At 43.8% G+C, this 72,089-nt stretch overlaps 1 protein-coding gene across 1 annotated transcript; it reads left to right on the top strand.

The window, feature by feature from the left end:
* The first annotated feature begins 21,820 nt into the window (after window positions 1-21,820).
* Window positions 21,821-64,090, top strand: ASAH2 (N-acylsphingosine amidohydrolase 2). Its single transcript, XM_056850487.1, has 20 exons — window positions 21,821-21,941; window positions 23,931-23,992; window positions 25,865-26,017; window positions 27,443-27,619; window positions 29,087-29,214; window positions 33,712-33,789; window positions 35,859-35,979; window positions 40,183-40,308; window positions 42,643-42,729; window positions 45,493-45,597; window positions 45,691-45,772; window positions 49,752-49,867; window positions 51,291-51,385; window positions 52,499-52,538; window positions 53,119-53,214; window positions 57,411-57,506; window positions 59,568-59,714; window positions 60,708-60,767; window positions 61,621-61,709; window positions 63,898-64,090. Exons 1-20 carry the CDS (start codon window positions 21,821-21,823, stop codon window positions 64,088-64,090), a joined length of 2,172 nt encoding a protein of 723 aa, XP_056706465.1.
* Window positions 64,091-72,089: the final 7,999 nt, after the last annotated feature.

Raw genomic sequence — 72,089 nt, 5'->3', positions numbered from 1 at the left:
TAAGATCCAGAAACACAGAATTGCAATTGCATGGTAAGTCTCGAGGGGAAGAAACACCTTTGAACATGTGGGGTGTCCAGCCATAAAGAACTTATCAGTTTCGCTTAGGTTTCATTGTACTTCAGGTATGAGAGTGGTCATCCAGATGTTCCAGACTGGTTTTCTGGGTAGGATCTTGAATTAGGACAGAGTTAACTAGGAAACCCAAGGTACTTGTGGAATTCCCTGCTGTTGGAAGGCTTTAAGAGGGGAGTGGGCATGTTCATGGAGGATAATCCATGGCTATTAGTCAAAATGAATACTAGTCATGATGCATACCTATTCTCTCCAGTATCAGAGGAGCATGCCTATTATATGAGGTGCTGTGGAACACAGGTAGGATTCTGCTGGAGTCGTCTTGTTTGTGGGCTTCCTAGAGGCACCTGGTTGGCCGCTGTGTAAACTTGATGGGCCTTGGTCTGATCCAACATGGCTTTTCTTATGTTCTTACTTGAACCCGACTCTTGGTTCTGACACAAGTGTTATGTAACACACCGAGAAAGTCTAAAGTGTAACATGCAGTAAGGCATATCTGCTTTAAGGAAAGGTATTTAACTTGCAAATACCATCCCTTCTGTTTTCCATCCTTAAACCCATAGTTGCTAGCCCTGTCTTTCAGGCCAGCTGAATGTCAAAAGGCTCCATATTAACTTCGTGGAACTTCTTCCAGTCTACAATAAAGTACATGTTAGTGTGCCTGTATCCTGTTCATACACTGGAATCTTTAATACTGAAACAGAACACATTGAGGCTGGGGTTGCCAACCTGCAGGTGGGGCCTGGAGATCTCCCAGAATTACAACTGATCTCCAGATCAGTTTCCCCTGGAGAAAATGGCAGGTTTGGAGGGTGGACTCTCTGGCACGTACTGAATTGTTTTATAATTTTTTTAATATTTTTTTTGTTTTTATAATTTTAAATGTATTTTTAATTGTTCAGATGTTTTAGTGTTGTTGTTTTTACTGCCTTGGGGACCCTGATCAGGTGGAAAGGTGGCATAAAAATGTTTTAATAAATAATACCCCTCTGAGGTGCCTTCCCACCCCAAATCTTTCTAGAATCCGCACCCAAATCTCAAGGAATTTCCTAACCCAGAGTTGACAACCCTAATTGAGGCCTAGTCATGTATTTGAACTCTCTGTTTCCAGAAGTTGCTGATCCATAACAGCATCTGTTCTAGGGTTGCCAAACTCAAGGGGGGTATGGAGATCTCCTATAATTACAACTCATCTCCAGACTACAGAAATCAGTTCCCCTGGGGAAAATGGCAGCTTTGGAGGGTGGACTATGTGGCATTATGCCCCACTGAGGTCCCGCCCCAGGCTCTGCCCCCCAAATCTCCAAGAATTTTCCAACTCAGAGTTGACAACCCTAATTTTTGGAGATTAGTCACCAAATTTGCAGCGTGGCTACATGGGACTTGCCTTAGACGGTCACCAAAGTTTGGTGAAAGTTGGGACCGGGGGGTGTCCAATTTTATGGGCCAACAAAAGGGTCACCCCAATCCTCCAGGCATTTGTGAGCCGAGCTGCCCATTGGTTTTCAAGTTCAGCATTGCTTAGGACTGGCGGAAAGAGCCGATTAGCAGGCTGACGCTTCAAAGTCTGGGGGCTCCCTTTGTATCTAGGGCGCATAGCATGATGTCCAAACTGAGGAAAATGGCTTAAATGCAAGAAAAATAAGGCATGGAAAACATTTGTTTTGGTGGTAAATGACAGTCTGTGAACAGTCCTTTATTATAGTTATAAAAATCTGATTTCAAGAGTTGGTGATGTTGCGAGGAAACGAAGCCTCTACTCGGGGCAACCTTCAGTTTGAGAGCAGGTTTGGGGGGGGGGTGATATCGGAGCCAGCCGAAGTCATGACCAAGGCAGCTCTTGTGAAGGAGATTGCTCATCTGAGTGGGTGAGGGAGTCTTCTTCAGAAGTCTGATGAGCAGCTGTAGAAGCTGTCGTTTTTTAGTTGGAGGGTATATCCCTCTGGACCCTAACAAAGGCGAATAGCCGAACCCCAAAAAACCGAATATCTATTAAGCTTTTTTTTTTGTGAATCACCTATTTGGCTTCGGGCAGATTCCCAGGTTTTGGTATGTGGTCTACCCGAAACTCGAATATTGCCGAAACAGCTCATTTCAGGTGTATTTTCGGTTCAGGAATATCGATATGCACAACTCTATCTGGGACTACTCCTGTTTATCACTCCGAACAAAATGTTCAAATATTGTGTAAGTCAACTAGCTAAGCATTGTATATACAGCTTATTCTTATTGTACAATCAACAGCCCAGATTTTTGGCGCACTCATAAAACCTGTTTACCTCTGCCTATTTCAAATGTAACCTGCATTTTGTTTCTACTTAACGAAGGTCATGCGAATGTAATTCTGAAGGGTGTCTTCAACAAATTGCTATTATTGAAGCTGCATCATGTGAGAACGGGTTTTTTGCATTGCAACGATAGCTGGTGGCACATCTGTGAGGGAAGGGAAGGAGCTTCCTGAAAGGACAGTGCAGGTGAGCCCTCTGCCTTATTATCCCCCATCCATTGTTGTTAAGGTTGCCTGTTCAGACTCACCCATCAGAAACCACTGTGCTTCATTCCAGAAAGTCAAGAAAAGGTGGGGCTTTGATGCAGTGCCATACTTGTCCCTGTATGTGCGCCGAGCTCTGTGCCTCCAGATCCAGAGAATTATGCCCCTAGCCTTGCTAGGGTTGCCAACCTCCAGATACTATCTCGAGAGCTGCTATTATAACTCATCTCCAGCTGATAGAGCTCAGTTCACCTGGAGAAAATGGCTGCTTTGGCAATTGGACTCTATGGCATTGAAGTCCCTCCCTCCCCAAACCCTGCCCTCTGCATAAAAGTAAAGTAGTAAAGGTCCCCTGTGCAAGCACCGGGTCATTCCTGACCCATGGGGTGACGTCACATCCTGACGTTTCCAAGGCAAGATCAAGACATAGATTCTGGATATTATTTCATCCATTTGTGCAGCAAGCTTCATTTGTCAATATATATCCAATTTTCTTGTTATGACTCATTACACCTGCAGCGATACTGTAAAATTTTAATAACAAGGAAATTGGATATACATTGACTGATGAAGCTTGCTGCGCAAACGGATGAAATAATATCCAGAATCTCCGTCTTGATCTTGATTTGATCTTGATACTTACCGGGGGTCCTATATTGATTTTTGATTGAACTGGAACACTGACATGCAAAACAAATTGGGATCGTAAAAGAAGAGGAATTCAGATTGATACGTAAGACCTGAATTCCTGTTCTTGATTGTTGCTTTGGCTAATTGTATATGTGTTCGGCCTATTTTTGGAGCTAGTTCGGCTGTATTTTTCTTGGTATTAATTTGATGTTATTTAAAACATATGGGCCATTTATGCAGGGGTATTTAGTTTGCCAAACTACCTCTGTTAGTCTCTTGCCATGAAAACCCCAAAAGGGGTCACCGTAAGTCAGCTGCGACTTGAAGGCACTTTACGCACACATTTAGTTTGCAGTCCCTGCTGGACTGCTTCGAGGCTTCCTTTGCATTATTCATGATTTTACCAACCTTCAGATGTGACTTTGCTCCGGCCTCATTCTTCCCTCACAGTTCTAGGATGCTGTTTAAGAATGAATTTAAATACTGCTTCAAGGCAAGAGCAATGCAAACTCTCCCCATTTCCATGCAAATCTCTTAACTTAAGGTTTCTCTCCCCACTCCCATTTTGGCTTCTCCCTCCCACATGTTTCTCCCTCCCATCCAACCCCTTCCCTAAAAGCAAAGCACAAAAGAGGGAGTTAAACCTTCATGAAATGTGCAGGAAGACACTGAAGAAGGCTGCAAAGGTTGGAAGGCAGCCCCCGGAAGGGAGCTATTGAAGAAAGGTTGGGAAGAATACCCAGCAAAAGCACACGCAGTCCCTTTAAGAGCTGACCCGCCCCCTCCAAGTAAAGTGCTACAAGGCTGCATTTTCAGGGGGAGGGACTCAGAAGCTCCGTTCACTGGGGATGCCTAATTAATCACAAGGTACTCCTGGAATTTGGGGGGCCCCCTCATGCATATGATGTTTGGGAATTGGGAGCAGAAAACTTTGCAGCAAACCAAACCCAAATTTCCCCTGCATAAATGACCTTTGTGTAAACAAGACTATTATATAGCCATCGTGCTGTATTAATTCGTTTTGATGATCCCAGCAAATGCAGCAGGTCTACTTACTTAAAGGCAAATTGAATGCTGCCATTGGAGAGTGGTCACAGCAAATCCCACCGATGCTCCCGCTACACACCGTTATCAGTTTTATATCCCACTGCAGATGTATGAGAAACTCACCTGGAGCAACCCAAACATGATATGCACAGAATTCCAGAGCACAGGGACGTTCTTTCTTAAACTGCACCCCCACCCCAAAGTGTGGTATTCTTTGGGGCCAAAGTTTTTTTTACCTGTTCTCTGAGCTGGGGAGCAGGGAGCGCCACTTAGTACTTTGGATCTGGCATGGTGTTATACATACCATTGTTTTAAGGCACACATAGAATCATAGAGTTGGAAGGGGCCATACAGGCCATCTAGTCCAACCCCCTGCTCAGTGCAGGATCAGCCTAGAGCATCCCTGACAAGTGTTTGTCCAGCCTCTGCTTGATGACTGCCAGTGAGGGGGAGCTTACCACCTCCCTAGGTAGCTGATTCCACTGTTGAACAACTCTTACTGTAAAAACAAAAAACCCTAATACCTTCCCGCCTGTAATTCAAACCCATTATTGTGAGTCCTGTCCTCTGCTGCCAACAGGAACAGCTCCCTGCCCTCCTCTAAGTGACAGCCCTTCAAATCATTAAAGAGAGCAATCCTGTTGCCCCTCAACCTCCTCTTCTCCAGACTAAACATTCCCAAATCACTCAGCTTTCCTTATAGGGCTTGGTTTCCAGGCCCCTGATCATCCTCGTCGCTCTTCTCTGCACCCACTCCGTTCTGTCCACATCCTTTTTGAAGTGAGGCCTCCGGAACCGCACACAGTGCTCCAGGTGCAGCCTGACCAATGTACTGTACAGCGGGACTCTGACATCTTGCAGTTTGGATGTTATACCTCTGTTGATACACCCCAAGATCACATTAGCATTCTTTGTCACCGCATCACACTGGCTGCTCATATTTAATTTATGGTCCACCCAAACCCCAAGATCTTGTTCATGCACAGTGCTACCCAGAAGTGTGTTCCCCATCCAGTATGCATGTTCCTCATTTTTGTTACCCAGATGTAGAACTTTGCACTTGTCCTTGTTGAATTGCATCTTGTTCACATCTGCCCACTTTTACAGTGTGCTCAGATCTCATTGAATGCTCTGTCTTCTGGTGTGTTCGCTGCTCCTCCCAATTTGGTGTCATCTGCCAATTTAATGAGTAGTCCCTCCTCATCCAGACCATTTATAAAAAAATATTGAGAAGTACCGGGCCCAGAACCGAGCCCTGTATCACCCCACTGGACTCCTCTCTCCATTCAGATGAAATGCCATTGACAACTACTCTTTGAGTGCGGTTCTCCAACCAGTTCCCTATCCACCTAATTATCTTAGAGTCCAGTCCACAGTCCTCTCGTTTACATACAAAAGCAACGTATTTATTTATTTGTTTAGCCAATGACAAAGGGAGGAGTCTTTTTTTCCTTTTGGCACCTGCATCCACCCTAAACTCTGGACTAGCCTTTTGAGATGCCGTATCTCATTATTGCCTCATTCTCAAAAGTAGAATACCTACGCCTGGGCTGTTACTGCTTCAGACCGCAGATGGGAAGTCACATGAGTGACTTTTCCACCAGAGCAAAAAGATTAAATAAACAAATGTTAGTTCCTGAAAACCAGTTTTTTCCTTTGCTTTTGAGGCAATGAATCAACTTGTATGAGTGGTAGGAATTGTAGATAGAGAATCCAGGAGAAAACTGTAAAGGGAAAGGCCCAGAAAAAACCGCATGTTGGGCAGACAAACTGGGGAGGGAAAGACCTCTGGGGAGGGAATTATTCATACAAAAGAGCATTCCCTCACATGAGCCATGATCCGCGACCTGGTGGTATTGTCCAGGCACAGGACAATCACCTCAGTCTGGCCTTTGTCATTTGGAGAAATGCTGTGCTGGGAAGCACATGAGTCATTGAGAAGTCTACTCTACATAGTTTGAAGGGTGGGTCAGAGTCCATCTAATAGCTACTTATAGTAGCAAGCAACATGTTTATGATGAGAAGGTGAAAGGCAACTCACTGTAAACGCAGTCCTGAAGAGATAATCCTCTGTGTAAGTATTTTTAATCCAAATGTCTTAAAATTTAAATTAGTGTGTTGCTTAGGGATCTAAATTGTAATGTTCTACAGGAAAGTAAAATGGAGAAAGGGGACACCTAACAGTACTTCAGAACCTAAATTCTAAATTATTAAGATGAAATTACCTGTGCAGGAACTGTGACTGGGTTGCTGAAGGGGAGGAAATGTGGTGCATGATTTCCCTACAGGTCTTCAGAGGAACCATGGAGAGCTTCAGAAGAAGCAGAAGAGGTGGTTTTTATTCCCTGCTTTTCGCTACCTTTAAGGAGTAACAAAGCGGCTTACAATCGCCTTGCCTTCCTCTCCCCACAACTGACACTTTGTGAGGTAGGTGGGGCCGAGAGAGTTCGGAGAGAACTGTGACTAGTCCAAGGTCACCCAGCTGGCTTCAGGTGTAGGAGTGGGGAAACCAACCCGGTCTACCAGTTTAGAGTCTGCCTCTCATGTGGAGGAGTGGGGGAATCAAACCTGGTTCTCTGGATTAGAGGCCACCGCTCTTAACCACTGCACCACGCTGGCTTATGTTTTCATGAAAAATGAGTGCAGTGAAAAGATGGCTTCTACCTCTCTGCCATAGGAATGTCTTGGGTGTTTCCCCCCCTATAAGGCAATACTAGCCATGTTTATTTGATTTATTTTTTAAAAATGTATTTGATGAAAGAACACATTTGGGAAAGAACACTGGCTGGACATTAGCAGTGGATCATTGAACAGGGCTTCAAAAGGAAAGTGATTTTACAATCCCGGAAAGTAATATAAGTTTAAAGTGTGCATAAAAATTCTGAAAATTAAAGCAGTGCTAGTGGTTCCTTAGCCTATCTTCTTCCTGGGTTCCCCCCCCCCCCATCTTTGCATGCTGCTTAGCTAGCAAAGTCAGTTTTCCATCATTCAGCTAGTTTACAGTTCTGCATTTTTCCCAAAAGGCCCATGTAGCAAAAACCTTTAAAGATAATGAGCTTTTGCACTCTGGCCAATTGTAACCACAACTGACCAATCTCCTCTTGCCCCACAATCTCACCTCCTTCTTAGCATGTAGATCGATATGTGACATGGAGATTTTCTACTCCCAATCCACCACCACCCCTGACAAGGCCCTGGCATTTAACTTCTCGTCTGTGCCTGCCGATTTGAGGTGGGGGGAATCTGGTTCAGAAATGGGGTCCAGCCCTCTTTGATGGTTTTTCTTGATAAGAAAAAATGGAGTCACATCCCAATATGAACAGTGGGCTCAATATTAGCCCGGCGCTTTTGAAACATTTGTTTCCTAATTCAGTGGCTTCTAAAAATGTGAACAAAACGGGGAAATGACCCAACCTGACTCGGCATATGGTTTTAGATTATCAATCCTGCATTGTTACCATATGGGCTTGATTTTAATATATGCATTGGGCTTTGTAATAAATATTAATTTCTTGTTTAATTGCATTTTATTTCACCCAACCTTTTGGATTCTAAATGTGAAGTCAAGATGAAGAATTTAGATACCAGTTATTACTATCATAGCATGTCTTCTCTTACTTCAAAAAGCTACTGGCCTAGATTCTACACCAGTAGCCAGCGTGGTGTAGTGGTTAATTGTGGTGGACTCTAATCTGGAGAACCGGGATTGATTCCCCACTCCTACACATGAAGCCAGCTGGGTTGACCTTGGGCTAGTCACAGTTCTCTCTGAACTCTCTCAGCCTCACCTACTTCACAAGGTGCCTGTTGTGAAACATATATGTAAACACATAAGTAACATGATTTTTACAATGATGGCAATACCAGTTTCAAGGGGCCATTTGTGGATGCTAAAAAAGCATGGGAGAAGGCTAAGGCTTTTATGCTTGGCTGTTTCCCTTGTGAGTGCCCCTCTGACGACTTCAGGTCTTTGTTTTGCTTATGCATGCCATTTCCAACCATCAGAGGAAGCCTCAGTCTTCCCCTGCCTTTTCCCCGCATTTTCCAATTCGAGATAAAACAGGTCTCAGAAAACATGGGCAAAAGGGTGGGAATCACGGGGTGGGGGTGGGGGGAGCAAGGTGACCTCTGACAGTCAGAAACGGCATGCCTAATCCAAACAAAAACCCGAAGTCGTTGGAGGGGTGACCGCAAAGGCAACATTCAAGCATAAAAAGCCTGAAGCTGCTTCTCCATGCATGTTGTGGAAACAAAGAGAAAAGAGCCAATTGGAGGCACAAAACTCCCAACTGCATGCATGATACAAAGTCCTTGTGTTGTTCCTCAACAAACACAAGGACTTTGTAATGTGTAGATGGAGTAGGGTTGCCAGGTCCCTCTTCGCCAATGGCGGGAGGTTTTGGGGGTGGAGCCTGAGGAGGGTGGGGTTTTGGGAGGGGAGGGACTACAATGCCATGGAGTCCAATTGCCAAAGCGGCTATTTTCTCCGGGGAACTGATCTCTATCGGCTGGAGATCAGTTGTAATAGCAGGAGATCTCCAGCTACAACCTGGAGGTTGGCAACCCTAAGATGGAGCCTTAGGGACACAGCAAGGGTAGAGCATGAGAACTGTGAGTTAAGCATAATGTGGGAATTCTGCTTTCGTCTTAGAGTTTCGGGCTTGATTAAAAATAAAGGATTCCTTTTTTCCCAGGCTTGGAGAATGTGGAGGGGAACTAAGATGAACTAACAAATGTGCTTAGTGATTAACCAAAGGTGAGGGTGTTTCCAGATTTTGGGAACATTTCCAAAGGGAAGAAGGAAGAGGTCTCAGGGTAGGCAGGTGAAGGCAGTTTTAGTTATCCTTGTTGGTGGAATTGGGAACTGTTTACTCAACATTGCTAATGCAAATCTATAACTTTGTCAGCAGAAATGTTTATGTGCCACTATCTTTTGTGTATAATTGTAAATGACGGTCTGGTCCGGATTAATACTCTGGAACAAGATAAAGGGAGAAGAGTCTTTTTCAGCTGCCTTTGTTTCTAATGAGTGAATTATAATTATGTGGAATTACACCCAATGCCACCCTTTGCTACTGGCTCTGATGGAAACTAGACTGTCTACCAAGAGTTGGGTTGGGCTTCCCTGGTCTGACTTATAGACAGACGTTGTTCCCAAGCACTTCAGTGCCCGATTTGTCTCAGGAGTAGGATGCGGGGGCAGGATAGTCTTCAGTCTTCACCACTCTGCACCATTTTCCCGAGACAAAATGGCAATGGCGGGGAAGAGGTCCCCCTGCAGCCATTTCAGCTCAGGAAAGCCCTGCAAGGGAGGGAGGCTGAAGCTCCCAAGCTGACTTGCACCCCGGAGTGCTTGGTAGGGTTGCCAACCTCCAGGTAGTGAACGATATTACCGCACACTTGCTCAATGTTATCCTTATAAAAAAATATTTCCAACCATCATAATAATTTTTTATTAGGATAACATTGAGCAAGTGTGCTGTAATATCTTTCAATAATTATACCAGCACCAGAGGTGGATTTTTTTGATTACTAAACCTCCAGGTAGTAGCCGGAGTTCTCCTGCTATTACAACTGATCTTCAGCTTATAGAGATCAGTTAACCTGGAGAAAATGGCCACTTTGGCAATTGGACTCCATGGCATTGAAGTCCTTCCCCTCCCCAAATCCCGCCCCTCCTCAGGCTCCACCCCAAAAACCTCCCACCAGTGGTGAAGAGGGACCTGGCAACCCTAGTGCTTGGGAGCATTAATTCCTTGATATAGTGTCTGTCTAGGTCACTTTAGGGAATCCCAAATCTACAGGGCATCACATTGGTTGCCAACCTCCAGGTGGGGGCTGCAGAGCTTCCAGTATTACAACTCTTCTCCAGACCACAGCGAGCAGTTCCTCTGGAGAAAATGGCTGCTTTGTACAGTGAACTCTATAGCATTATACACCACTGACACCCCTCCCCCTCCAGCCCCACCCTCCTGAGGCTCCATCCCCAAATCTCCAGGAATTTCCAAACCTGGAGTTGGCAACTTTAGGTCATCACATCTAATTTGGTTCAGTGATGGCCTAAAACTCATTTTCTAGGCCTGAGGGAATAGAAGAGAAGAGCTGGTCTCAATTGCCAAGATGAAAAGGGAGAGAAAAGGCCAACAAAATTAACGGCAACATATTGTGTGTGTGTAAAGTGCAGTCAAATCGCAGTTGACTTATCGTGACCCCTTTTGGGGGTTTTCATGACAAGAGACTAACAGAGGTGGTTTGCCAGTGCCTTCCTCTGCACAGCAACCCTGGACTTCCTTGGTGGTCTCCCATCCAAATACTAACCAGGGCTGACCCTGCTTAGCTTCTGAGATCTGATGAGATCAGGCTAGCCTGGACCATCCAGGTCAGGGTGGCAACATATTACTCCATTATAAATTAGCCCAGATCATTCCAGTCATGTCCATATTGGTGTTATTTTCCATGCCCCAGTCCCCTGCTATTCCCCCCTTCCACGCTACAGAAGACCCCCCCACCCCCAGTCGGCAACTGAATATCATTATAGTGTTATAACATTATAGCAATCTGTGTACCAGGTCCTTTGCATTCCCAGCTTTCTGTTTTGTACCAGAAACGTTTTGCAATAGTTGAATCTGCGTGGTTTCAACAAACACTTATGACGATTTCTTGCCTCCAGTTTAAAGACGACTTCCTCTTTGGTGCGAACATTTAGAGATTGTCTCCCTCTCCTCCCACCATCCACTTTCGCTAGCCATTTCCACAAGCCATTTCCCAGTGAGACTTTTTTAAAAAAAAAATAAGCATCAGGACTAACAAAGCAATGTAGGAGTGTTGTGTTCAAAAACTTAAACAAGTGGGCAGGCGGTGGGGTAAATCTCCAGGCAATCTCCAGGGAAAGCATACTGCGGTGGGGGGGGGGGAATCACTGTGTGGGAGTGTGTTATCCATGTCAGAGAAGTTCAAACATCTATACTGCGGGTGCCAATGCGACCCTCCTGCTGCTTCGCTGCTGCGGCTCCTGGCTGTGACCGGCCCCCCAGCATTGGTGGCGGCTTCCTGCTGCCTCGCCACTGTGGCTCTTGCTCATATCAGGCCCCTCAGTGGTGGCTGCGGGAAAGGGGATGCCATTGCCATCTCCACCCACCATCTCTGCCTCAGCTGATCCTGCCGGGCTGCTTATGCCTCACCACTTCGGACACCCTCCATTTGCTAGGCAGCTCTTCAGACCCGCCCCTCCTGTCTTTTTTTGGAGGGGGGAAGTGTAGACAGACTGAAACATTTTCTTTCTTTTTTAACTTTTACTGTATTTTAAGGAATACAGAAGGGAAAAAGGGGAAGGGGGGAAGTTTTGCATCCGTTTGCAATAAGCAATATTATCTCGATCAATAACGTACACACGTAATACAAGATTATGCTTGCTACATTTGATTCAAAATATTGGTTTCTTTCCTATTTTTACTCGATAAAGAAGTAATCGTATATATTCTTAAACATAATAGACAGCCACTAACATGGGGGGGGGGGGGGAAGAGAGTAAAGAATAAAATAGCATTAAAGATAAACCATGGTCAATTTCTCTAAAGGTAGTCATTGTTAAGGTAAACCAAATATATTTATACATGAAAAGAACATCTAGTCACATAAAAAGGAGAAAAATTAAGCTAGATTTAAATATTTGAAGACCATTTATATACCATGATGTATACATATATACCATATATACCATACATATATACCATGGTGACTATTTCTCATTAAATTGCTCAACATTTTGCGAATCATCTAAATTCATCAAGTAAGTCATTTTAGCCATATTTGCATATTCCAACATCTTTTCTTTCCATTCGTCTACTTCTGGTAGACTAAAACATTTTCAAAAAGGAGATGTGTGGTCAGAAAATTAGCACGCCTTTTCAAGCCTCGGGGACTGACGACAAGAAAAATGTAATTCATGCGGGAATGGACAGTGTTTCATGGACCTTTTTGTACTTTCCGAAGTCCCTTCTGATCAAGTTAAGACATCTCCACAACCACGTCCTGAGCTGACCCGTTCTTCTTTGATGCAGCCCGAATACCAGTAATCCCACTGTTGGTTCGATAAGCACTCCCTGCACCCACCATGCCCTCCATGCACAGCTGGGGGCACCCTGTTCAGGGGCCGACTGCCTTGGACCCCTTGGGCTACCAAATCTGAGATGTGGCAGTTACTTGCAGGATAGGCAGCAGCAGCTCTACAAACCTGTACCTTCAAAAACAACCCCCCTGAGACACAACCCACACACAGACAGAGACAAAGTTGTGGTGACTAATGACACTTTATTAGACAGCTAATGAGGGAAGAGGCTGAGGGAACCAGAGACCACCTCCACGAAAACACAGGGATACCACCACCACATGGTTTACCCGCTTATACTTACTATCTGACAACTCCTCGTCTTTCTAGAGCCTTCTGTTTGGCTAGACTGAATGCTAACCCCTCTATGGTTATGCAGGGCAGGATTTTGAATATACCATACCCAGACAGGACCTGTCCTTGCTCTTCTGGCTGTATTGATTCATTAACTCATGTCATGTTGGAATGCCGCTTTTAAGAGGAAATTTGATCACATATCTCTCCCCTTTTAACATATAAATCTAATGCCTCTATCTCTGATATAATGCCTTTTTTATTAAGTGACAGGGATCCCAAGGCTACATTGTCAGTGGCAAGATTTATTTCAGTCCTTATATCCCTCAAGCATTAGATTTATGCTGCTCAAGATCAATGGATCAAGGAGCTTCTGAGGGATAAGGGAAAGGGAAACACAGGGGAAAATGTTCCTCTCTTGGGGCAGAGTGTGTGCGAGCCACACATGGAGCAGCTGGCTGAAAACAACTGCCTACTTCTAAAGGCAGCCTTGGTTTGCAGCCAGAACACACTGGGGCCGGGGAAAAGTGACCCTGCTGGATTTTCACCTGCAGAACAACCAAACAGACACATGCAGTGACAACCACAGGCCAAGAGTGCCTTGGTGGGTGCAGGCATGTCCATCAGGGATTGCCAGGAGCCCACTCTGTGGCCCATGGGACTGTGAGACGCATGCCCAGGAATATCCCGTCACACCCTAGCTCAAGCTGGATGTTTACAAGCTTCAGTGGCCTCTGAATGGGCAGGAGTAGCAAAAGCCACTCAGCTCCAACCCCCTGGCTGGCAGGTTCTCTGCACCATAGAACCTCCACAGCCCATCTCCTCCTTGCTGGTCCTCATTTAAAGGGAAGTTGATCCACCCCCTTTACCCTTTCACTAATGGGCCTACTCCTCCAATAATCCTCCTCTCCCCAGAGGAGGAATTTCCACCCACTTCGTCCAATCCCTTGCTATGTCCTACCTTGTTGTTTACCCTCACTCCCAGGATTCCTGGATTCCACCTTCTTCTGGGTCCTGTATTGGCATAACTGGCTCTTAAGCCATCTTAACTTGGAAATACGCCAGCGTGTCAGTCTACTCCCTGAGCCCCTCTGCCCACCCCCTTAGGATTGTGCTGCTAGTCACCAAAATTCATCGAATTTCAAGGGCGACTTTAGTGATTGCACACAACTCTTCATGCTGTAATCTGTTAATAAAGAGGTTGATAAGAAAGGAATCATAGTAGTTATCATCTAAGATAATCATGGTGGTTATGACAGAATGTAAGAACAAAGTCTATCCATATCAGTGTCAGTTATGTTGCTGAGCTAGGAGAAATCTTATCGGTACCCAACGGCCTTGCCGTTCTGTTATAACAGAGAAACCTGCTTGATAAAATGTTCAACATCTGTTTTCATCTGCGACTGTACAGCTTGGGAGGAAAATACCAGTCACATCGTGGCGTTTTCTATATTCTTCTTTTTTGCAAGTTTGTCGTCTTTGCTTTCTATTTTGCCTTCATTCCGGATGACACCACTGCCTTTCCTACATGCCTGGTCGGCTCACTGACCTCACTGCCTGCATTTCCTTTTTCATTCTTCACTTTCTACATTCTCATTCTACATCGCATTGCCTCCCTTTGCTACTCCCATTTCTTCTCTCCCCCCGTCCCCCGGTCATCCTTCCCTTTTTCACTCATTATAGACAATTCGGGCACAACTGGCTGGTAATAAGCGAAGGTATCATTAAAACCTATTCTCTGGGCAAATGCTCCAACTAAAGTTGCCAACCTCCAGGTGGTATACAATAGGTGCTGGTTAATGGACTTTTCTGTTAACATCGCTTTTTTGTGCATCACCTTATGCTCTTCGCGCTTTGTTCCGTTGTGTATTGTTTATCGTCTCCTTGGGTCTTTCATGTATGTCGTGCTTGAATAACTGTATTTAATTGTATAACCTTGATTGTTTTAGAGATTTCTCACAGTGGGTAGCCGTGTTAGTCTGTCTGCAGTAGTAGAAAATATTTTTGTTACTCTTTAAGGTGCTACTGGACTCTTGCTCTTTTCTACTGTTTTAGAGATTGTATTTTATTACTTTTGTATAAGTATTATTGCACCATGATTGTATTTCTACACTAAAGTTTTTGGCATCTAGTTGTGATTGTATAGTATGGTAATTTTGGCCGTAGTGCTATATTTTTTGATAAACCTCCAGGTAGTAGCTGGAGATCTCTTGCTATTACAACTGATCTCGGGGTGATAGAGGTCAGTTCCCCTGGAGAATATGGCTGCTTTGGTCATTGGACTCTATGGCATTGAAGTCCCTCCCCTCTCCAAGCCCCTTCCTCCTCAGGCTTCACCCCCAAAACCTCCAGGAAATTCCCAACCCAGAACTGGCAACCTATGGTTGCCAGGTCTCTCTTCACCACCTGCAGGAGGTTTTTGGGGCAGAGTCTGAGGAGGGCGTGGTTTGGGGAGGGGAGGGACTTCAGTGCCATAGAGTCCAACCGCCAGAGTGGCCATTTTCTCCAGGGGAACTGATCGGCTGGAGATGAGTTGTAATAGCAGGAAATCTCCAGCTAGGGCCTGGAGGTTGGCAACCCTATGGCAACCCCAGCTCCAAGTGGCGCCCAACATTTGCCTGAAGTGCTGCCAGAATAGACAAAACTGGCCCTGTCTGGGTCTTTTGTCATAAAGAGTCATGAACAACCAGTCTGGCCCATTACTGGGGCTGGAATGTCAGGTTCCCAAGTAGGTCATTTCCTGCTTAGGTGCAAGGGTGGGCAGGCAAAATAATCTGCTGGTCACAAAGCTGTACTACTCCTCTCGTTCGGATCTGTTTTTCACCACCAGGTTCCAGAAAAAGGGCCCCCGCAAGTAGCAGTCGGTCAACTCCTCCCACCCCATTCCTCAGGCTAGCTTTGTTCCTAATGAGCTTGAGTTTTGCTGTTTCGATTCAGTGCATGAAAACAGTAATTGTACTGCCACTGGGCGTCATTCCATGCATTCCAGAAGCAACAAGTGTCCCTGAATATGCCTAGGATGGAAGAAGCTGTAAGGAAGAGGCCTAAACAGGGCCTCTGCTAGGGTGGCTAGGTCCCTCTTCGCCACCGGCGTGAGGTTTTTGGTGTGAAGCCCGAGGAGGGTGGGTTTGGGGAGGGACTTCAATGCCATAGAGTCCAATAACCAAAGAGGCCATTTTCTCCAGGTGAACTGATCTCTGTCGGTTGGGGATCAGTTGTAATAGCAGGAGATCTCCAGCTGGTACCCGGAGGTGGGCAACCCTAGCCTCTGCAGTCATTGTCTTTGCCACTGGTTCTCTTCCATGGTTTGGAAAGGGCAAGAAGACTGGAGAGAGGAGAGTCTAATAATCCCCTGCATCAGGTTCTCCTTTTGCATTGCTGCCACACATTAAGTCAACATTTTAATCGCACTATCCACTACAACACAGACAACCAGTGTGGTAGGGTTGTCAACCTCCAGGTACTAGCTGCAGATCTCCTGCTATTACAACTCATCTCCAGCCAATAGAGATCAGTTCACCTGGAGAAAATGGATGCTTTGGCAATTGGACTCTATGACATTAAAGTCCCTCCCCTCCCCAAACCCCACCCTCAGGCTCCGCCCCAAAAATCTCCAGGTATTTACCAGTCTGGAGCTGGCAACCCTACACTGTGGCATAATGGTTAGTGTTCATACTGGGATCTGGGAGAATCAGGTTCGAATCCCCACTCTGCCATGGAAGCTTGCCAGATTACCTTGGGCCAGCGAGGATCGAACGCACGTTCAGCGAAACGCGTGCGTTCGATCCTGGCTGAATCCTGGCTGAAAGAGGGAATAAAGGAGGCAAAAGTGACCATGCGTTTTCGCCCTATTGTACATTTAAAGACAGGCTTTTCTGTCCAGGGCACATCATCTTGCCCTAAGCTACGTTGAACTTCGTTTGCCATGTTGAGATTCCCACTCGCCCAGTTTGGAGACAGCTTCTTGGAGCTCTTCACCAATCCACTTTGGTTTTCACCATCCTGAATTTTTTTATACATTATCTACACACGTGACTGCACTGCAATTCCTGATCTCAATCACACATTCAGCAGCACCAATCTCAGTACCAGTGTACCATTTGGGAGTAGATGCAAGCCTTCAGACCTCATGGTTATTCTGATATCTCATTCTCTGTTTTAGATTTCCCAGGCAGTGGGGATTAAACTTGGTGCTACAGACTCCTGTATCCAAATTTCCATTGTTTTGTTTTGTTTTTAATGCAAATGTTCAGCCCCAGGTGGTGATTTTGGACACTGGGAAAAGGTTGCTGGGGAAAAAGGTGTTTAACCTTTTCCTCCCATGTCTTTACCACTGTTTAAAAAAAACCCCTCGGACACAACAACTGGATTTTTCCGGGAACATACATGGATTTGGGTGCCAGGATCTATGCCTTTTTCCACAACAGCCAATTGCAGTATATCTTTCTTTCTTTCCCCCTGTTCTTAGACCAAGGTCTTGAACAATAAAACCATAAAACTTAAATAAGATCCCTCTCTAAAAACACCCCCCTTCATCTCTTCTCTGCAGCCTCCAAAAAACGAGCAACAAAATAAGTACGCTGAGGTTCAAAGTCCTCTAAGAGGAACTGAACCTTTTGCTCCAAAGTTGCTCGAAAAGATGTGGACCATTTGTTATGTTATATCATGGAAGAGATATGAGATGATACCTTCTCCAATGATCCTTTCCCTTTCCTTCAAAACTGCAGGATTTCCCCCATCAATTGTAGTCTGACCCCTTAGGGTTTGCCACCCTAACAGTAAAACACACACACCGCACAAGGGACGAGAGATCGGTGATGAAGAACATCAGATCATCTCTCAGTATGAGAACTGCTGATTCACGACCCAAGAGCTTTCAGAGTCTGTGGTTACATGCACATGTACACGTTACACGTGATGATACAAATCATACCCATTTCCACCCTCAGCTGCTAGGGAAAAGATGGGCAACTCTTTCCTTTTGTGTGTTAAAAAAAATAAGGGAGCAGAAGGGTAGGTGCCCATTTTTAAACAAAATTAGAATGCACAGCAGGTCAGGAGAACTAAACGCTCTTCGTACCCACTGGTAGTGTTCTTAGCTCTGCTGCTGTCCCTGAATGTCCAAGTGGCTGTGGAGGCTTCGATTGAGTTTTATCTGGTTTGATTGGTGTGTCAACTAGGCCCTTTCCTAAACAGAAAGGACCTAGCATGTGCTTTATTATGACTCATACAATAATTGCAGCCAGAGCCCCTCAAGGCAGTCAAGAAGACAACGCAATAAAAATACAGTATTTAAACATTCAACTACAAAACGTTAAAGAAGCCAAGTCATAATCCATTAAAATCCTGTTGTGGAGACATCCTCAGAGATCCCCCTCTGGGTGCCCCCTCAATCTGTCATGAGAACGAAGGTTTTTCCTTGCCAAGCTAAGGCCTTTTATGCTTGGCATAATCAACCCAAAGACATGGAGTAGTTGGAGGGGTGACGGTGAGTGAAACAGCCATGCATAAAAGACCTAAGGCCGTACTCTTTCAGGGACTTTTGATTTCTGGTTCTAAGGACTGTTTTCTAGCTAGAGCATATTTCTTTCACTGATGGACTATGGTTTTGTCTTCTTAATAGGTTTTATTCAATGTTTTAATTTTTGTAAAAAAAAAGGGGGGGAGCTAAGGCCCCATTTCTGAGGTGAGGATGAGATGTAAATGTTTTAACTAAATAAATGTTGCCTGCATAAAGGTGTGGCTCATGCGAACTGAACATTGAATATTCATTCTTATCATTTGTCACTTGACAGGTGCCATAATAACACAATTGCAGTGATCTCCCAGTGCTCCAACGATATATGAGGAATCTTGTGTTTCTTCCAGGTCTTGGGAAGTATATGGGTGTCCGTGAACAAAAAAAGAAGCAAAATACAACATCTGAACATTCACTAGTTCAGTTTTTGGAACTCTACATCTTTGAATTCAATCAACTATTTGTAAGGTAAGTTTCTCCCCCGCACCCTTCAGTTAGAGACCCTAGCTATTACTAAAGTGGTTCTTTCTTTAAAAAAATAATAAACTGTTTACTTGTGTCCCAAATAGTTTGCTACAAGGTTCCAAGAATGTCACACTGAATAGTCACCTTGATTTTTAAAGTCTTGGAATAAATCGCCTTATTTAAAAAGCATTATGTCTTCACTGAAACAAAAAATGTATCTAAAATGCATGTGCATATGCCAGTTGCATGGCTGGACAGCATTGGGGGCTCTATTTGAGCATCAGCTAGTCACGTAATGCCAGCAGTCACAAAGATAAAATCTGTGCTGGAGTAACCTGAATGTGGGTTACAATAAAAGGTAGAAGTTTAGAGGATTTTTTTACATCTCCAAATCTGAATACATTGGCTATGCTCTACTTCCCTTTGAAATGTCTTTGATAACAGATTAGAAGGGCGTTGTTGTTGTTGTTTTAAAAAAATCTGTTGATAACCTATGTAAACTTGGCTGTAATGTTTCAAAAAGTTGCAACAAATTATAATTTCATACTGGGCAAATTCTTGAAGTGTTGTGGAAATACTATAGAATGGAGTGGTTGCCATGCTAGGAGCACAGATACTTGCAAAAATTAACATTATCTTGTCAAGATTGCCCTTTGACATTATCTATCCCCCAATGAACTCAAAGGTATTTATCACGGTTCACGACCAGCAAATACAGTAAAAATACAAAAAATGGGAACAATTAAAAATAATCATGGTACACATAAACCACAAATACAAATAGACATAATATATTTAACATATTAACACTCCTTAATGAATACTAAATATAAAAACACCCCAAGGATTTAAAATCTGTACCACTCTTTAGATTAAGAACACTTCTTAGTTTTTTTGAGGTTATAGACCTGGGCACAAAACTTGTCGTTTGATGGTTTTTATCCGATAGGAGATATTCTATTTTGATTTTATTAGATCTCCCTGGGAATCTTTCCAACAATGGCCCAATAGTTTCACTGCTGATTTTATTATATAAAGCACACTCCAGCAATATGTGTTCAGTTGATTCAATTTCTCTTTGTGGGCAAGCACACAATCTCTGTTCATAGGATGTTTTCTTATATTTCGCCTGCAGTACAGCAGAGGGTAAGGCATGGCTTCTGGCTAGCGTAAATGCCCATCTGGCTTTGTTAGATTCCAGAAAATACAGGTACGCTGCTGGGGCTGCAGTATATTTAACATTTTCAGGTGAAATTAAACCAGGGGCAGCTGTGTTGTCCAATTGTCTTTCTGCATCAATCACCCTATGTTTGATTTCTGCTCTTGCACGCTCCGTTCCTAAATCCAGGAGGGTTTGAGGTGAAAAGCCCAGTTTTTGAATGGAACTTAAAACAGCCTTGTGCCAACTGGATTGAAAGTTGTCTTGTAAAATTAGAGGGAATAAACCTTGGGGGTTCAAAAAGCCCGATAATCACTTGCAGATCAATAGAATGCATAATTTAGCCTCCACTCTCATAATTCCTGTTTCTAATCTGATCCAGGCAATAGGTACACATTTGGGGATTTGTGAGAGCGACCTTAAAAACTTTGATTGGACTCTCTCTGGTGGTTTAGATGAGGAAGAAGGCGGTCCTAAGAATGACCCATAAACTAATTGGGATAATGTTTTAGATTTAAACAGCTTAAGGGCCACAGATATAAAAAAAGCCTCCTTTCGATCTGTAAAATTTTAGTATGCTGGTTACTGATCTTACCTTGGGTTGCCAACCACCAGGTAGTAGCTGGAGATGTCCTGCTATTACAACTGATCTCCAGCCGATGGTGATCAGTTCCCCTGGAGAAAATGGCCGCTTTGGCAATTGGACTCTATGGCATTGAAGTCCCTCCCCTCCCAAACCCCGCCCTCCTCAGGCTCCGCCCTAAAAATCTCCCACCAATAGCGAAGAGGGACCTGGCAACCCTAATCTTACCCCAGAGGCTGCCATCGTAGCATGATGGACTGTTTTTGCTCCTGAGGCCTGCAGCACCACACCTAGATATTTAAAGTTAGAGACTTGCTGTATTTTGGTAATTAATTGTAAGCTGTTTCATTTCACAGTTGAGAGCAAGTTTGTTTAAAGCTCTCCTTAAACCTACTAGGGTTCTACCGAGTCATCGGCATATAACAATACTGGTATGCACTGGCTTGCAATCTTCGGTGGATGAAAATCTGGGTTATTCAAAGAATCCACTAAGTTGTTGAGGTAGAATGTGAATAGTGTTGGGGCTAAGAGACATCTCTGTCTAACACCTTTGTATGTTTTAATGGGTTCCGTTAAATGCCCGTACCGGCTACACCTGACTCTAAGAGCAGTCTGCTCATGTATAACTTGAATGAGAAACAGCAATCTCTCATCAACCCAGGCAGCTCTTAGCTTTTCCCAGTCTTGCTCTGGGAAGCCCCACTGAAATCTGACTAATTCTCTCCCACTGCCTCCCCCAGGGTGGCTTCAGTTATTAGTTATTTCAACATGGGGGCAGACCCCCATCCCCCAAACAGCATTCAGGACCTAGGACAAAATTAAGCTCATTAATCTAAGTAGATGTGTCCATAATGGGAGCCAAATTGTTACCATAAACAGGTTTGGGTCCTGGGACTGTCAGGCCTAAGTATCAAAATTATCAAGAGGTGGGCTGTTACTGCACTAGGTATTCCTAGTGCTGTTACCACACTAGGTATTCCCAGCAATGTATCAAGAGTTTGGAAATGTTATAAAAAACATTGCTTTAAAAGGGTTTTTGGAAGACGTTGGTTGGAAGACGTCTTCACAGCTAAAGGGGCCAAACAAAGTGCGAACAGTATTTTTTATAACAGTTTCAAACTCTTAATACATCAGTGGGAATACATAGAAAGTGCGAATAGTATTTTTTATAACTCTTAATACATCGCTGGGAATACCTAGTGCGGTAACAGCCATGGTCTGCAGATAGCACCAGATGTGATTTGATGGCCAAAAAAAAGTAAATAAACAAAATAATGCATCTGATATAGCTGATGATCTAAAGATGTAATCAGTGAGACTTGCGTGTATAAAATGTATTTAGGAACAGAATGCCGCCAATTTTTCCAGAGGTTTGCGATAAGACGTCTGTGCAGGGACTCAACGTTTTATTTATTTCTCTTACTTCTCTTGTTATAGTTGTTGTGTCCAAAATGAGTCAACCAAGAAAATGGCCTGTCTCTCGCTTAGCGATCCTGCTCATTGTCATCCTGATATTGGGGATAGTAGCTTCAGTGATACTATTAATTTTTGCTTTTCTCCCTAGTGAAAATGGTAAGTTTTTAAATCTTTATACAGACATTTATATTTTAGTATCTATATGGTCATGTCTAAGAGATTCTGTGGCGATGGTAAACTGACTGACAATTATTTGCTGAGCAACACCAAGGGAGAGGGAAGATCGAGGAGTAATCCTCATTGGTGCAGCTGCTGTGCTTCTTGATTCTATCAAGGAAAAGAAGGATAGAAGAAGCAGGGCTTAGGGAATGAGGAGGCAGGGGCCTAGGGTTGCCAGTAGGCTTACCAGGTCCCTCCTGTCCTTTGGTGGGAGGTTTTTAGGGTGGAGCTGAGGTGGGATCGCGCGCGCGCACGGCCGCACCGACACGATTACATCACTTCCGGTTTACAACCAGAAGTGCTGCATCAAGAGGCCTTTCCCACTCTTGCAATGCAGCACTTCCGGTTGTAAAAGGCATCACAACAGCCCATTTACGGTAAACGGCCCTTTGTGATGCCTTTTACAACTGGAAGTGCTGCATCGTAAGAGGCCCTTTTCACTCAAATTCCCAGTTTACAACCGGAAGTGACGTACCGCTGTGGGCAGGAGCGTGGGCATGCATTCCCCGTCGCCCCTCAGCTGGTCGGCGGGCAGCCAGGTGGATTGGCGGGGGTTTGCCTGCCACCACCTGGCACTTGGCAACCCTAGTTGCCAGGTCCCTCTTCGCCACAGGCGGGAGGTTTTGGGGGCGGGGCCTGAGGTGGGCAGGGTTTGGGGAGGGGAGGGACTTCAATGCCATAGAGTCCAGTTGCCAAAGCGGCCATTTTCTCCAGGTGAACTGACCTCTATCAGCTGGAGATCAGTTGTAATAGCAGGAGATTTCCAGCTAGTACCTGGAGGCTGGCAACCCTACAGGAGCTATAAATTAAGGGTCATCAAGTCCTCCCTGGCCACTACTGGGGGATGGGGGGTAGGGTTGCCAGATCCAGGTTGGGAAACTCTTGGAGGTTTGGGGATAGAGCCTGGGGAGGGCAGGGGCCTCAGTGGGGTACAATGCCATAGAGCCCACCCTCCAAAGCAGCCATTTTCTCCACGGGAACTGATTTCTGAAGTCTGGAGATGAGCTGTACCCCCATCCCCTGCCAATAGGGTTGCCAACCTCCACGTGGTAGCTGGAGATCTCTTGCTATTGTAACTGATCTCCAGGCAAAAGAGATGGGTTCCCCTGGAGAAAATGGCCGCTTTGGCAATTGGACTCTGTGGCACTGAAGTCACTCCCCTCTCCAAACCCCACCTTCCTCAGGCTCCACCCCCCAAAATCTCCAGTTATTTCTCAACCCGGAGTTGGCAATCCTACCTGCTGGTGGCCAGAGGTGACCTTGCAACCCTACCGTCTCATGTCTCCTCTGATTCAACGGAGCTCTCTTTGCTATCTGAAAGGAAAGGGAAAGGCGAGGAGTAAGTCAGCACTTCTAAACCACTGCAGCTTTTTCTGTCAGAGGAATAGTTAGGGGAGAGAGACCTTCAGGATCTGGCTGCTTTGCATGAGAAACTGTAACACATAGCTTGGCTCTTACTAGCTCATATGACTAGGGTTGCCAACCTCCAGGTACTAGTTAGAGATCCCACTAAAGTGTACCCTGCCTGGTCCCTCCACGTTTGCACCCTGCACAAAGGGTTCAAATACCTGTGATTTTTCTTTAAGGGCATGCGGCAGTATTATTTAAAAAAAATGGAGGGGGCATCCAAAATATTATTCTGCATACCTATGGCAAAAGGTTCATTTGCACAGGGTTTGGAGGCTGTCTCCCTTACAGTGTTAGCAATTACAAAGGGAAAGCACTAAGTTACATCCACTGACTAGAAGTATCTAGGTTTTAACCAGACTGATGTTATTAAAAAGAAAATACTAGTTTCACGTTAAATATCTCACCTGGTTTGAAAGGTTGCAGATTCTATCCCATGCTCTCCTATGCTCCTGTATTGGAAAACTGTCTAATTCTTGCACGTATAGAATTTTAGTGTTAGTCTTGTCTTTGCTCTAGATCATTACTTAATTGGTGTTGGTCGAGCAGACTGCACTGGCCCTGTGGCTGAAGTACCACTTGTAAGTATAGAAGTGTGAAACATAATTTCATTGGAAACTGTGATTACAATCTTAATTTTGGAAGGAAATCCAGTAGATTTACTCAAGAACCAAGCAAGACAACTGTTTGATTTAACAGCTGAAAGGTTCTCATTAAAAATATGTGCATTTTTGAAATGAAATTATTCCCTGATCTCATTCAATCTCAGAGGCTAAGCAGGGTCATCCTGGTTAGAACTTGGATGGGAGACCACTAAGGAAGTCCACTATGCAGAGGCGGACAATGGCAAACCACCTCAAGATGTCTCTTGCCTTGAAAACCCTAATGGGTCACCAAAGGTTGGCTGGAACTGATGGCTGGAACTGATGACACTTTCCCCCCATCACTGAAGCTATCTGCCAGTCAAGGAACCTAAGTCAATCATTTGTGAGCTATTTAGAGCTTTTTTTCTTTTTCTTTATTTTGATCTCAGTGTGACATTGTTCAGGACCGAATTGGCCATATGAACAGTATCATTAAAGTAAAGTCAACCATTTCAATCAATCATCATTTATTGCGGTCAAAAGACCAGTTCAACACAGACTTTAAACCTCTACAACATTCAGTTTTCCCATCCCCAGATAAAATGTACAAATCCAGTAATATTTAAAATTCACGCACTGCATAACAACAGGCAGATATAAGTCCTAAACGAAAACTAACTAGTAATCTCATATGTCCCCGTCCTGCTCTGGGGTTACGAATATGGCTCAATTTGGCCTTCCTAGTGATACACACCAGTCTGCAAAACCTAGCCACCTGTTTTGTTATCTCTGGTGAAGCAGCACTGAGAAAAAATTTTCCTCTATCTACTTCATTAAAACCTGTGCTTTTCTCTAAAAGAGGGCTAGTCAATCATTTGTATGAGTTTACTTATTCAATTAAATAGATTTGCACATAAGTAAAAATTACTTTTTAGGTGTTGCATGTTATTGTTATTGTCATTTATTCCTCTGTAAGAGAGAAATAGCAACTTCTTGGACAGTATCTCGTTATTGTAAATACCTATACTAATGTTTTGTTTTTTGTTTTTTTAAAAAAACTTTGTTAATTAATCAATGCCACCTTTTTTAAATGAATAAAAAACTGTAATTGATTAACCACTAAACTGGTTACAGTAGAGTCCTAAACTGATTTCCACCCTATTGACCTCAATGGATTTAGAAAAGAGGAATTCTGCTCTGGAACACACTCCCTCCACCAGAGGGGGGAAAAAGTTCCTGCTTGGACCCCAAATTGGTGACCAACTTCCTCCCATTGTGAAATAAACGGAGGGCAGATGGTGCCTCCCTCACCAATGGTGAAAAGTAGGGTTGTGAAGCATGGCGTGGCAGTCCGCGGGAGACTTAGGGTGGGATGCAGATATGGGGGGCAGCCAGTGATGATGGCATGATGACACTTTGAGAAAAGCCAGAAGTGATGTATCACCTCTGTAGGAATCACTGGACCATAAAACCATAGAGTTTCTGTTGATTCCTAGATGAGAGTGGTATAACTTCTGGGTTTCTCCCATAAGCGATGTCACGCCATCAGCCCAATAACCATTAAAAAAAAAAAAGAATTATGCTGCTACCACTCCAAATGGTGGCTGAAAATGAGCACTGGTAGCAGGAAAAAACCCCCCACGCCGGGGGGCCAGCAGTGGGGTGGGTTGAGGTGGATGCCAGCCTGTGTGTGGCCTCGCTTCCCACACACTCCGATGGCATACATCTCCTTTGAACCAAAGGAGAAAGCGGGATATAAATATTTAAATAATAAATACACAAGCGTTGCCCAGTAGAGTGGTAGGATGGAGGTAGGATCCACCCCTATGGAATTGTGTGTGGTTAATTAAATGGTGTGTTCTGTTGTAGATGGGCTATGGCAGTCTAGAGCAAAGTGGTGCTGGTATGGTCACCCGACAGCATTGTAGGACATTCATCGTAGCAGAGCTTCAGAATCACACCAAAAGAGTGGTGTTTATTACTGCTGAGATAGGGATGATATCTCAAAGGCTTAGGCTAGAGGTAAGTGCAATGGTGGCTTTATAAAGATGTTATGCCTTCCCCCCCCCCCCACATTATTATTGAATCCAAGAGCTGCCACTCTCTGCTTATGGGGAGTGCTGATATATAAAAAACATCCGAGAAGTGATGCTGGCTAAAAACCTGTGTAAGATCTGAATATTTCGTTTCAGTCCATGAAAGTGAGTGAGAGAAAAATCATTAATCATAATATACAGTGATCTTCTATTTACTATAAAATGTACAGAATTTGGACAGGTGTACTAAGAGGTTGCCCTGATCTGGATGGCCCAGGCTAGGCTGATCTCATCAGCTCTCAAAAGCTAAGCAAGGTCAGCCCTGGTTAGTAGCTGAATGGGAGACCACCAAGGAAGTCTAGGATTGCTACACTTAGGCAGGCAACAGCAAATCCCCTCTGTTTGCCTCTTGCTTTGAAAACCCTATGGGGTCACCACTTTACTATGAAGTATGAGGGACAGTGGAAAGAAAAGACGGTTCAAAATTATGAACTTGAGGCTTAACTAGGTGAGATAAGAGATCCGTAAATGGTTTTCTTACAAGCTTCTCAAGAATAAAAGCCAGTCTGAAATTAGGGCCATGGAAAATGGGAGAAGTGGGGGGAATCATTCTTCCCCCCCCCCACCACCATTTTCCCAACCTCATTCAGCTTTCTGGTGTAACTATTTGACCCTCAGGGAAAACATACTGGCATGAAATAACGGTCCTGTGTCAACTGTAATAATAATGTATGGGAAAGGGCCACTGTCACCCCAGTCCAAATGCAAGCACTTCAGGAGAACCTTTCACAGATTTTCCATTGTCTTGTGTAGCTTCACTCTCATAGAATAAAAATACACAGCATTAGCATTAGCATCTTTTATATACTTATAGGGCGAAAAAGCATGGTCGCTTTAGCCTCCTTTATTCCCTGTTTCAGCTACGATTCAGCCAGGATCGAACGCATGCGTTTCGGCGAACATGTGTTCGATCCTGGCTGAATCCTGGCTGAAACAGGGAATAAAGGAGGCTAAAGCGACCATGCGTTTTCGCCCGTAGATTATCGATTGTTTCTGTAGCTCAGAATTGTAAATTTAGGGATAATCCCAGCTCCTGCTTTCTTTGCATAAGACATGTTTTCCATCTCAACCAAGAGCTACATTTTATTCAACCAGAAGGAGGGTCCCAATTTCTAGCTGTGTTGTTTTGTGGACTGTTTAATATCTTTAGCACAACTTTTCAAATCATCGTGCAGGGTAAATCCTGCTCTCATAAATCCTGCTCTCATAAAATCCTGCTCTCTGATATAGTAGAGTCTTCTCTATCAAAACATATTCCACAATATATTTCTTAATCACTAAGGTGTCACAGGGATTTTGATTTGTTTTCTGTTACTCTAGTTCTGCTTACTGAATATGTTCTTTTTCTTAGGTAATGAAACAATTGAAGCAAAAATATGGAGATTTGTATAGACACGACAATGTTATATTGAGTGGAACTCATACTCATTCAGGACCTGGAGGATATTTCCAATACACGCTTTTTATGATCGCTGGTAGGGGATTTATTAGGCCATCTCTTAATGCCATTGTCAAAGGGGTAATAGAGGTAAGAACCAGCCCAGCCTATTACTGTTAACGACCTTACTTAAATTTCCTGCAGCACGCAAATGGTGGAAAATCTGTTGGTGATATCCTGGAAATATACTGATATGCTCTGGTACTGTTGTTAAGCACTTCTGTAGGTAGGGGCTGTGGTAGAGCATCTGCTTGGCATGCAGAAGGTCCCAGGTTCAATCCCTGGCATCTCCAGTTAGAGGGGCTAGGCAAGTAGGTGATGTGAAAGACCTCTACCTGAGACCCTGGAGAGCCACTGTTGGTCTGAGTAGACAATACTGACTTTGATGGACCATGGGTCTGATTCAGTATAAGGCAGCTTCATGTGTTCATGCTTCAATAGTTTCAAACCCCATGGAACTCAATGGATCACACTTCAAGCAAACATGCATAGGATTGACCCAGATTCAAACAAAGGAAGAGTTTACATTTTATCCAGTTTTATTATGTGTGCGTTGCTGACTGACAATTAGATATGCATTCAGATTTGCACCTGAGATAAGATGAAAATTGAGCATTGTATTGCTTTAAATAGGAGGTGTATTCTAATATGCAGTCAAATTAGTGATGCTTTCAAAATCTTCCTCTTTGAATTCTCACCCCAGATTTTGAACTTCCAAATTACATGATGTTGTTTTCAAACCAATGCATTACAAATTCTCAATTGTTCTACATTTTATTTCCAAATTTCATATCGAATGCTGTGCAAACTTTAGTTGCTTCCATTTGAATCTCCTCCCGCCCCCGGAGTACTAGGGCACCTGAGAATAACACACTACAAAAAAAGCAATCTTACCTTAGCTTACTTTAGCTTAGCTTTATCAAGCTTCTTTTCCCCTCAGCGTACAAGATTGGATGTATGTAATTTTTTATATATATAGTCAGAAGTATGATCACATCAAATGTTTTCTGCAGTGTTTATTTTTTCAGTGTGTCTGTGTGCACTTTAGTGACAAGGGGGGGAGAGAGATGCAAAGGAACTTGAAAGAGATGGAAATTTTAGCAAACACTCTAAATCCAGAATGAAATGTAGAAATTTTCCTACTGCAACGTGAAGCACCAACAGAAAAGCAAACCCACAAAACACTAAAGTAGGGGTGTCGAACTCATTTGTTATGAAAGCCAGATATGACATAAATGTCACTTGGTGGGGGCCAAGCCATGCCTTGCCAGCCCAGATGGAGAGTGGAGCGGGTGGCTGCCTCGGCTGGCTTGCGGGCCGGATAAGGGCTCCCAAGGGGCCAGATGTGGCCCGTGGGCCTTATGTTTGACACCCCTGAATGAAAAATCCAAAAAAGAGGGAATGCACTCATCTGTAATTCAAATGTACCTGCCTATCCATTTTCTCATGTTCTCATGTAACTGGTCCCACATTTACCCTTTCTTATTTGTTCCTGAAGCTCAGTCTGGGTCGTAATCTCTCTTTTTCACTTATCGTATTTGTATTTCTGATTTTCAGAGTATTGACATAGCTCATCAAAACATGAAGGAAGGACACATTTTCATCAATAAAGGTGTGCTACAGAATAGCCAAATCAACAGAAGCCCCTATTCTTATCTTCAAAATCCAAAATCCGAAAGAGACAGGTAAAGATGGGGAAGAAGGGGAAAGTTACAATTCAACTAAAACAGTGGGTTGAGATAAGCGCCAGTAAAAAGTGTGAAGAACAGGTGAGCCAAAAAAAAACAGAGTGGGGTTGTATGTCATTTTAAAAACTTGAGTCAAAGTCTTTACTATCAAATTACGCCCCAAAATTATGCTCCAAGTATTTCTCAACCCAGAGCTGGCAACCCTACAAGCAGTCCTTGATACCAGAACAGCTGGGCACCCAGAACCCATGACTAAACACTAAACAGATCTTGGCCTCTTGGATAGAAGACCTGCTGTGAATCCTTTGTAAGCCTCTTTGGATTTCTTGAAGGAAGAAAAGGGAGATATATACACATGATCAACAAGTAGAATCAAGAAAGTTCTCTCCAGTGTGGTGTAGTGGTTAAGAGCAATGGTTTGGAGAGGAGGAGTCTGATCTGGAGAACCAGGTTTGATTCCCCACTCCTCCACATGAGCGGCAGAAGCTAATCTGGTGAACTGGATTTGTTTCCCAGCTCCTAAACATGAAGCCAGCCGGGTGACCTTGGGCAAGTCACATTCTCTCAGCCCCACCTACATCACAGGATGTCTGTTGTGGGCAGGAGAAGGGAAGGTGATTGTAAGCCCGTTTGATTCCTCCTTAAATGGTAGAGAAAGTCGGCATATAAAAACTCATCTTCTTCTTCTTGCAAGTCCATGAGACAATGGAATGATTACTGGGAATGACGAGCATAAAAACACCAAATATGGAACAATCCCAATTGGTGGGAACCCATCCAGTTGAATGGGGTAGTTGTCATATCTTAGCTGATGTTAAATCATTCTCTTCTATAAGAGCCTCCACTCTTCTCCTTCCTGAGTAATCGAAAGAAGGAGCTAGAAAACCTATCAGGTCGGATGACTTCCACCCACACTCAAATGTAAAAAAAAAAAAAAAGATGTTCAGATTAGGAATCTTTCTGATATTTCTAAATAGGATGTTGTTTAGTTTGGGTCTTTGTGAGTCAAATTGCAGCTGCACATTATGTTAATTCATTCAGGGCAATTAAGCAATTTGTCTTGTATGAGGAATGTTAATTGAATTTTCACATGAAGGACACTGAGCTCTTCCCAGCCAGTCACCACGGACAGAACTTTCACCTCATCTCACCTTGCCTTTAATACATTGCATGAGTTTGGAACACACACACTGAACTGGTCATCCTGTAAATGATACTTTGGGGAATCCTTATACTAGAAGTGGTCCTTGCCAACCTCATGGCTGCCATGGAAGCAGGGCCAATCTCAAAATGGCTGCCATAAGGTGGGACCAATCACAAAAATACTGGGAAAGTCAACACATGAACACATGAAACTGCCTTAAACTGAATTAGACCCTCGGTCCATCAAAGTCAGTATTGCCTACTCAGACCGGTAGCGGCTCTCCAGGGACTCAGGCAGAGGTCTTTCACATCACCTACTTGCCTAGTCCCTTTAACTGGAGATGCTGGGGATGCTGGGGATTGAACCTGGGACCTTCTGCACGCCAAACAGGTGTTCTACCACTGAGCCACAGCCACAGTCCATGTCAAACGTTGTCCTATGACAGCAGCAGGACCTTCTGAATGGGTGCTGCCTGCACTGTGCAGGGCAGTGAGCTTTGGGAATGAAAGCTGAGCTCCGCATTCACATTGCTCACACTATACAGCCTGGGGCAGTTTGCTGTTTGCTTTGTTGTTTAATTTTGTTCTCCTAGTCTGTTGCATTGTTTGTCGTATACCTTATACTGTATTTTCACAGTGTTGCTCCCATTGTTATTCAGTTTTGTACTCCTAGTCCTATTGCATTATTCATTTGATGTTCTGTACCATAAGCCGGATATGAATCTCTAATAGCTGATATATTCTTCAGGTTCTCCTGCCTTCAAAAGTTAGGTGGTTGTCTTCTAGAGTGACCTCGGGTGACAAAGACAAATGGGACCTAAAATATGACAAAGATGGTGTTGGAATAGATGGACTTTGCGGTGTCACTTAACATCAGATCCAGAAGGGGGTCTTACCAGAAAATTAGATGGGTAGAGAGGACAGGGGACTGAAGGGCCATCTGATGTCTATCTCTCCCTCTTCCTGTGCAGATCCAGAAGGGGGTCTTACCAGATAATTAGATGGGTAGAGAGGACAGGGGACTGAAGGGCCATCTGATGTCTATCTCTCCCTCTTCCTGTGCTTTGATGTTGTAGACTGATATTCTCAGACTGATGTTGTAGACTGATATGTGCTCACTTTCCTCTCTCTCTTCTTTGCCTTCTTCAAAGCTAGATGCTTGAAGCCGTGCGCTCCCACGCACTGGCCTTCCCCCTTCACCACCACCACCACCACAATGGGAGGGAAGGAAACTACCTTTTTATATCTAGAAACTTAGCGAGTTAGAATAGACTAGTGGACTTGTTTCTCCTTTCCTATCAGTGATGCATTTCACCAAATAAATGAGTTATTAGTTTGATTAGAACAAAAGCCTGAGTTTCTTTTGTTGCTGAGAGCACATACATGTGTGATCATTTTAAAGGGGGTATTCTGCTGCGCATAGTTGCCTTGAGCACTCTGCTCTGTATGTGTGTGTGTGTGTGTGTAAAGTGCCGTCGAGTCACAGCCAACTTATGGCGACCCCTTATGTTTTCATTGCAAGAGACTAACAGAGGTGGTTTGCCAGTGCCTTCCTCTGCACAGCAACCCTGGACTTCCTTGGTGGTCTCCCATCCAAATACTAACCAGGGCCGACCCTGCTTAGCTTCTGAGATCTGATGAGATCAGGCTAGCCTGGGCCATCCAGGTCAAAGCGAGCACTCTGCTACTTAATAGGAATATCAGGATCAAGATATTCCAACAGATGACACCCAGTGAGCATCTCTCAGGAGGGAGTTTCACAGATGGTTGTTCCACATGTGTGAAACTCCCTCCAGAGAGATGCTCACTGGGTGCCATGTTGGTCATATTTTAGGTCCTGTTTGTCTTTGTCACCCAATTTTTTTAAAAAGATATATTTTTTAATCTCCCTGCTGCTTGGAATTTTAGTCTGCACTGTGGTATTAGCTGCTTTTGCTTTGTGGCATAACCTCCTAGGATTTTTGTACTGCAATTTTTAATTCTTGCGATTATGTTTTTATTGTTTACCGTGAGGCATCTTCAATGGCACTTGGACAGAAATACAGCATGCATGTTTTAAAATTAAATGAATCTTCTTTTCCTTCCACAAAACTGTTTCCTATGAAAAGCAGAGGGAAAATGCCAAAGTTCTCTATGTAATTGCAGCTATGATCCTGCTCAAAATTACTCAGGTGAACATGCCACTAAATCATTTGGCATGATATAGTGAATGTTCTCCTGCCCATGCCCCATTCAAATAAATAGGAACCAAATAATGGCATAATAATGTTCTTGCAGATCTCCCATTCATTTCAAGAGGATGTGCTCACTGGATTGAGCTACTCTATGGTCATTTTTTCACGGAGGTTTGGCACGGTTTTGCCTTTGTTTTGGCCAGCTTCAAATTTTTGATTTTTCATGAATGCTTCAAGCTTTAGCAAACAACCGCGTCAACTCCATGTCTTCTCAAACCTGTGTTGGTCCATTCTTTGTGGTTGCTATGTGTTTTTTTCGCTCTATGAAAAACGTTCCTAGGTTCGGACCAATTGTCCCCTCCCATGTCGGCTAATTTCTCCTCCCCTGTGAACGGCGATTGGCTGGGAGAGTTTCAAGCCCAGGAAACAGCCTCCCTCCAAAGCAGGACGGATCACCCTCCTGCAAATCCAAGCCAAAACTCCCGTCACCCTTCTGAAGAGGGGCAGCCAGTCTGCTCTGGGTCTCCCTCCTGCCGGTACGATCCTGTGTGTGTGTGTTGGGGGGGGGGGGCATCCTGAGAGTGGCAAATCCAAGCCAAAACTCCTGTCAACCTTCTGAAGAGGGGCAGCCAGTCTGCTCTGGGTCTCCCTTCTCTATCTGGATGGAAGTTCCTGGCAATGGATGGCCGGAGCTCTACGACAGGGGGGGCACAATGATGACCGTCTGTCAAAGTCTGGAAAAGGGGGGGTGGCCAAGCACGGGGGGGAGCATGGTAAATAGAAAAGTTATATAAGGAAACCGGAAGGACTGGTGCTTTTTTTGGCTGGGGCTGGGTCCACAGAGGTGAAATGCACTGGGTAATCCGCTGGGCGGAGTTGGGGCGGAGTTGGGGATGGGCATAAACCATGAGCTTTTCAGAAGGGGACAGACCGAACCGTTGTAGAATACTGCTTGCTTTGTTCCCATGAAAAACCAAAACTACTTCTGGATTGACGGGGATATAAAAACATGAATTTAAATCGCACCCATGAAAAATAAATTTAAATCGCTTTTTTTTTTGCTCCGCGGCAAGAGAGCATCAAAATCTTCCATGAAAAGTGGGCCCATGTGTTTCCACGTTTGCAATTCACTACTCTAAATGTAGAGTATATATATATTTTTCTCTTTATCAACCAGATATTCATCAAACACAGACCAAGAAATGGTGGTACTGAAGATGACTGATGTTGAAGGCCAAGACATAGGGATGTTTAGGTGAGACCTTACAAAGTAACAACCTGGGCAAGATAAACACATACCAAAAAGTTAGCGAGGTTCAGAAAAATCGTTGGGTAGGAAAAAAAGTAGGGAACAACTGAGACGTGTAAGGATGGCGCGGTTAACAGAGCGAAGGGTTCCAAGAGATCTGTGGTAATACACAGAGACAAGAGAGAGCACATTTATTAAGTATATTGTATAACACTGAAATAATCATAAGAGGTATTAGATGTAAGAAGAAATCTATTCCCTGAAGGACTAGAATCTGTGTGACTGTAAATGTTTCTACGTTTTTTTTCCTTGTTTGTTTAAATATATATATATATATGGGGGGGAGAGAGAGAGAGCACAAGGAGTCCAAAGAGACAAAGGAGACGAGCAGAAAATGGATTAAAATGAACACATGGAATCTGAATGGTAGTGAAATGCTTTTCTACCATGAATGTAGCACTGTAAAAGTGAGTAGTCCTCCTAGTAGTTTTGAGCATCCCTGTACTAAAGTGATGCCTTTGGCCACGAAAACCCACGTCGTTGACATAACTGTAAACTGAGGCTAGCTGACTTATTTCCAAGTAGAGATATCACAGGCCTTTTATGCAGGGACATTTTCCCACAGTCACCCCCGCCAACTGCTTCGGGGCTTCCTTTTAGACTGTGCATGCCTTTTCCGCTCGTCAGAGGTTGCCTGCATTTTCCAGATTCTGGCTATAATAACATCTGGGAAATGTGGGCAAAACTCGCAGAGAGAATGAGGCGACCTCTAACGAGCTGGAAAGGCATGCATAATCAAAAGGAAACCCCAAAACAGTTGGCGGGGGTGACTGGAGGGAAACATCCCTGCATAAAAGGTCACCAAGGCGATAAATTGCTAAAAAAAAAAAAGGGGGGGGGAACAGTGTGAAAATCTACACCTTTCCATACATACTTTCCCCAAACCTTCTTTTGGGTATGACCTTTTAACAAAAAGCATACCAAAGAAGGTTTGGGAAACTGCAGAGTGGAGCGGCGGAAAATCTGGAAAGAGGACCATTATCTGTATGTTAGAAGGCATGGAGGTTGCAGATATATACATATATGGAGACATACACCCAATATGTAAAACAAACTTGGCAGTGTTGTGCAAAACCCCAATTTAAGACTGCTGCAGTTTGAAGGGAATGCAGACTGGACCAGACCAAGGCCCATCAAGTCCAGCAGTTTGTTCACATAATGGCTAACCAGGTGCCTCTAGGAAGCCCACAAACACGATGACTGCAGCAGCATTATCCTGCCTGTGTTCCACAGCACCTAATACAATAGGCATGCTCCTCTGACACTGAAGAGAATAGGTATGCATCATGACTAGTATTCATTATGACTAGTAGCCATGGATAGCCCTGTCCTCCATGAACATGCCCTCTCTTAAAGCCTTCCAAATTGACAGCCATCACCACATCCTGGGGCAGGGAGTTCGACAATTTAACTATGAGTTGTGTGAAGAAAGACTTCCTTTTGACTGTTTTGAATTTCTCACCCTTCAGCTTCAGCAGATGACGCCACATTCTAGCATTTTGAGAGAGGGAGAAAAGCTTCTCCCTGTCCACTCTCTCCATGCATAATTTTATAGACCTCTATCATGTCTTGCCTTACCTGCCTTTTTTATACGCTTAACAGCCCTAAGCGTTTTAACTGCTCCTCATAGGACAGTTCCTCTACCCCCTGATCATTTTGGTTGCTCTTTTTTGCACCTTCTCAAGCTCTGCAATATCCTTTTTTAGATGTGACCAGAACTATACACAGTATTCCAAGTATGGTCTCACCACAGATTTGTACAAGGGCAGTATGATAGCAGCAGTTTTATTCTCTATTTCTTGTCTAATTATGGCCAGCATGGAATTTGCCTTTTTCACAGCAGCCATACACTGGGTTGACATTTTCATCGAGCTATCCACTGGAGTGACATAGTTCAGATGATCACAATAACCATAATTGGTTTAATTAAACCAAGGTTTCACATTATGCCTGTACTAAATATCTATCTTGGTGAATGCTTTTCCAGTAATGTTTATCTTCTGATTATTTATTAGCTGGTTTGCAATTCACCCTGTCAGCATGAACAACTCCAACCATCTTATAAGCAGTGACAATGTGGGCTACGCAGCTTATCTCTTGGAACAGGAGAAGAATAAAGGACCCTTATCACAAAAGGTATAGACTACATAGGGTAATTCCAACATAAACTTAAAAATGACCCCAAAGTTATTTTATCTATTAACATATTTGAACATTTAAACCTGTGAGATCAGTGAGATCAGTGAGACAACATATACTCTTGTTGCCATATTCAGCATTAACAGTTTGGTAGTTTCTAAATTTAGTGAAGATAATTAATAGTAACCAATGTGTAGTAAATGCTGTGGAACCTGCCTTTTTCCCGTCTTGGAAAATTCTTTACATCTTCTCTGCTTTGATCTTTTATCATTCTGTCTCTGAAGCTGAGACAGAAATCTGGTCTAGAAATTATGCCCAAATGCCCATGAAATACTGGGCCTGATCAGGGCTCATGTCAGCATTAGGGTTGCCAGCTCTTGCTATTACAACTGGTCTCCAGCTGATAGAGATCAGTTCACCTGGAAAAAATGGCTGTTTGGCAATTGGAGTCTATGGCATTGAAGTCCCTCCCCTCCCCAAACCCCACCCTCCTCAGGCTTCACCCCAAAAATCTCCAGGTATTTCCCAACCCAAAGCTGGCAACCCCATCAACTGAAAACAATGAGATTTTTTTTATGCTGTCAAGTCTCAGCTGATGTATGGCGACCCCTGGTGGGGTTTTCAAGACAAGAGATGTTCAGAGATGGCTTGCCCGCCAGGGCTGACCCTGCTTATCTTCTGAGATCTGACGAGATCAGGCTAGCCAGGGGCTATCCAGGTCAGGGCCCCCCTAAGGGATACTCCCTGCCAAATTGCAGACAGAACGATAAAACAATCGTACCAAAATGATCCTTGTGGGCTTCCTAGAAGCAACTGGTTGGCCACTGTGTGAATAGACTGCTGGACTTGATGGGCCTTGGTCTGATCCAGCATGGCTTTTCTTATGTTGTTATGCTGGGCTGAAATCTCACTGCAGCCGTGAACTCACTACTTGGCTTTAGATAACCATCCACCTTTCATCGCCTATCTGTAATATGGGCACAGTAAAATGCTCTGTCTTATGGGGCTATTTGTAATGATTACTGTCTAACATGGGGATTATGTAGAAGATTATGCTGAAAATGGCACCTCCTCTCATTTCTTGTCTAATTACGGAAACGTGCGGGGAGAGCAAGGTGACCCCTGACAGTTGGAAAATGCATGCATAATCAAGGCAAAGCCCTGAAGAAGTCAGCGAGGTTACTGCAAGGAAACAACCATGCATAAATGGCCAGAAGCTAAGCATGGTCAGCCCTGGTAAGTATTTGGAAGTATTTCCAAGGAATATCAAGGTCGCTACACAAAGGCAGGCAATGGCAAACCACTTCTAAACATCTCTTGCCTTGAAAACCATACAGAGTTGCCATAAGTCAGCTGTGACTTGACCGTACACAAAAAATATCCCTTAGGGGAAGAGTACACCCCCTGAGAATTTCATCCCACGTAGAGGAGGGGTTTGATCAGGCAATGTACCTCCCTTTGATCCAATAGAAAAGGTTAATATGATGAGTTTTAACTCCTATATTTAATAACCCATCCCAAATTGTTAAAACAGCCCCCCTCCCCTCGCCCCCCAAAACCCCACATCAGAATCTGACTTCCTTTTGTGTGTGTGTTAAGTGCCGTCGAGTCGCTTCCGACTCATGGCGACCCTATGAATGAAAGTCCTCCAAAATGTCCTATCTCTGACAGCCTTGCTCAGATCTTGCAAATTGAAGGCTGTGGCTTCCTTTATTGAGTCAATCCATCTCCTGTTGGGTCTTCCTCTTTTCCTGCTGCCTTCAACTTTTCCTATCATGACGGTCTTTTCCAGCGACTCTTGTCGTCTCATGACGTGACCAAAATACGATAGCCTCAGTTTAGTCATTTTAGCTTCTAGGGTCAGTTCAGGCCTGATTTGATCTATAACCCACTGATTTATTTTTTTGGCAGTCCACGGAATCCGTTCTCTCCTCCAACACCACATTTCAAAGGAATCTATTTTCTTCCTACCAGCTTTCTTCACTGTCCAGCTTTCACACCCATACATAGTAATAGGGAATATGATGGCATGAATTAATCTAGTCTTGGTGGCCAGAGTCACATCCTTACACTTCAAAATCTTTTCTATCTCCTTCATGGCTGCCCTTCCCAGTCTCAATCTCCTTCTAATTTCTTGGCTGCAGTCTCCTTTTTGGTTGATGGTGGAGCCAAGGAATAGAAAGTCTTGAACAATTTCAATTTCCTCATTGTCAACCTTAAAGTTGTGTAATTCTCCTATAATCATTACTTTTGTTTTCTTGATGTTCAGTTGTAGTCCTGCTTTGGCACTTTCTCTTTTAACTTTCAGCAGTAGTTGTTTCAAATCTTCACTATTTTCTGCCAATAATGTAGTGTCATCAGCATATCTCAAATTATTAATGTTCCTTCCTCCAATTTTCACTCCACCTTCATCTAAATCTAATCCAGCTTTCCTAATTATATGTTCTGCATATAGATTGAAGAGATAGGGAGATAAAATACATCTTTGTCTGACACCTTTGCCAATTGGAAACCATTCCGTTTCTCCATATTCTGTTCTAACTGTGGCCTCTTGTCCAGAGTACAGGTTGCGCATCAAAACGATCAGATGTAGTGGCACACCCATTTCCTTTAAAACCAGCCATAGCTTTTCATGATCCACACAGTCAAAAGCTTTGCTGTAATCTATGAAACACAAGCTGATTTCCTTCTGAAATTCTCTCGTACGCTCCAGTAACCAGCGTATATTTGCAATATGATCTCTAGTGCCTCTTCCTTTACTGAAACCAGCTTGAACATCAGGCATTTCTCGTTCCATATATGGTAACAGCCTTTGCTGTAAGATTTTGAGCATCACTTTACTTGCATGAGAAATTAATGCAACGGTCCGATAATTGTTGCAATCTTTGATGTCTCCTTTCTTGGGAATTAGAATGTAAATGGATCGTTTCCAGTCTGTGGGCCATTGTTTTGTTTTCCATATCTGTTGGCATATTCTTGTCAAGATTTTGATGGACTCCGTTTCTGTGGCTTGGAATAGCTCTATTGATATCCCATCTGCTCCTGGTGATTTGTTTCTCCCGATTGCTCTCAATGCAGCTTTCACTTCACTTTCTAAAACTGTAGGTTCTTCTTCAAAAAAGATTCTTCTTGGAAAGAATCTTTTATCCTTTCATCTCTTCTGTATAGTTCTTCAGTGTATTGTTCCCACCTTTTCTTTATTTTGTCCTGTTCAGTTAATGTATTTCCATGCTGATCTTTCAGCATGCCTAACCATGCTTTAAATTTCTCTTTGATTTCTTGGATCTTGTGGAACAGATCTCTTGTTCTTCCTTTTTTGTTGTTCTCTTCTATTTCTTTACACTGGTTATTATAATAGGTCTCTTTGTCTCTACGTGCTAGTCGCTGGAACGTTGCACTTAGACTTTTGATTCTATTTCTGTCACCTTCTACTTTTGCTTCTCATCTGTCTCTGGCAATTTTAAGAGTTTCCTCAGACATCCATCGAGGTTTTTCTTTTCTTTTGGCTACAGGAATAGTATTTGCACATTCTTCCTTGATAATATCTCTAGTTTCCACCCATAGTTCTTCAGGTTTACATTCACTTGAACTTAGTAATGCAAATCTGTTCCTTACATGGTCTTTAAACTCTTCCAGAATATTGCTTAGATTGTATTTTGGTGCTATGAATGTTTTGGTGTTTTTCTTAACTTTATCTTGATTTTTGATATTACCAATTCATGATCTGTACCGCAGTCGGCTCCTGGTCTTGTTTTGGCCGAGAGAATAGAGCTTCTCCATCTTCTGCTTCCAATTATATAATCTATTTGATTTCTATACTGGCTGTCTGGTGATGTCCATGTATACAATCGTTTATTTGGTTGCCTGAAACATGTGTTTGCAATGAACAGATTGTTGTCTTCACAGAATTCTACGAGGCGTTCTCCTGCTTCATTCCGTGCTCCTAGCTCAAATCTGACTTCCTTGGCACCTGCCTAGTTCTTTGTATTTTGTTTCATTATTTTTTAAAATGCTGGTGCTTTTATGTAATCTGCTTGGTGCCTATTGGAAAAGCAAGCCTAACAATGTGTTCAGTAGGTAAATTTAATATTCCTATATGACAAGCATTTTCCGTGGTTCACAAGCATGGACACAAGATAGAAACAGTGGGAACAATTGCTTTGAAAGGGTAAGTGATGCACCTGTGTCTTTCTTTTTCAGGGATCATACGTAGCCGCTTTTGGGGCATCTAACCTGGGAGATGTATCTCCGAATATAAAGGGACCACATTGCATAAACACCGGGGAGTCCTGCGAAAACCTCAACAACTATTGCACAATTGGTGGGGTAGGTAATAAATGTAGATAAAGATTCCGTGCCTACAATCACAAGATTTGCATGTCCTCCCCCACAGTCAAGAAGAACAACACCAATAAGCAGGGAGAACAAAACGTCAGTTTCCTTAATAACATACCACCCTATCTGTTACTTATGTAATATGTTCTGTGCTTCCTGTTTCAGAGTAATCTGCCTAGAAGGTGAACAACTATGTGAGCAAGGTGTTTTAGATGTCTATGGATTAACCCTTTCCCACCCAGGCCGTGGAGAAACGTGTTCCCTCTGTAGTACAAGAGGGCTGGGGCAGAAGTGGATAGACTTTCTATTCCTTGGCTCCACCATCAACCAAAAGGGAGACTGCAGCCAAGAAATCAGAAGGAGACTGAGACTAGGAAGGGCAGCCATGAAGGAGCTAGAAAAGATTTTGAAGTGTAAGGATGTGTCACTGGCCACCAAGACTAGATTAATTCATGCCATCGTATTTCCTATTACTATGTATGGGTATGAAAGCTGGATAGTGAAGAAAGCTGATAGGAAAAAAATAGATTCCTTTGAAATGTGGTGTTGGAGGAGAGTGTTACGGATACTGTGGATGGCCAAAAAAACAAATCAGTGGGTTCTAGATCAAATCAAGCCTGAACTGACCCTAGAAGCTAAAATGACTAAACTGAGGCTATCGTATTTTGGTCACATCATGAGATGACAAGAGTCGCTGGAAAAGACCGTCATGCTAGGAAAAGTTGAGGGCAGCAGGAAAAGAGGAAGACCCAACAAGAGATGGACTGACTCAATAAAGGAAGCCACAGCCTTCAGTTTGCAAGATCTGAGCAAGGCTGTCAAAGATAGGACATTTTGGAAGACTTTCATTCATCAGGCCGCCATGAGTCGGAAGCAATTTGACGGCACTTAACACACACGTGTGTGTGTGTGGGGGGCTGTTCCAGTTTTGACCAATGAAACTGTGCAGGAGGTGCCACTTCTCCCCGCCCCCATGGATGCCATTTATCTTTTTTAAAAACTCTGGACAGATCCACAAATGAATCCCACAGCATCTTGACTATTTGACCCTAGGTTGGTTGCAAACATCCAAAGAAGAAGCTGTCACATTGACAAATTATTCATGATTAAGCCTGCATCTTGATTATCATGACCTGTGTTGGGGGGTTTTTTGCTTTATTTATATCCCACTTTTCTCCCCAATGGGGACTCAACATAGCTTACAACATTCTCCCATACTCTGTTTTATCCTCACAACAACCCTGTGAGGTAGGTTTTTGACTGGCTGCCAAGGCCACCCAGCAAGCTTCTGTGGCAAGGTGGAGATTTGAATCAGGGCCTCTCAGATCTTAGTCTGATACTCTAACCACCGTACCATGATTATGTCATGAAACTAGGACAGAAACTTCAGACTTACACTCCCTGCATGTCAGCCCCTGAACACAGGGTGGTAAACCACAATGAAGCACTTGGATTTCAGTAGCGAAAACTATTGTAGTTCAATTTAAATAGTCCATGTGGGTGCAGATCACTGTTTGTGTGGGTGTGAGTTCTGCCTTCCCGTTCCTATTCAGTACCACCCCTTTCATGTAATTATACTAAGACTGCCCTAAAAAAAAAAATCAGACTCTGCACACTGAAGAATGGCTAGTTGAGATGGGCACACTGTCGTTTTAAGGAATCCTCAGGTTCCCAGGAAGGCAACTGGAAAGCTGGAGATGGGTGAGCTTCCCCCAGCCTTCCTTGGATTTAAGTTCAAACAATGAAAGCTCTATTCTGATGCTGCGAAAAGACCATACATCAAGAGCCTGATTGTAAGGGCTCACCATACTATGATGCGCCTGGTTGTATCATCGGGAGTTAGGGTTGCCAACCTCCAGGTAATGAAAAATAAGTTTAGAACCTCCAGGTACTAGCTGGAGATCTCCTGCTATTTCAACTGATCTCCAGCCAATAGAGATCAGTTCACCTGGACAAAACTGCCACTTTGGCAATTGGCCTCTATGGCATTGAAGTCCCTCCCCTCCCCAAACCTCACCCTCCTCAGGCTCTGCCCCCAAAATCTCCAGATTTCCCAACCCGGAGCTGGCAACCCTAAAGGTATTGCATTTGGCTGTGCTTCCTGCAGCAGCCAATTTGGGTCTGGTTCCCCCTTTTGTAGCAGCCATCTTGGGGGCAGCACTTTCCACCCCCACCCCCCTCAAAATTCCAAAGGTGCCCACAGGCTCAAATAGTTTGGGGATCCCTAACCTAGTACGATCGTTGTTGCTTCTCTCTTCTACAATATAAAATCTTGTCCTGCTTGCTTGTGAGTTTCATCTTTTGATCTTCTGCTATCTGCATTAGGCCAAGATGTGCATAGCTTCAGGTCCTGGGAAGGATATGTTTGAGAGCACAAAAATAATTGGAAGAAACCTCTACCTGAAAGCAAAGGTAAGTGACATGATGCACAGCATAGGATTTACTCAGTAGTAAGTCTCCCTGTATACCGGGGGTGGGGAACATTTTTTCTGCCAAGGGCCATTTGGATATTTATAACATCATTTGCGGGCCATACAAAATTATCAACTTAAAAATTAGCCTGCTATATTTGGTCAAACATTTAGCCAAGAGGCATGACCAGAGACGGCTCCAAGTGTCTGCCACATAAAGCAATTCGCTTTTGAGCTCTGCTGTCCCCAGCAGGGCTCAAGAGATTCAGGCAGGGCAGCAAACACAAGACGGAATGAATGACAAGCCGCTCGGGGCTTGTAGGTGGAGGAGCCCAGTCCAGTAACGCCCCAGTCCGGCACTTTCCTGCCCTACGCGTCTTTTGCAGGACTTAGAGGGGAAAGAACCAGAAGGGAGAGGGGGTATGGACCAAGCCCCAAGCATGGGCAAGCAGGCAGGCATCCAACTGGTGTCAGACTCGACCAACTGGTGGCACAGGATGATCTGTTGTACCAGCCGGGCGTAGCCATCCAGCTGCATGCCGGAGTTGCTCCTGCTCCGCATGGTCAGGGCCGGATTCTACAGCTGGCTCCTGCTACCTCCACCTGCAGGGATGAAATGAGGACACACTGGCTAAGAACTTGCCCCCCCCCCCCGCATTCTGCCCCTGCCCCTTTAACCCCTCCATTGTTGCTACTTCCGCCCCAGCCCTCTTGTACTACAGAGGGAATACGTTTCTCCACGGCCTGGGTGGGAAAGGGTTAATACAGTGGTCCTAGCAGCTCCATAGCTAATGACTCTCCTGCAAGGGAAAGAAGGTTCCTTTTCTCAACAAAACAAACTCACATCCGCCTTGAATAGAAGCTATTCCTGTCTGCGGGAGGGGGCAGATCGCCAGTCTTAGATCCTTCTGAGCTAGAAATCTGCCAGGACCCATGAAGGGCCAGACCAAATGATTTCACGGGCCTTATATGGCCCCCAGGCCTGATGTTCCCCACCCCTGATGTATACGGTGTGTACACAGCAAGTTACGCCCAGGTAAGTGTGCCCAAAATGAATGGATTCCCATTCTAGGATGTACTTTCTTTTAAAATCTGAAATCTGGATTTCATCTAAAATTATCTTGCATGATTTTTCTAGTTAGAAATGAAAGTGTGCGTCTAAGCTTCTCCCCTAGTTCAAGGATTGAGCACAAGCTATATTAGATTCTTAGTTCATTTTGTCTTGAAGGAAAATTCAAGAAGATTCCGTAACTAGAAAGGTTGTGTTCATGCCCGTTCCATGAGGTAGAAACAACAGAACATATGCTGTTGAGAAGTCCTTACTATAAGGCGGCTAGACTAAAAATTATTAATCCGCTCTTAGTTAGGATTTCTGGTGAAACTGATTAAATTAAATTGGACTATTTGCTATCAGTTACGAACTCTCAGACATCGTGCCAAGTTGCCAGATTTTGTGTCTGGATAAGTAGGATCCGGAAAACTACATTGAGGCAGATTTTAAATGGGGCCAATGACCGTCATAAAGATGATTGGTTCTTAGTTTAATTTTTCTTATAGGGTCAGCTGAGGGTGCCCACTGAGCCCAGGGCCATGACACACCTAGTACAAGGAGTTTCACCACTTAGACTAGGGATGTTCCATGGTGTGCAAAAATAATAATAATTTGGTATTATTCAGTGTGGTGAGGTAAGAGGTCACAAGAAGTCCAGCCAGCAGCTAATGACCCCACACACACAGCCCAGGCAGAAGTAGGAATGGGCTGGGGTTGATCAGCTGCTACCGGTGGAAGGGCAAGAATTTTACAGGCTGGCCAGGTAGATGGCAGGGGTACAGGGTTGCCAACCTCCAGGTACTAGCTGGGGATCTCCTGCTATTACCACTGACCTCCAGCTGACAGAGATCAGTTCACCTGGAGAAAATGACCGCTTTGGCCATTGGACTCTATGGCCTTGAAGTCCCTCCCCTTCCTAAACCCTGCCCTCCTCAGGCTTCGCCCCAAAAACCTCCCACCTGTTGCGAAGAGAGATCTGGCAACCCTACACTTAATTGACAGTACACAATGTTTGGCCCAGATGGCTATATACAGTCACTATTCAATAGGGTTGCCAGCTCTGTGTTGGGAAATAACTGGAGATTTTGGGGGTGGAGCTGCTTTGGCAATTGGACTCTATGGCACTGAAGTCCCTCCCCTCCCCAAACCTTGCCCTCTCCAGGCTCCACCCAAAAAACTTCCCACCGTTGGCAAAGAGAGACCTGGTAATCCTACAGGGGTAGGAGGCGCCTGCAACAGGAAGAATGGGATCAGAGCCAGAGATAGCAGCTTTACTTACCTGTGAGGATCTGAGACAGTCAAGGGTGGAGTTCCCAGTTGACTCCAGAGTGCTCAGAAATGAACGAGAAGGCTGAGAGAGGCGAGCCCTGGATACTGCCTCTGCAAGAATCCTGCAGATGGCCCCTTGACATGGACTCCAAGGAAATGTCTGTCTGTCTCTCTCCCTCCCTCCTTTCCTTCACACCATTCAAATCAGGTCAGGGACCTATGCCTTTTTTATGGAACTTCGTACAGTGTCCTACACAACAAGGGTGCTGTATAAATAACAATAATCATGTGTTGTGTACTTCAACAACAAAAAGTCCCCTGAATATGTGAGCCCTCTCTGAGAGAAGCTGAATTGCCTTTCAGTCGCAGACCAATTCAGTTTCATTGTGTATTCTTTCACTTGGAGTCCTGCCCACTAACAAGTGACTACGATCTGTGTTGCAGGAGTTGTCAACTACAGCCTCTGAAGAGATAAATGGTCCCCTCAGTTCCGCTCACCAGTGGGTGGACATGTCAAACACTACTGTACAGCTCAATGCTACCCATTCGGTAAAGTACTGTTCATACCATCTTGTAGTCAGGAAGTAACAGCCTAGTGGGATATCATATTCATGGCCTAATTTCGTGTTATTTTTCCAAAAGGCTAAAACATGTAAACCAGCCTTGGGGTACAGCTTTGCTGCCGGTACTATGGATGGACCAGGAATGTTTAATTTCACACAAGGCAAGTGATCAGAAATATTTACAGGGTAAATTTGTTTTTGTTCTATTTGCAATTCTGTATACTAATAGCAAAGTTGGCCAAATCTGAGGATACTTAAATCCAGTGACTGGAGCTGTGGATGGGCAAGACAGATCTTTCCATAAATCTGAAAAGGACCCTAGATTTGCAGAAAAATGTGAAATCTAAAAAAAAAATACACTGAGGAGGTTAAAAAACCCAAAAATGATAAAAGGAGCACCTGTAGCTTTAAGGAATGGATTCCCTCAGTGGCTGCTGGTTGGTAACCATGGGAACTAGGGTTGACAACCTCCAAGTGGGGGCTGAAGATCACCTGGAATTACAACTGCTCTCCATATGACAGAGATCAGTTCCCCTGGAGAAAATGACTGCTTTGGAGGTTGAACTCTGTGGCATTATATCCTGCTGAGGTCACTTACCTCCCCAAACCTCACCCTCCCAAGGCTCCACCCCCAAATCGCCAGGAATTTCCCAACCTGGAGCTGGCAACCCTAGGAAACTGATCTGGGTAGTTGGGATGTATGTTGTGATTCCAGGAGCTCGCCAGGCCTCACCTGGAGGTTGGCAACCCTAGAAGGAGAGAAGTAAGCAGGAAGAACGGAGAGGCTATATTGGGCTTTCAGGAAATGGAAAGAGGAAATAGTGAGGGGGGGAATGAGATGCCTTTCAGGTTCCCATTTATTATTATTTAGCGTTCAAAACTGACCTTGATATCTGCTGATATTTATATATCAATATTTTGATATTTGAGGTCACATTTCTCTGTTTAATTTCATACAGCAAGAATATTCTAGAGCCCAAATCCCTGGTCTCTAATCATAGGCATCTTTCTTTTATCTGAGCCAAGATATATGCCAAGGACTTTAACTCCCTTGGCCTTAATAAGACTTCAGTTGGAGGATTCATCAATTAAACAATTTCAATTTGCGGACAGCTGTAAAGCTTTAATTCACTACCTCCTACCAAGTGAGCAGCAATAGAGGTTGTCAGAATTCTCCCTGTATGTATCTCATAACTAATGGGTGCTTGCTCCTGCCCATGACCCAAGGGAAAGGTTGCCAATCTCCTGGTGGGGCCTGGAGTTCTACTGGCATTACAAATGATATCCAGACTACAGAGATCAGCTCCCCTGGAGATTTGGAGAGTGGATTCTATGGTATCAACCCCCCCCCCCACTCTGCCCTCATCCCTCCACATACCCTGCCCTCCTCAGGCACTATAGTCAGGAATTCCCAAGTCTTCAGGAATTTCCCAAACTGGAGCTGGCAACTCTGCCCGAGAGACCCGCACATAGGAGTAGACAGCGAGCCATGTGTTTGGCATCTTTCCAGTGTTATCTCTATAGGCTGCCAACCTCCAGGTACTAGCTGGAGATCTCCTGCTATTACAGCTGATTTCCATCCAATAGAGATCAGTTCACCTGGAGAAAAATGGCCACTTTGGCCACTGGACTTTATGGCATTCAAGTCCCTCCCTGCCCCAAACCCCGCCCTCCTCAGGCTCCGCCCCAAAAATCTCCCACCGGAGGCAAAGAGGGACCTGGCAACCCTATATCTCTAGAACAGTGAGTTGCCTTTTGGGGGCAGTTCATTTCCCTAGCCCTATGACACTGCAGGATAATGTCTGATCTAGGACAAAGGGAATGATTGAGAGCGGGGGAAGAATCCTCAAAGGTGAGAAGTGTATTTAGAAGAACATTTGTAGTGAAAAATGAATACCGTTCAGCAGAGAATGGTGACTTAACAGTGCAGTCCTATGCACAGCTGCTCTGGTTGTCTCCAGTGGCCTTAGACTGGAGTAACTGCATAGGATTGCACTGGCAATATATTAACGCAAGGAAAGCAGCCATTAATAAAGAATATATAAAAGGTCCCGTGACAATGTGGGACGAGCCTTAAAGATAATTATTAGAAAAAGTTGAATAGATGGCCTGACGTGGAGGGACTCTATCAACTGATTTAGCTTGAAATTCAGAAAACCCAGGAACGCAATTAAGCCACTGACAAGACACAGCACATGGCGGATATTAGAAAAAAGAACATGCAGTACGTCAAAGATAACGAAGGCTTCTAGGACCTGTTGATATAAAACAAGGGTGATAAGATAAGGAGACCTCCGGCCCAGCCATGAAGTTACTGATAAACAACACTTTATTGCAGGGTCTTCCCGAAGGAGGGTAGAAGGTCACATTTTAGCGTCAGAGGTCTCATTACCATGTTAAGAAACACACACACCCCAAGATGATTTATTTATTTATTTCCCCTTACTGACTTATTATGGGATGGTGATAGGGTTGCCAGGTCCCTCTTCACCACCGGTGGGAGGTTTTTGGGGTGGAGCCTAGGCCCCTTAGCTCCACTGGCGGGAGCTTTGCGTACCCCGCGCAACGCGCCTACATCACTTCCGGGTTTACCCGGAAGCAACGTAGATGCTCTAGCGATCTCGGCCGAAACTCTATGGGCGGGCAGCCCAGATTGGCGGGATTTTACCTGCCACCCTAGTGGAGTCTGAGGAGGGCAGGGTTTGGGGAGGGACTTAAATGCCATAGAGTCTAATTGCCAAAGCGGCCATTTTCTCCAGGTGAAGTGATCTCTATCGGCTGGAGATCCTTGTAATAGCAGGAGATCTCCAGCTAGTACCTGGAGGTTGGCAACCCTAGATGGCGATAGGTTGTGCACATGTGTAAGTGTATATATTATGATGTCAACAAACTGTAACCAATGATCAGCTGTATACCTAATGCAACCCTTACATGGATGTATCTTGGCACATACCTCAAGTACATCAAGGGGAAACAAATGGAGCATTGTTGCTTCTGCCTTTCGCTGGTGCCGCAGTGGCCTATTTGTGATCAAAATAAACTTTTTCCCATTTCACGCTTGGTGTGGCTTATTGGGACTCAGTGGCACCAAGCCCTGAACCTGATACCGCAAAACACACAGTAACAATAGGAACAGGCTAGAGAGGGAATCCACTTACTAGACACCCTGAGGAAAGCCCTGAGGTATGGCTAGAAGCAAAAGGGCACACCAGCAGCTCTGAGAAGCCTACTCAGAATAGGCAAGATAAGCCCCAGGTGGAGCTGGTGAGAGCGAACAACCATGGAGATAGGTTTGCCAACCTCCAGGTACTAGCTGGAGATCTCCTGTTATTACAACTGATCTCCAGCCGATAGAGATCAGTTCACCTGGAGAAAACGGCCGCTTTGGCAATTGGATTCTGTGGCATTGAAGTCCCTCCCCTCTCCAAACCCTGCCCTCCTCAGGCTCTACCCCAAAAATCTCCAGGTATTTCCCAACCCGGAGCTGGCAACCCGAATGGCTTTCCCTTCCGCTTCCGCCTCTTCTACTGAGTGGACCCTCCTCAGTCCCCAAAAACCTCCCGCTGGTGATGAAGAGGGACCTGGCAACCCTACCTGGAGAGGGGCTTAGCCAGCAGCCGTTAGCAGCAGCTTGGAGTAGGTGGGGCAGCAGGTCAGTCAAGCCAATTTGCTTGCTAAGGCCAGGCTTCAAAGCAGCAGGCAGAGGCTAGCTGAGGATAGCAGAGGGAGAAGTGAGGGGAGCTTTGGAGCCATGAGGCAGGAAGAGCGCTGTCAACTACTTCCTTGCTCTGTATGCCTGAAGGACTGGATAAATGGCGGGCTGAACTGACTGGAGAGTCCTGCGTGTGCTTGAGGGAGTGGGACCTATGGGCTCCAGACCCTTATTGAGCTGGCTATGGGGTGCAGTACTAGAGATGCCCATTCCTGCCACAGTGACCTTTCCTTCTGGTAACAGGTTTTAATTCTCATTTATCTCACACCATTTATCTCACACTTGGCTGCCAGCAACTTCAAAAAGGCAACTGAAATGAAGTTTGGGAAATGTGGACATTTATCATCATTGCCTGGTTTAATAATTGACTGGTTAAAATTAACTTAGAAGTCTGTGTTAAAATTCTGCAAACACATTTCTGTTGACAGGGGCAATACACGGTGATTCGTTCTGGGACGCAGTCCGGGATGGATTGCTTACTAAACCATCCAGAGAAACAGAAGAATGTCAGAAACCTAAGCCTATCCTGATTCCTACAGGAGAGGTAAGAAACATTAGTGCACATTACCATGAGGAAATTGACTTCACCTATGACTCAAAGACCATAGTTATTAGGCAGGATCCAAATTTAGGTATTCTGCCTCCCTCTTCCTATTCCAGCCCTCTGGTCTCTGGGAAATGCTGCTCCTGGGAAACAGAGAAATTGGGAACCAGGGGAAATTGCCAATTTAGTTTGGTTCCAAAACCAAACCGTTATGGTCACCATGAAGGAGCATAAGGTTGCTTCTTTGAAAAGTAGCCCCTCCCTTCAGGCTGGTTTAGAATATCACCCTTTTCCAAAAATGACTTGTGCTGTGGGATTGGGGATATTACTTGAAAACCAGAAATTGTGGTCATGAGACTGAAAAATCATGATACCAGGTAATGGGTTGGGTCCAGAGTACCATAAGTGGATCAAGGCTTGTGGAATTAACCTTTATTCCCTGCCTTTCTCCCTCATGGGGACCCAAAGCAGCTTACATTGTTCTCCTGTCCTCCATTTTATCCTCACAAATAACCCTGTGAGATAAGTTAGGGTGAGGATGAGTGACTGGCCCAAGGTCACCCAGCAAGCTTCCATAGCAGAGTGGGGATTCGAATCCAGGTCTATCAGATCTTACTCTGACACTTTAACTGCTATACCACACCGGGGCTCCTAACTTGCTGTGTGTCTTCTTCCACTGCAGCCCACTGAATTCTCCCCCCTACAAAAAAAAAATTACCCCTGGGGATCGGGAATGCTCATAACAGTGTGGAAGTGATGTGTGGATTTACAGAAGGATGGGGGATCAGAGGGATTCATTGAAAATGAAAAGTGGTTATTAAAATCCCTCCTCTGAAAGGCGATTGGGTGCTGGAGCAGCACTCCCATAGGCTCAAGGAGGAAGTAGCTGAGTGGCTGTTTTTCCTTTCAGGGGCAGGGCAGCCTCCTGTCCATCACAGCCACACTTAAGCATTGAGAATAGCTTGTGGTTTGGAAGAGGGGCTGTGGTAGAGGGGCAGAGTTGGCAAAGATTTCCCCCACTCTTTCATGAACAAATACAATGAAGCAAGAGCTCATACCAGATGAGAGACGGAGGGAGGGGCTGTGGCTCAGTGGTAGAGCATCTGCTTGGCATGTAGAAGGTCCCAGGTTCAATCCCTGGCATCTCCAGTTAAAGGGAATAGGCAGGTAGGTGATGGGAAAGACCCCTGCCTGAGTCCCTGGAGAGCCGTTGCTGGTCTGAGTAGACAATACTGACTTTGATGGACCAAGGGTCTGATTCAGTAGAAGGCAGCTTCATGTGTTCATGTGTACCCCTCCAGCCACAGCCCTTGGTTCTACATCTTGTATGTTTGATGCAATGCCAAGCATTTAGTTATGTTTTTAGTGATGTCTTTTACAATAAAGGCTAATGAAAATTGCCTTTCTTCATAAATTTCTTAAGTTGACAAAGCCTTACCCATGGCATCCAGAAATTATTGATGTTCAAATTGTTACCATTGGATCGTTGGCGATAGTGGCTCTTCCAGGAGAGTTTACGTATGTATCTGCATTCTGTACTTACCATTAAGGAAATGCTTAATAATGTGCATATGCGAGATTCACAGTAAATTCATAACAGAATGAAGAGCATATATTTATTATGGAAAAGAGCTTGTTCTAGAAGATAGATCTGTAACAGTTGGTTTTGAAGGGAAAGGACAAAGAAACTCAAAATATAGAAAGAGTAAAAGTTAATGTGGGGTAAAAGTTAATAAGGTGCAAACTAGCTGTATCTTATCAGATATTGGCAGCTAAGCTGGGCTAGCCCTGGTTAATACTTGGACGAGAGACCACCAGGGAGGTTCAAGATTTCTACGCAGAGGCAGGCAATGGTACACCACCTCTATTCGTCTCTTGCCTTGAAAACCTTATGGGGTCGCTGTAAATTGGCACTTTCTACCAGCAAAAGATGATATGAGGAATATGTCAAGTGTCACCAAGCCTGAACTCTCCCTAGAATAACCAAACTCAGGCTATTGTACTTTGGTCACATTATAAGAAGATAAGATTCACTGGAAAAGACAATAATGCTAGGAAAAGCTGAAGTCAGCCCGAAAAGAGGAAGGCCCAATATGTGATGGATTGACTCAATCAAGGAAGCCAAAGCCCTCAGTTTGCAAGACCTCAGCAAGACTGTTAATGATAGGAGGTTTGTAGGTCATTTAACAGGTTCAACATAGATGTAGAACTCCCTGCGCCAGGATGTGGTGATGGTTGCTAACTTGGAAGGCTTTAAGAGGGAAGTAGACATGTTCATGGAGGAGAGGGCTATTCATGGCTACTAGTAAAAATGGATACTAGTCATGATGCATACCTATTCTCCCCAAGATCAGAGGAGCATGCCTATTATATTAGGTGCTTTGGAACATAGGCAGGAAAATGCTGCTGCAGTCATCTTGTTTGTGGTCTTCCTAGAGGCACCTGGTTGGCCACTGTGTGTACAGGCTGCTGGACTTGATGGACCTTGGTCTAATCCAGCATGGCCTTTCTTATGTTCTTATGTTAGTGACTTTGAAACCTTGACAACATTAGCTGAAGCCTGTCTCATAGTGCAACAGTACAGTCATGGAAGGGTATGGAAACTAATGGGACTATTTTCATGACTCTTAGGACAATGGCCGGACGGAGAACCCGTGAAGCTGTTAAAAGTGTAAGTTACCAGCATCAACATTAAGTGGGATTTCCTAAAACAATGGACAACCCAAACTTGCTGATGATCGTCTTGTCTCCTTCTAACGGTTGATCCTGAGTACTATATATTCTGAAACCATATGTACATTTTAAATAAATTGTGAAACTGTAGTGTATAATTAACCCTTCCAAGTAACCGAGAGGAGGAAAAATAGCCAAATATATGGGATTGCTTCCAGACTAACTTTTCTGCTCATGTAAGGAACTTTGGTCAGTGGAACAGAACATTTCTACCCTCCTTGATCCCACTGCAGCTTACTGATCTCCCCGAAATGCCACCTTTGGGGGACAGGGAACCCTCAGTAACAGTATGAGAGGCAAATCCAGGGTCTCCAAGCAGGTGAATATCACCTCTCCTTTTTCTTTAGCCCAAAATTTCATCTAGACCCAAACCACTCTCTCTTGCAATTGCAAAATGAGGGTTTTTACTTTCTTTGTGGTTTTCATGATAAACAGGTTCCAGTACATGTTCATATACTGAAGGGACAGTGTTTCCTCTACTGAGTGCTGACTGGACAATGTGTGTGCCTTTTTCTTAGGAATTCGAAGCTCAGGGGAAAGCAGGAATGCATATTTTACTGGCAGGCGTATGCAATGTTTATACCCATTATATAGCAACTTTTGAAGAATATCAGGTAAACAAATTAACAGCATGGCTGAGACTAAATGATGGTACGGGCTGTGAAGCAAAATTATCTTTTGTTTTTTCAAAAAAAAAGGGGGTTAGAATTAACTAATCTGAGGGATAATTGGGATAGACTTAGGGTTGCCAGGTCCCTCTTCATCACCAGCAAGAGGTTTTGGGGGGTGGAGCCTGAGGAGGGTGGGGTTTGGGGAGGGGAGGGACTTCAATGCCATACAGTCCAATTTCCAAAGCGGCCATTTTCTCTGTCGGCTAGAGATCAATTGTAATACCAGGAGATCTCCTGCTAGTATCTGGAGGTTTATATGAGAAGGCAGCACGTGGCACAAAATTAAAAAATTACAACATAAACTACCAATGGAGAATTGTAAGCATATATTATAAAGTCAAACACTAACAAAACAACAACAAAACCAAATGTTCTAGAGGCCTCGCAGGGCTTAAGGCTAATTAGCTTACAAATTCAACTCAAATATAGCCAGCCAGCTTAAAGGTAACATATAATCACAACTCAAAAGTAGCCAACCGGCTTGAAATGTTTCTGAGCCTCGCAGGGCTTAAGGCTGAGCTAATTAGCTTCTATTCAACTCAAATTATAGCCAACAGGCTTAATAATGATCACAAAGAGTAGTTAAATAGTAATAATAAGAGAGGTCCATAATAGGGTCTGTCGCAAAGATAGGGTCTGTTGCAAGGACGCGTTTCGACCAAAGGTCTTCTTCAGCTTAACCACCCTGTGGAATTTAAGAGGACTATGATAACAACTGTAATGTACATGCAGTTCAGCCCATGGCAAATAGTATTTGTTTTAACAATATAAGCAAGTAAACAGTCACCTGTCCACAGAAGGAGACGACTTACCAAATGAGTGTTAAAGAGATGAAAGGCTCCCACCGGGACTTAATGAGACACCACAGTCCTAGAGATATGCCAATACAAAATTCTAAGTAAAAGTAACACCAGCATTGTAATATTGTGCAGAGGAAAAGAATTAAAGAGTCTAATCTTACCCAAATTTTGGTTGATTCAGAGTAAGGTATTACCAAAACATGTCAAGTAGCTCATCTTTGGAGTAATGTCATATGGTACTCCAGTATTAAAATATCCACAGCTGTGAGGTGGGGTTGATATTACGAAGGGATATCATTTAAAGAGATATTTCTCACAAGAAGCAAGATAAGTCGAATTCTGTATTTAGACCACTAGGGGTCATGGTTTTGAATAAGTAGATGAAGCGTCTTTCTTGACAGTTTAAAATCTTTTTTATATCTTGATTATGGTAGGCACGTGATTGATATTGCCAAATGACAAAAAACTTAAGATCCTTATCTGTGTGGCCTGCATTTATGAAGTGACTGACGACCGGGGCGTCTAAAATTTTTGTTCTGATGCGCATTCTATGCTCACCTATGCGCACACGGATCTGGCGAAGTGTGCATCCAATGTACATTTTTGGTGTGGGGCAGGAACAAAGAAGCGCATACACGACACCGGCAGATGCGCAATTAGAAAACTGTTTGAGAGTATATACGAATTTGCCATCCATGGCAGTGACCTGTTTTACCGGTAAACTAAAAGCACAGACGGCACAGCCACCGCATCTATAATGTCCAAGCGTTGAGATTCTGGGTTTTTGTGGCAAGAGATCAGTCTTTACAAGTATATCTCTCAAGGAAGATGTTTTTCTTTAACCCAAGAGAGGTGGAATGTTGCAGCCAGGTATATGTTCAATCACGTGCCAATGACGTAACAGAATCTTTTTTATGTCATAGGACAGATGGCTGTAGCTAAAAGAGGCTGTCAGTCTTTGGGAATATGTTTTAGGTTTGGGGATGAGAAGATCTTTGTGGTTTTGAGATATAGCTCTAGAGTATGCTGAAGACAAAATAGATTCAGGGTAAGATCGTGCTCTAAGATTTTCTGTGAGAGTTTGGGCAGCAGACACAAAATCATTAGATAATGTGGAATTGCGCATGAGTCTCAAATATTGGCCATACGAAAGGTTCTTACGAAGGTGTAGTGGATGGTGAGAATGAAAATGTAAGCCACCACCCTTATCGGTGGGTTTACGAAATGGAGCAATAACAATAGTATTGTCTGGAGACCTTAAGGTAGTGATATCTAAGAAAGAAATTTTATTGACACGGAAGGTACCTGTAAATTTTAAATGAGGATTTAATGAATTCATCCATTCAGACAAAGCTATAAAGGATTCCTGAGATTTACAAATAAAATATAAATCATCGACAAACCTAAAGTAAACGTGCACAAACTCATGAAAAATTGAAGAGGCTGGAAATAGGTGCTCCTTTTCAAAGTTAGACATATACAGATTGGCAATGGATGGTGCGCAAGAGGCACCCATAGAGACACCTTTTACTTGTAGGTAAAATTGGCGTTCATAACGAAAAAAAATATGTTCAAAAATGATGTCTAATAATGATAACAAAAAATGTGTAGGAGGATCAGAAACGGAGCGAGTGGAAAGGCTGAGCTGAGCAATGGTCCGGGCTTCATCTAAAGGAATATTAGTATAAAGGGCAGTGACGTCTAGAGTAGCAAAAACTGAAGAGGGAGAAATCTCTAAGCCTTCAATCTTGTTAATAAAATCTCTGGTGTCGGCTACATATGAGGGGGTGTCAATAGAGAATGGGTGTAGAAAAGACTCCAAATATTTGGAAGCACTGACTATTGGTCTCCTGGGAGGAGCAGTAAGAGATTTGTGCACCTTAGGGAGTGTGTGAAAAATAGGAACTCGTTATTCAACCGGAATCAAAAAGTCTGCAGTTTTCTTGTTGATGTAATCCAAAGCCAAGGCATCTAGAACAGTAGAGCGCAGTAGTGAGTAAATGTGGGGACTGGGATCACTTTTGATCTTCCTGTAAAAAGATAAGTCAGAAAGTTGTCTAAGGTTTTCTTCATGGTATGCAATACGATCCAAAATCACCAGTCCCCCGCCCTTGTCAGCTGGTCTAAATACCAAAGTGTCATCATTTGTAAGGGCAGCAAGGGTTTGTTGGTGCGTTTTTGAGAAATTGGAAGAATATGGACAGTTGGCTTTCCTACGTTCTAGATGGTCAATATCTGTAAGAACCAAGGATTGGTTTAGACCCCTAGTGGTCTAAATACAGAATTCGACTTATCTTGCTTCTTGTGAGAAATATCTCTTTAAATGATATCCCTTCGTAATATCAACCCCACCTCACAGCTGTGGATATTTTAATACTGGAGTACCATATGACATTACTCCAAAGATGAGCTACTTGACATGTTTTGGTAATACCTTACTCTGAATCAACCAAAATTTGGGTAAGATTAGACTCTTTAATTCTTTTCCTCTGCACAATATTACAATGCTGGTGTTACTTTTACTTAGAATTTTGTATTGGCATATCTCTAGGACTGTGGTGTCTCATTAAGTCCCGGTGGGAGCCTTTCATCTCTTTAACACTCATTTGGTAAGTCGTCTCCTTCTGTGGACAGGTGACTGTTTACTTGCTTATATTGTTAAAACAAATACTATTTGCCATGGGCTGAACTGCATGTACATTACAGTTGTTATCATAGTCCTCTTAAATTCCACAGGGTGGTTAAGCTGAAGAAGACCTTTGGTCGAAACGCGTCCTTGCAACAGACCCTATCTTTGCGACAGACCCTATTATGGACCTCTCTTATTATTACTATTTCGCTACTCTTTGTGATCATTATTAAGCCTGTTGGCTATAATTTGAGTTGAATAGAAGCTAATTAGCTCAGCCTTAAGCCCTGCGAGGCTCAGAAACATTTCAAGCCGGTTGGCTACTTTTGAGTTGTGATTATATGTTACCTTTAAGCTGGCTGGCTACATTTGAGTTGAATTTGTAAGCTAATTAGCCTTAAGCCCTGCAAGGCCTCTAGAACGTTTGGTTTTGTTGTTGTTTTGTTAGTGTTTGACTTTATAATATATGCTTACAATTCTCCATTGGTAGTTTATGTTGTAATTTTTTAATTTTGAGCCACGTGCTGCCTTCTCATATAGTTCTCACTAATTACAGCATAAGTTTTCTATATCGCCAGTATCTGGAGATTGGCAACCCTAGATAGACTAGACACCCAGCGCATAGGGTGAAGACCCTGATTTCTATCTGGTACACTTCTGGGACTAAGCAGTGTTGGGTAATGCAGATGTCTTTCTGTTTCATTTTGTAGATTCAGCGGTATGAGGGAGCGTCCACTCTTTTTGGCCCGCACACTCTGTCTGCTTATATCCAGTCGTTCAGAGAACTAGTCAAGGCTGTGGTCAAGGTATCCAAAAGCTATGTAGATAAAAGCCCAGAGCAGGTTTTTACTTAGAAACATAGAGTTGGAAGGGACCACCAGGGTCATTTAGTCCAACCCCCTGCACAATGCAGGAAATTCACAACTACCTGCCCCCACACCCCCAGTAACCGCTACTCCATGCCCAGAAGTGGCCAAGATGCCCTCCCTCTCATGGACTGCCTAAGGTCATAGAATCAGAAATGCTGACAGATGGCCATCTAGCCTCTGCTTAAAAACCTCAGAGGGAGGAGAGCTCACCACCTTCCGAGGAAGCCTGTTCCACTGAGGAACCGCTCTAACTGTTAGAAAATTCTTCCTAATATCTAGACAGAAACTCTTTTGATTTAATTTCAACCCGTTGGTTCTGGTCTGACCTTCTGGGGCAACAGAAAACAACTTCTCTGCATTAAATTGAAATTGAAGAGTAGGCACTACCATCCTTACTTTTTGTTTTGTGACCATCATGTAAGAATACTTGAACTGCAGTCCTAAGCAGAGTTACACCCTTTGAAGTCTGTTTGAAGTCAATGGACTTCAAAGGGTAGAATTGGATGTGGGGTTGCACTGCCAAGCACCTTTGACGTGTAATGATTATTATTATAATTGTTTCCATAGGAGAAAAAAAAGTCTCTTTCACAAATGATTGGCAAAACATCCTTCATTATGATGGCTGATGTGTTTGTAGACACTTGGGACACAGGTGGTAGCCGTTAGCTCAGATGGCTATTAGAGAGATCAAGTGGGAACCCGCAAGGACTTGTTGAGGGCATCTCTTTCCCAACTCCCCCACTATTTTCTCTTTCCTTTCTTTGAAGGACCCCACAGCCTCTCCTCTTTTCCTGCTCCCTTCTCTCCTTCCCACCCAACAGCCAACCTACCTTTATCTGCCCCTCCATCCTCTGCTTTTCCTCCCCTATGGTTGCCAACTCTAGGTTGGGAAATACCTGGAGCCTGCGGAGGGCAGGTTTTGGAAAGTGAAGGGACTTCAATGCCATAGGGTCCAATTTCCAAAGTGGCCATTTTCTCCAGGGGAATGGATCTCTGTCACCTGGGGATCAGTTGTAATAGCAGGAGATCTCCAGTCCCCACTTGGAGGTTGGCAACCCTCCCCTTCTCCCAGCAGCCTCTACCTAGGAAAACTATGGCCCAGGTCTGTGGTGTGAGCTCCTGGGCCAGGCCCACTTGCATGGTAGGGAACCTTCCTCTGTATTCCTCTCCCAACATTTGCCCTTTCGCTCCTACTGGTGACCCCCATATCCTCTCCCCTCTCCCTGCCTCATTCTCTCCTTCTCACCCATTCACCAACCTATCTTTTATCTGCCTCCTATCTTCAGCTGTATTTATTATTTATTTACTTCATTTATACCCTGCCTTTCTCCATAGCGGGGACCAAAGCAGCTTCCATTATTCCCCTCCTATCCTTTTTTTATCCTCACAACCCTGTGAGGTAGGTTAGGCTGAAAGTATGTGACTGGCACAGCATCACCTAGTGAGCTTCCCTGACAGACTGGTAATTTAAATCCAGGTCTCCCACACCCTGCCCTGAAGCTCTAACTGCTCCAACCACGCTGGCTCTCATAGGGTAGCTGCTGAAGAACTCCCTGTTTGCCCACAAACATACCCCAACAACAAATCCACCCTATATGACCCAAGCCCTCTGGAGACAACATGGGGCATGTTGAAATCAACACATATAGAGTGACATCAGACCTGGTCTGATGTCACTCTAAAGTGAGCCAGAATTGTTATGAGATTCAGTAACACCCCGGAGATAAAGAACTATCCTATATTGAGTCCAACCACTGATATTACTGGGCCCATACCATCTATTTTGACCAACAGCAACTTTCAGAGGTGTGCAACCAAGGTCTTTCGCAGCCCTGACACCTGAAATCTTTTAATTAGTGAAGCCAGAGGAGGACCCTAAGATTTTCTTCATGAAAAACAAGTGTTTTTCTGTAACCTCATTTTCTATTGCCATATTCCATGGTGAAATAGAAATAGATACAGTTCTGATTTTCAAGTTCTGATTTACATTTTTCATAGGGTACCAATCAGGACATACCAAAACTTCCAGAGCCTGACATTTTCAACATAAGCATCTCAGACTTTTTGTTTCCTGTTATGGATACAAAACCCCTTGGTCGTAAATATGGAGATGTACTGCAAGACGTGAAGCCAACATATAGGGTGGTAAGTGTGCCTACAAACTCTCTGGTGTTTTCTTCAGGCCTACTGTTTTGTTTTGTTTTTTTGCTTGTTTGTTTTTGTAGGGAACATAATCCATTGATGTATAAACTTAATGAATTGTAGATTAAGCGTGAAATGGCTGAATTTATCCTTACTAATCACAAAATGAAAGCAAACTAGTAATGAGTAAGAGCAGAATCAAAGAATATTCCAATTGTATTATTTGTCTTGGATTTAAATCAATTCTTATAAAATCATCAATCTCTTTGGGCGAAAATGCATGGTCGCTTTAGCCTCCTTTATTCCCTGTTTCAGCCAGGATTCAGCCAGGATAGAACGCACATTCAGCGAAAACACAAGCATTCAATCCTGGCTGAAACAGGGAATAAAGGAGGCTAAAGCGACCATGCGTTTTCGCCCTTTGTTTCAAGTGAAGTAAAAAGACAGTTCTTGTGACCTTTAAGAATACCAGCTATCTTTCCCTTCCTTTGAATACACAACAAAAAAAAAGTCATTGGACAAAGAAGACAGAAATATAGATTTAATCCGTTATTGTTTAGATCAGTGGCTTACAAGCTTTTTGAAGCGGAACCCCTTCTAAACTTAGGGTGAAAACGCACCGGGGGGGGGGGGGGTTGCCTTGGATTTGCCACTTTATGGGTAGCACCATAAAGTTTTTTGCACTTTGTTTAATTTTTTCGCATCTATTCTGACTACCTGGAGGTTGGAGACCCTACCTTCCAGGGAGGTACAGAATGTTGAGGGCGGTTAAGTGTTAGTTAGAGGAGGCAAAAAAGGCAAAACAGGGAAGTGGGGGGGGGGATTGGTCAGCTTGAGCCCCTGCTCATAATGCCCGGAGGGGGAGATTAGCCTTAATTAGCCAACCATGCAATAACCATGCTAACTGCAGCAGGGCTTGTATAGGAGCAATACTTGATTTCTTGTATTAAATGTATAGTCCATTCATTCACATAACAGATTTTCTCTCTTCCTTAGGGAGAAGTTGCTAGAGCACAGTTTGTTGGCGCAAATCCCAGGAATTCTGTGGAAAACACAGTAGAACATGAGAACGTAAGCACATAAGAAGAGCCCTGCTGGATCAGACCAGTGGCCCAACTAGTCCAGCATCCTATCTTACACAGTGGCCAACCAGTTCCTCTGGAGGCCCAACAACAGGCCATAGAGGCCTTTCCCTGGTGTTGCCTCCTGACACTGAGATTCGGAGGTTGGCTGCCTCTAAATTTGGAGGTTCCCTTTAGTCTAGGGTTGCCAACCTCCAGGTACTAGCTGGAGACCTCCTGTTACTACAACTGATCCCCAGCCACTAGAGATCAGTTCACCTGGAGGAAATGGCCGCTTTGGCAATTGGACTCTATGGCAATGAAGTCCCTCCCCTCCCCAAACCCCGCCCTCCTCAGGCTCCACCCAAAAAACCTTCCACCGGTGGTGAAAAGGGACCTGGCAACCCTACTTTAGTCACCATGGCTAGTTTCCACTGATAGACCTATCCTCCATGAATCTGTCTAATCCCCCTTTAAGGCTGTCTATGCCTCTGGCCATCTCTACATCTCCTGGCAACAAATTCCACATTTTAGTGATTTGTCGTGTAAAAAAGTATTTCCTTTTGTTTGGATAAAAAAGCAGATGAAGGACAGATTATCCTTTATATGGAGGTCTGAGGGGCAAGAAAAATGGAGGCATGAAGGTGTGGGAGAGGAAGTAAGGAGGGGCAGGATACAGGGGAGTAATCACAAACAAATCGTATCGAAACAACTCAAGCCAATCAACCTCAGAAGGTCTATCTGACCCAATTTACCCCACCTGTCACATCTCTTCATCAAGCCTTATTATAAAACCACTTTATATCTTGTTCTTTAATGTCTAATTTGTTGTACACATTTTATTTCAGACCAGTTTCACTTTCCTTACAGTAGAGAAATATGACAACATTTCAGGCCATTGGCAAATCGAGTATGATGATGCCTCATGGGACACCAGGTGAGCAATTCTATCAAGAATTTACAATGTTTAAAAAAACAAACTCGGCTCTAACAGGCTTCTCATTTCCTTTAAAAAGATGCATACTGACAATGTCCCCCTCCACAAGTTGCATGCTTTTGAGATTAAAGTACTGAGTAAACAGAATTCGAGCACAGAATCTCATTTCGGAAACATGTGAATCTTCCTGTTTATAATTATCTCATGTAATTGTATATTTCGTGTATAGGGATGCCAACCTCCAGGTACTAGCTGGAGATCTTCTGCTATTACAAGTGATCTCCAGCTGCTAGAGATCAATTCACCTGGAGAAAAATGGCTGCTTTGGCAATTGGACTCTATGGCATTGGTGTCCCTCCCTGCCCCCAAGCCCCGCCCTCCTCAGGCTCCGCTCCAAGAATCTGCAGGTGTTTTCCAACCCGGAGCTGGCAACCTTATTCGTGTATATCTTTGCACATTTTTGCTACACTTCCTATTATTTCCTACACTTTCTATGATTGTTCCAACGGACAATCATAGACTGCTTGATAGATCTGCCAGAAAGTGTACATTGGTGACCCAGTGTAGTTCTCATGGGCACTATGGCATCTACCAGTCTATTTCCTGTTGCCCACTGCCTTCTTCCTCAAATCAAATCTTCCCCAAAGCAAATAGACAATCCTGGTTATCCTCCACCTCATCGGAGCAGGAGATGCTTCAGAAGAGCCCAGGAGGCCTCACCTTTGTGTTTGCAAGGATCAGCCATATGGAAATAGCTGCCTCAATTCTAGGAGGATGCATGGCTTAGAACTGCCCACCGTTTTGTGACTGGCCTCAGACCCCACAGTAGCACCTCGTACCTGTTCTCAATATTCCAAAAGTATTCACGAGCTCAACAAGGTTGTGGGCATCCAGTGTACATTCTTCTAAGTCTCTTTGTGTTTCTGGGGAAAAGTAGAGTAGATACTTGGGAAAACATGAATAAAACTTACTTTTATGAGGTAACTTGTCAGATTATTTCAGTGTCCAAATAGATACTACACCATCAATAGTAACATTGCTGGAACATAATCAGCAACTTTGGCATGGGAGAAACATGATGTCCCAAACCATCTGTATTCATCCTGTGATTTCATGCAGCTATAATTTTCATTTTAAGCTATAATTTAATAATTTATAATTTAATTGCATTTTAAGCTATAATAATGCAGCTATAATTTGCATTTTAAGAACATAAAACAAAAAAGAGGGGGGGGAGAAATCCGAGCCTCAGTTTTTAAAAGCCTTTCTTCTGCTCAGAAAGAGCTCTGAGGAAGCAGGAAGTATTTGAATCTGCGCCTCTGGAAATGCTGCTTTGTAATTGGCTGTGAGCAAAACTATGCTTGCATGTCCCGCACTTTGTCTTACGCATGGAGATTTCACCCTGGCTGAGCTCAGGGGAGAGGGAAGAATCAGGTTAACAGAGGAAGGGGAAGGTCCGGGATTTGTGAGGGCTGGCAGCAAGGTCATCTCTAATGGAGGGGAAACTCATGCATAACTCCAAGGAACAACCGAGACATGAGTGAAAGTACCCATGCATAAACGACCTTAGAAGACTTCCCAGGTATTCAGGCTTCGTAAATTAACCAAAAGAGGAGAGAAACCCTCAAAATATGACCTGATGAGAACTGAAAATGTTCCAGAAGAAATGGAATGTTGGGGACACCTGAATGTGAGTGAAGGGGCAAAGGGGGGAATCATCCTGCCCGATCTTTTGAGAAGAGATGTTGAGGCATTTTGGGGTTGGGGTGGGGATTAATATTCCACTCTTGCTCCCATGAGTCCTCACAGCTTGTTAATAAATTGAAACTGATTCTTCCAATTCTTGAGTGGTGTTTATTTTGTAAATATGTACTTCTGAGCCCTGAATGTGTATGGCTCATTGAGGCAATTCTTAAATAAATAGGGCACGAGATTTATAACATTAATTAGATAATTATAGCTGAAATTATGAGGGGAAGGTGACAGGGCTGGAGAGTTAGCTGGATGAAACTGATCCCTTGTAAATCCTGGCTAGTGTATTTCAGTGAATAGTACTATTTCTAATAGGTTATCAGCAGTATTTTATCATTAGGCATTCTTTGAGTATATCGATGGCAAACGGAGTGAAAGCAAATGTTCCCCTTGAGATGGCAAATTGGTTAACCCATGGAATGTTTTCCCCCGGTAGGTTCATCTGGAATAAAGGCAGCTGGGGGCGCAGCACAGCTATAGTAGAATGGCACATCCCAAATAACACTGAACCAGGAACCTACAGACTAGGATATTTTGGTCACCACAAGGAATTTCTGAGCTCTATTCGTGCTTTCAGTGGCAGATCTTCAACGTTTGAACTTTCAGACTTGGAATTTGTGGAATTGTAGCTATTGTCTTGAAGACAACATTGCTCCGATCGAATTTTATTATGATCCCAGTATCACTGGCAGGTTTTTCATGAACTGTCCAGCATTTATCCCGTGTTCTCTCAAAAATCTGGCTGAAGTAGAAATGGAAGATATCATTCTCCTTTCAACAGAAATGATGAAATGCGTGACGGCTCCATGGCATTCTCTTTGCATTTTGTGCTTTCCACTCAATCTTCGTCTCACAGCCTACAGCGGAACATGAGCATGAATGATGTGCAACTATTTGGCGCGGATTTACTTAGTTTGGCTGCCCATGCCAGTGCATCCAAGGAATAGCTGGTCTTCAGTTTTGTACCTAGGGTTGCCAGTTGCCAGTTACTAGCTGGAGATCTCCTGCTATTACAACTGATCTCCAGCCGATAGAGATCAGTTCACTTGGAGAAAATGGCCGCTTTGGCAATTGGACTCTATGGCATTGAAGTCCCTCCCCTCCCCTCCCCAAACCCCACCCTCCTCAGGCTCCACCCCAAAACCTCCCACAGTTGGCGAAGAGGGACCTAGCAACCCTATTTGAACCAATGCAGGCATGCTATTTAGAGTTTAAAATAAAGCAATACGGTTTCAGATGTCCCTGGTCATTCTTGTTAACTCCCATTCCAGTCAGTGATTCACTGCACTGATGATTTAAACCAGACAAAAATGGGCTGTGGCCCACAGAAGTTCAAGTGCCCATTGTTACCAACTTGTTAGTTGGTAAGTGTTACAAGACTTCCTTGTTGCTAATACTACTAAAGAGATTTTGGCCTGTGACCTGGAACACAGGTGTATAAACCAATCCTTAAAGGATGGCTTTAGTTGCCAGGAAGCAAAGTTTTGTATCTCTGAAATCAAAACAATATTCAATACATAGTAAGTGGTTCCCATTCAAATGGTTTCCTGTGAAAACATAAGGGTTGTCTCCTGTATTCCATTAAGCCAGAAAAGCCCTGGGGCACATACCATTAAAAGTTGAGTTGTACCCTTTCTAGAACTGGGATTCTACCATCCAGATCCTCTTCAATAGACAAGATTGGAAAATCTTCAGCTGAGGAACTGTAATAGATAACATCTTTGCAAGGAGACAGGTTCCATATTGACTGAGGATTGCTCAATGTAACTGTTGTTGACAAACACAAGTATGTGTGACTGTCTTTTAAGTTGGAAATTTTTAGTATAACAGATACCTTGCCTGTAGACTCATCTTTTGTATACATGTGATGACATTTTTCCAAAAAAGGAGAGGAACGGGCCAGAATGGGCTATGGCTTGATATGCTGGGAGCCTGTGTGCATGCTGGGGAAAGTAAAACAAAGATTATGCCACCAGGAAATCAAATCAATTATATGTGATTAATTTAGGGTGTATTTGCACCCACACCCTCCAACAGCAAAATTTTATTATAATTCCTGAAGTACCTGGAAATACCACCTGGAAATGAAATCAATTATGCATGATTAATTTAGGGTGTATTTGCACCCACTCCCTCCAGCAGCAAAAGTTTACTATAATTCCTGCAGTAAAAAATAAATAAATAAATAAACTTAATGTGTGTGGTATGTTAATTGTTCTTTTATTATTCAAAGAGCTCAAAGGCCTCACTTCAATGACTCAGCCTTTATTGATAAAGCTAAAAACAAAAAACCTTGCACTGCTGTTTTGACCCTGTATGGTTTGGGACCACTGTATATTCGGGACCACCTCTCCCTGTATACCTCCCAGTGAGCCTTGTGATTGGCCAATAATAACTTACTGGTAGGGTTTCTAACCTCCAGGTACTAGCTGGAGACCTCCTGTTATTACAACTGATCCCCAGCTGCTAGAGATCAGTTCACCTGGAGAAAATGGCCCCTTTGGTGATTGGACTCTATGGCAATGAAGTCCCTCCCCTCTCCAAACCCCGCCCTCCTCAGGCTCTGCCCGAAAAACCTCCTGCCGGTGGCAAAGAGGGACATGGCAACCCTACTTACTGGAGTTCCCTGGCCCTATGACTATCCAGCTGTCCTCAGCCTGGTGGAACTTTCTGTCAAATGAGACCTGTGCCCCTGTGGGACCTAGCAGAATTTCCCTGGGCCTTCAAGACAGAGATGTTCCACCAGGTTTATGGTTGATGGCAGCAACTACCTAGAAGCTGGCCTCCCCCCCACCCTACTTCTTTCTCTCCCTCTCTCTGGTTCATCAGTTCTCCCCTCCCCTGAAGCTGGGAAGTAAATCTGAATAAAATGAATGGAGACTGCCTTAATACCAACACTCCCTATGGGGATGTAGTTGGCGCCTTTGATCTATTAATTTCAGCATGTTAATGATGTTTTAAATATGCACTGTATGTTTTTAATGTATTAAATGTATGTGTTGTGATGTTAGCCACCCTGAGCCTAAGGGAGGGCACGATACAAATTGAAATTGTATATTATTGTTGTTGTTGCTGCTGCTATTTCCTAGCTCTCTGAACTACAGCTTAAAACTGCATTTCCAGTTCCTTGTACAAGTGAGACAGAGAGTCTTTATTGCAGCTCTCCATTAGACAGGAAGGCTATCATAATATCCTCAATGTCATATTGGAGAGAGTATAAACAAAGAACAGTATAATATCTCGACATAAAACAGTTCAATGATCAGAATTTTGCCTATATAAGTGATGATGATGTAGATCAACTCTTGAGTCATTGCTCAAGAGATCTTCATATGATATGCAGGTAGTTTAATGTAGCTCCAGGTTAGGGTTGCCAACCTCCAGGTGGTATAGCAAACTGAAGTTAGTGTGCTGATAACAACTTAGCAAACAAAAACAGCAACGATATGCAAGAAATACAAGTGGTATTAATTTATCATATCCACTGTAGTATAAATAAACAATTGGTTCTGTATGCAACACTTGGTATAATGATATACAGAAGTACAAACTTGCCAATTACAAGAATCAATACATATTAGATGTTTTGGAAAATACACTGTGCATAATAGCATGTGTAGCTTGTCTCTTGTCCAAGAGGAGTGTTAGGAGTTCTTTCTACAGGTGTCCGGTAACCACACAAAAAAAGAAAGTTCCTCATCACTATTGTTTTTATCTAAGAAATGTGTTAAAGGTGCCTCTAATACTGAATTCCTAACCATGGATCGGTGTTCGCTCATCTGATATTTTATTGCTCTCTGGCGCTTTATTGCTACAACTAAGTATGACAAGTTTAATATAGACCTTATATTAAGGCGCCAGGAATCAAAATATATTCAATTCTTTGATACCCTAACTCCCAAAGGGTTAAACACCTCCATGGATTTGGCATGCTTTCTTTAATAGCTTTTTGCACTAGTCTCATGGCTTTATATAACTGTATCTTTAATTGTTCTCATGACTTTATAATGCAACTGTATCTTTAAATGTGAAGGCTCTACAAGCAGGAATCTTTCAGGTGATAGCAATGCTTAAACAGAGTGTTATGACTGAGCTATTTTGCCAACGCGCAAGCAAGTTATTAACAGTAAGCTTGTGAGTACTCCATTTTACTTTGTGTATGTTATACCTTGTGTCTTTTGTATTCTGTTCCTTATGCCTTTTTGCGTTACATATACTGTATAAAATTATTTTGTTATGATTTAGTGGTCCCTGAGGAAGGCTTTGTTATAAGCCGAAACAGATGGTTACTGGACACCTGTAGAAAGAACTCCTAACACTCCTCTTGGACAAGAGACAAGCTACACATGCTATTATGCACAGTGTATTTTCCAAAACATCTAATATGTATTAACCTCCAGGTAGTAGCTGGAGATCTGCTGCTATTACAGCTGATCTCCAGCCGATAGAGATCAGTTCACCTGGAGAAAATGGTCGCTTTGGCTATTGGACTCTATGGCATTGAAGTCCCTCCCCAAACCCTGCCCTCAGGCTCTGCCCCAAAAACCTCCCGCTGGTGGCGAAGAGGGACCTGGCAACCCTACTCCAGGTACATGTGGTCTTCATAACAACTCAATATATTTTCTTGATCATGCACTATTGCAGAATTGGTTCTACATTTCTGAGGGTCTATAGAGTGTATGCCCTGACCTAGATGGTGCAGGCTATCCCGATGTCAGAAGTTAAGCAGGGCCCTGGTTAGTACTTGGTTATGAGACTACCAAGGAGATGCTGGGTTGGTATGCAGAGGCAGTCAATGACAAACCACCTGTTTGTCTCTTGTTTTGAAAACCTACAGGGACATTTTAAGTTGGCTGTGACTTGATGGCAGTTTCCATTACTTAAGGTTCCATATATCTCATAATCTTCTGGTTTGGGATAAGGCGCACAGTATTAATCTTCTGAAGATTTCAGTAGGCCAAGAATCCTGCATGTCATGATTTTCACACCTGGGATGTCTCCTGAGACAATACCGGATAAATTTATTTGTGATGCCATCTATTTGTGCACCTTTAACTTCAGCTGTATACATACAGGGAATTATATGTGAGTTCCTTTTACCCTTGGGCATGTTCTTTCTTCAGGAAACAACTGAATGTGTACTAACCTTGCAACATGTAGCAACAACCCTTTGGCCATTTATGCAGGGTCAATTTTGATGCTCGCTCAAAGCTCTTTTTTTAAATGTGACCTTTAAAATGCCCATTCACGGTCCCGATGCAAAAGGAGAAATTCCACACACCCCACTTACCTGCTCCTTTGTTCCTTCGTCTGCATAGCCATTAGTAGCATAGCTAACGCGTGGCTGTGATTTTGCATGCTTCCTTGAGGGGATTCTTTGAGGTGGGAAGAGCAAACACAAAAAGTTGTGTTAAAGGGGCTCTTAAGAAATGCGAAGCAGGTATGCGCTGGCTTCACAGTCACTTCCTAAATGGCGGTTCAGCGTGAAAAACTCAAAAAAATATGCGAGGCACTTCAGCCTGGAACATGCTGCTAATTACCAAGCATAAATGGCCTTTGTCTGCCATAATAGGCTTTAGCTTTACTGAGTCTGAATTTCAGTTGATCTGTGACTTTTGTTGCAACTTTAGGTTCTCACAATGCAAGGGCTGTTGGTCATGCGCGCAGTGGCAGCTATTTCTTCACTTCAGCATGGCTTGCCAAACATTTTCTGCTGCCTTCTTGAAGACTCTTTTCTCAATTAAGACAATAGATTTGAACTTTGTCTTTGGATTGGCTGTTGTAGGGGGAGGGTGTTATATGTTAAAACTCTCAGCCTTTTGCAAACTGGGCAGACTCTATACTGATAAATTGTGATCCATCATCTGAAATCATGCAGTCAGGTGTGCCAGGTCTGTTGAAGTGGTTCATGGCTGTTATAATTGCTGCTGCAGTATCTGGCAATGTGTTTTCCAGAAATCTGAATAATCTACTATAATGAGAGGGTTACTATTCTTCTCCATAATGAGAGCTATCCCCACCTTTCTCTGTTATGTTGTGTGTGTAAAGTGCCTTCAAGTCGCAGCCGACTTATGGCGACCCCTTTTTTGGGTTTTCATGGCAAGAGACTAGCAGAGGTGGTTTGCCAGTGCCTTCCTCTGCACAGCAACCCTGGTATTCCTTGGTGGTCCCCCATCCAAATACTAACCGGGACTGACCCTGCTTAGCTTCTGAGATCTGACAAGATCAGGCTAGCCTGGGCCATCCAGGTCAGGGCCATCCAGGTCAGTTATGTTAGGAATGCTGTATATCATCAGTGGTTCCTTCTCATAACTTGGTCTTTATATATGCATCACAATTTCTGATTAGGTTTTGTATTTCACACTGACCATTTTGTTTGTGTGCCATATCGGTAGCTTCTCTGAGAAACTGTTTTCTCCCACAGTAGCTGTGCTCGGATATATGCTTGATAGTGTCTCTATTCTCATGGCCTTCTGTATGAGTATTTGGTGTCCCTTAAATATGATGGCATCTTAAACAGTGAGTTTATCACTGCTTTGATGTGATGGATTTTGTTGATTTATTATACTCATATTTTTGTTAAGATAAGGCATGGTTTTAGCTTTTAATGTAGGGGTGGGGAACCTTTTTTTCACCATTTGGATATTTATAACATCATTCGCGGGCCATATGAAATTATCAACTTAAAAATTAGCCGACCAAGCCCCAAGCAAGCAGCTGCCCCAGATGACCCCCTCCCATGCGGGAAAGCATGCAGGCATCCAACCAGTGGCACACTCGCCCACCTAGTGGCATAGGATGGTCTGTTGCACCAGCCGGGCATAGCCGTCCAGCCACACGCCGGAGTTGCTCCTGCCCCGCATGGTCAGGGCCAGATTCTACAGCCGGCTCCTGCTACCTCCGCCTGCAGGGGTGAAATGAGGACACACTGGCTAAGAACTCACCACCACCCCCCGCACATTCTGGCCCTGCCCCCTTTAACCCCTCCGTTGTTGCCACTTCTGCCCCCAGCTCCCTTGTAGTACAGAGGGAATACATTTCTCCACAGCCCAGGTGGGAAAGGGTTAACACAGTTTCTTGGGCGGTCCTAGCAGTTCCATAGCCAATGACTCTTCTGCAAGGGAGGGGGGAAGGTTCCTTTTCTCAGCAAAACAAACTCACACCTGCCTTGTATAGAGGTTATTCCTGTCCATGGGAGGGGGCAGATCGTCAGTCTTAGATCCTTCTGAGCTAGAGATCTGCCAGGACCCATGAAGGGCCAGACCAAATGATTTCGCGGGCCTTATACGGCCCCCGGGCCTGACGTTCCCCACCCCTGTTTTAATGGATAGATCGTTTTCATTTGCGCTGGAACTTGTTCGCTGACTCTGGTTTCTTGCAGAGTGAACACATGCTTTCTGGGCATTTCTTTGCATTTAATGCTCATGTCTCTGCTTAATTTCTCTTTCAAAGTGGCCTTTGCACATGTATCTACCATTTTCCACAGTCTGGCAACATAATCTTATATTCTAATAGTGAAGTCAGCCAAATCTGAGGATACTTAAATCTGGTGATTGGAGCTGTGAAATGGGCAAGACAGATCTTTCTACAAACAATCTAGGTTTGAAGAAAAATTTGAAATCTTTTTTTTAAAAAATTTTTAAAACCCCCAGATGATTAAAGAAGCACCTGTAGCTTTAACAAACTGATTCCCTCAGCAGCTGTTGCTAGACAACCACAGCATTCCAGGCTAGGTTTCAGTGATTAAAAGGCAATAGGGAGGGGGAAGGGTCTTTTTCCAGGGCCATTTTTCTCTTTGAGGGAGGACTCTTTGGGCTAGGCTTTTGGGGGGTGAAGTCTGAAGAGGGCAGGGTTTGGGGAGGGGAGGGGCCTCTGCTGGATATAATGCCAAAGAATCCACCCTCAGGAGCAATCATTTTCTCCAAGGGAGTCAGATCTCTGTTGTCTGGTGATCAATTGCAATTCTGGGAGATCTCCAGGTCCTCCTGGAGGCTGGCAGAACTAGGCCTGGAAGCAATCACTGGGTGACTTGATACCACCTGATGTAAATGACTCCACTAAGTCTAGCTGCTGGCTACTGTTCAACAGTAGCCACCCTATGAAAGCCAGTGTGGAGTAATGGTTAGAGCTTCAGGGTAGGGTCTAGGAGACCCAGGTACAAACCCCCATCTTCCTGTGGAAGCTCACTGGGTAATTTTAGGTTAGTCATGTACTTTCAGCCTAACCTACCTCACAGGATTGTTGTGAGGATTAAAAAGGAGGAGAGGAGGATTATGTAAATTGCTTTGATCCCTACTGTAAAGAAAGGTGGGCTATAAATGAAGTAAATAAATAATAAATATAGTTGAAGATAGGAGGCAGATAAAAGGTAAGTTGAGAATGGCTGAGGGGAGAGGATATGTGGGTTCAGGGGAGGAGGGAAAGAAGAAATTGTGTGGGGAGGGGGAAACATAGGAAAGTGAGGTGCCACCCCACAAGTCCTTGAGGGTTCCCTATCATGCAAGTGGGCCTGACCCAGTAGCCAGCACCAGACAACTGGGCCACAGTTTCCCTTGGTAGAGGCTGCTGGGCGGGGGGAGGGAAACCTTAAGACAAAGGGGCAGATAAATGTAGTTGGCTGTTGGGTGG

The sequence above is a fragment of the Euleptes europaea genome, chromosome 5, assembly GCF_029931775.1.
Source record: "Euleptes europaea isolate rEulEur1 chromosome 5, rEulEur1.hap1, whole genome shotgun sequence".
Taxonomy (NCBI): Eukaryota; Metazoa; Chordata; class Lepidosauria; order Squamata; family Sphaerodactylidae; genus Euleptes; species Euleptes europaea.
Note: the sequence above shows the minus strand (reverse complement) of the source record. Positions and strands in the feature narration are given on the sequence as shown.

What these genes read in the sequence shown, in the direction of transcription:
- ASAH2 (XM_056850487.1), top strand. Translation starts at nt 21,821, where the DNA reads ATGAGTCAACCAAGAAAATGGCCTGTCTCTCGCTTAGCGATCCTGCTC. An exon ending in CTGTGGCTGAAGTACCACTT is followed by an intron (nt 23,993 to 25,864) that starts GTAAGTATAGAA and finishes GTTCTGTTGTAG; the next exon opens with ATGGGCTATGGCAGTCTAGA. An exon ending in TGAAGCCAACATATAGGGTG is followed by an intron (nt 59,715 to 60,707) that starts GTAAGTGTGCCT and finishes TCTCTTCCTTAG; the next exon opens with GGAGAAGTTGCTAGAGCACA.